General features: G+C 40.6%; 1 protein-coding gene across 2 annotated transcripts; it reads right to left on the minus strand.

Annotated features, from left to right (window-relative positions):
* Positions 1–5,509: 5,509 nt before the first annotated feature.
* On the minus strand, positions 5,510–57,502 carry ZDHHC13 (zinc finger DHHC-type palmitoyltransferase 13). Of its 2 annotated transcripts, none has more exons than XM_066364581.1 (17): positions 57,364–57,502; positions 42,314–42,459; positions 39,223–39,345; positions 37,182–37,259; positions 35,873–36,017; positions 34,289–34,353; positions 31,580–31,742; positions 31,231–31,356; positions 27,897–28,030; positions 24,995–25,097; positions 19,224–19,346; positions 17,960–18,022; positions 17,176–17,269; positions 15,473–15,556; positions 11,171–11,328; positions 9,002–9,099; positions 5,510–6,032 (listed from the first exon to the last, which is right to left on the minus strand). In XM_066364581.1, exons 1-17 carry the CDS (start codon positions 57,388–57,390, stop codon positions 5,894–5,896), a joined length of 1,869 nt encoding a protein of 622 aa, XP_066220678.1. In that variant the 5' UTR covers positions 57,391–57,502; the 3' UTR covers positions 5,510–5,893. The 2 variants fall into 2 exon arrangements, with proteins under 2 accessions (XP_066220678.1, XP_066220683.1); XM_066364586.1 differs by having other exon boundaries at positions 42,314–42,454; positions 57,364–57,490.
* Between the last annotated feature and the right edge of the window lie 14,587 nt (positions 57,503–72,089).

The following is a 72,089-nucleotide window of genomic DNA, read 5'->3' on the forward strand; positions in this document are numbered from 1 at the left end:
TGGGTGATTGATACAACAGAAATGGCATTTTGGTAGTTCCAGCAGCAGGAAGCCTGAGATCAGGTGTTGGCCAAGTTGATTTCTTCTGCAGCCTTGGCTTGTAGATGACTGCCTTCCCGTGTCAGCCTTCCTGTCGTCTTCTAAGTGTGTGTGTGTGTGTGTGTGTGTGTGTGTCTGTGTGTGTCCTTACATTTTCTTCCAAGGACACCAGTGATATTAAATTAGGAAGTACAGTCACCCCTCGCCATATCACAGTTCACTTTTTGCAGTCTCACTGTATCACGGATTTTTAAATTGTATAGATCTAATTTTGTATCACAGATTTTTTTGCTATATCATGGGAACTTTGCGGTATATAGGCATTTTTACGTATTTATTATTTTAATTATTTTTGAGGTGAAATAGCATTTTCTAGCCTTAAAAAATAAAAACAATATAAAAAATATTAATTAAAAGAATATTAAAATAAAATAAAGGCTTAAAATATATATAAATAATAAAATAAATATAAGGTCACTACTTGACAGATTTTCACCTATCGCGGGGGTGGGGGGTGTTCTGGGACCTAACCCCTGCAATAGATGAGGGACCACTGTACCTGAATGATCTCATTTTAATCTAATTATCTCTGTAAAGACCCTATCTCCAAATACAATCACATTCCAAGGTCCTAGGAGTGAGGACTTCGACATATAAATTTGGAGGATGGGATAAAATTTGGCTCAGAACAGCATGTGACATAAGTTATTTTCACAAATGGGCCTTGAACTCAGCCCTCTAATTTAGCTTTAGACAGTCACTTCCATATAAACTCCACCTACACAGAAGACTTGAAGCTTTCAAAATAAGCAAAGTGCCCTGTGGGAGAATCTCCACATCTGTGGATGTAGAAGGCCCAGTGGACACTGAGGCCCCAGGAAATGATGGAGCCACTAGGTTGGGAAGGAGCTTGGCTCCTCACATGGAAAAGCACCCGCTAACAGCTAAATGGACTGACATGAAAGGGAGAAACATGCGCTATGTTGTGTTATGACACTAAGCTTTATGGGATATGCATTATAGCACTAACTCCTCTGACTGACACCCACCTGAAACATCGGACGTCTTACATCTGAGATACCCCCCTTCTCACTGTTCAGTGTCCACCCATTTAAATCACAGGGGCCAACCCCAGAATTTTGCTCAATATTCATGAAAGTGATTCCGATGTGGTATTTCCAGTGTGATTCTATAGATATTTGGGGAAAGAAATGAAGTTACAGCTAGATAGCTTAACAGTCACATTCCTCGGGCCCCAAATTGCATGACTGGGTTTGTCCTAGCTTTAAAACACAATGCAAACAAAACTTTCCTACTCACCCCCAAGCCAGGGCCTTCGCCTCTGCTTTCAGAGCCAAACTGTAAGACAAGGGCCCACTTAGTCCCGGTGCCTCGGCACTTGGCTTCCCAGTCCCTCCCTGCCCCTCCTCACCTCCTAATCATAAACTCTGTTCTTTCCTCAGCCGTTTCTCTCACCTCTCCTTCACTCATCACTACTTCCTCTTTGAGGTTAATTTTTCTCTTTGAATTCCAGGACACTGCACCCTATTGATTATCTTCTCACCCACCCTCCTCCCAGTCCTCTCCTCCTCCTTCTCCGAGTCCCCAAATCCATATCCCGTAAGATCATGTCCCTGCCCTTCTCCTTCTCACACTTTATTCTGTGTGTGTGTGTGTGCGTGTGTGTGTGTGTGTGCACTGTCACCTCTGGTCTCTTTTTCAAATTGATGTTCTCATTTCAGGAGGGTAACTTTCTTTTTCATTTTCATTTTCATTTCATTTTTCTACCTCTCTCCTGTGTCAATCTCATCTGTGCAGATGATCGTGGCCCCTTTTGGGCTGCCTTCCAGACTTTTCCACTGGATAGCCTGCAAGTACCTCAAACAATAGGCCCCAACCACCAAGCTCACCAGCTCGTCTCTCCGCAGTTTTCCTTACTTCTCAGATAGCATTGCCACCCTCTCATTCACTGGGTCCAACACCTCAGTCATCTTTGATCCCTCCTCCTCCTCTTCCCCAATTCCACCTGTCACCTAGTCCTGCCGCTGCACTTCTGTGCCTTTGTTACTTCTTGCCAGACCATTATTGAAAGCTTATCTCTAGCATTTTGTCAAGGTCCGGTCAGAAAAACAGAAACCACACTAGTTTTTGTTTTTTGACAGAGAGAAAATAATGGGATTAGCTAACCAGCTGCTAATATTTTTGGAAATGTAAGGAGGAGCACAGTGACAACACAGAGACAACTGCAGGAGGCAGCCACCGCTTCTCATTGTCCCGGGAGACAGGGCAAGGTGCAGGCATCCTCATGTGGATGCCTGGTCACTGCTGGTGCTGCGAAGGGGGCACAATGGAGCTGCTTTGGGGAGAAAGCTAGACACCGATTCCACCTGCCACCGTCAAGGTGAAGGGCCACTGTTTGAACAATACTGAGAGGAACAGCCAGCAAGTACAATGGAGTAACTCTCTCCTCCCCTCTTTTTTTTTCAGTTTACTGACAGAACTTAATAGAAAGTCAGCTGGCAAGGAGACAGTTTTCAGGACTTTGGCCCCAGAACACACAACAGAGGATAGAAGGCACATATCCCTACCACAGAGCCTCTCTGTCTCTCTCTGTAGTCTACTTCCCAAAGATTTCTAAATAGCCAGCATTTATTGAGCACTTACTATGTGCCAGTTATAATTCTAAGCAGTTTTTATGAACTATTACTTTAAACCTCTTTAAAACATTTGGAGGCATATATTATTATTACCCACATACTACAAATGAGGAAACTGAGGCACTAGGAAGTTAAGTCATTTGCCCAGAGGGTAAAAGTAGGTTGTGACTGGTAGGTCCAGGATTCAAACCCAAGGTGTCCAGTCATAAAACACTGATTCTCAAACTTTTTTTTTAACTTTCACACTGTGCACCTGAAGGAAAAACCAAAATAGAAAGGTGGAGGTAAGAGTCCTTCAGTAAAAATGATTCTCAAACCATAGCATGTATACCTAAGAATCATCCAGGGAACCTGAAGAAAATATGGATTCCAGAACTCACTTCTCAGACACTAATTTGGGAGGTCTGAGATGAGGAACTTAAAACTTTGAACACATGATCCTGGATGCCACACTCCCACCCCACCCCAGCCTGGATTCTGATGTAACTTGTCCATGGACCACAAGATGAGAATACTTACCCGGCCGGGGCTGGTGAGAGTGAAGATATAACTTGAAAAAGTCCTTCTGCTCCCCAGTTGAGAGTCAGTCTTCAAATACAACTCTGATCATATCATGTCCTGTTTCAAAATCCTTCAATTCATTCCACACACAGATTAACTTAAATATTTAGCAAACACATACTATGTGCTAGGCTAGGCAATATTCTATGTCTTGGGATACATTCAGTGAACAAAATGAAGCTCCCTGGTGGACCTTATATGCTAAGCGTTGGAGAGGGAGATGGGATAGAGTAGACATAATATAAATTAGATCATGTTAGGAGGTGGTAAGTGCTACAGAAAAAAATATAGAGAGAAGGGTAAAGAGGAGGAAATATGCAAGAGGACACGGCATCTTACAGAATGTCGGTGAGCTGAGGCCTCACCCAGAAGCTGACATCTGAAGAAAGCTGGAAGAAAGGCCCTTCCCCGTGGATATCTGTGGGGAGAGGATTCCAGGCAGAGAACAGGCAGGCAAGGGCCAATGGCAAAAGCATGCCTGGCAAGCGTGTGGGATCAGCCAGGGGGAGTGCAAAAGTGGAGCCCTGCAGGCCCCTGTGGGGCTTGGGTTCTTCTTCTGGTAAAATGAGGAGTCATTGGAGGGTTCTGCACTCGCTGAGGAGATGCATGATTCAATTTGTCTTTTACAAGGATCATTTTGGCTCCGTAGAGCCAGATGAGGGTGGAAGGGGACCAAACTAAGAGAACTGTAGTAACACAAACCAGAGGGGATGGGAACTGGAGCCTTTAGCAGCAATGGTGGCTGAAAGCATTCAGTGTTGGATGTATTTTAGAGGTAGAGCCAACAGGATTTCTTATAGAAATGAATCTAGGATATTATGAGGAAAAGTTATTCAAGAAAGAATGCTATGGTTTTGGCCTGAATTATTGAAAGGACGGAGTTTCCGATCAATTGCTATGAGGAAGGCTGAGGGTAAGGAATAGGGTCAGCCACTTTTTATTTCTTTTAAAATGTACTATGTTTTGGCCCTGGCCTGTTGGCTCAGTGATAGAGCATCGGCCTGGCGTGCAGGAGTCCCTGGTTCGATTCCCGGCCAGGGCACACAGGAGAAGCGCCCATCTGCTTCTCCACCCCTCCCCCTCTCCTTCCTCTCTGTCTCTCTCTTCCCCTCCCGCAGCCAAGGCTCCATTGGAGCAAAGCTGGCCCAGGCGCTGAGGATGGCTCCATGGCCTCTGCCTCAGGCGCTAGAATGGCTCTGGTCGCAACACCCCAGATGGGCAGAGCATCGCCCCCTGGTGGGCACGCTGGGTGGATCCCAGTCGGGCGCATGCGGGAGTCTGACTGCCTCCCCGTTTCCAACTTCAGAAAAATACAAAAAAATAAAATAAAATAAAAAAATAAAGTGTACTATGTTTTATTCTATTTTTATCTATTTTTCATTTGTGTGAGTGAAGGCGGGGTAGAAGTCCAAAGCTCAGCTTCAATTTTGGACATGTTAAGTTTAAGATATACATTAGATATCTAAATGAGACAAGAAGAAAAAAATATATAGCTTGAAAAATTCCTGTCTCCCAGGTGAGAATCAGTTCTCAAACCTAATTCTCATCAGATCACATCCCGTATTGATTCAAAAAAAATCAAATATTATTGAGCACATACATGTCAGGAAGTATTCTAGCTGATTAGGACTCTAGAGTGGCCACCCCACTTAGTATCTACGGGACCTTGGAGAAGATGCGAACTTCTTTAGATTTTCATTTCCTTATCTGCAAAGGCTCTATAGAGGCAAGAACCATTCTTTGAGGAAGGTGGTTAAAGTACAAAGCTTGCTCTAGAGTGAGTCTGGTAAACAAACGAGATTCTGTTCTTCAGGGCCTCACAGGTTAACAGGAGAATTTTAGTTTTTCCCCCAAAGCAATGGGAACCAATGGAAGGGCTTTCAACAGAAAGGGACATGCCCAAGGGCATCTATATATAACACCAAGACTTCAAGTTCGATTAGCACATCCTCCAGAACAAGAGAAATTAGCAATTATACTCATACCAGTCTAATATTTTCAGGATACTAAGTAAAAATAATAGTTAATCTTTAAGACTTCGTAAGTTCAATTTTCTAAGTAAGATGGAAAATTAAATTTAATCTTATTTATTGGTGTTAACAGTGATCTCAATGCACAACTGAAATCAGAAATCAGTTTATCTTATATATACCTTTCCTTAATTTAATATTCTAGAAATGTTCAGTTTCAGAAACTACAAGACAACTACAAAAAAATTTTTTATTATGTGTGAAAGCAAAACAGTACATCTATTTAAATATTTTTACATATTTATAGATAAAACAAAGACAAATAATTTATCAAAAATTACAAGTTTAAAGAACAGAACTATTTTGAAATAGCCAATAAAATATCTGAAAATACATTTTATCCATAATTAGTGAACATTATCCCCCAAAAAAGTAACTTGCATCTGTAAAAAATATAAAAGTTTTCTTTTAGAAGTCTGCCAAGATTGCTCTTGCTAAATGTATTATATAATGCCTTTATTGAGAACTTCTGTTTTCACCAAATGGCTTTAAAAACTACCCGTGTTTTCCTTTGGGCTTAGGCGATCTCTAAATCTTCACTTTTACACCACAGGGCATGAACATAAACACAAACAAACCAGAGTGAGAGCTTCGGGTTGCTCTGCTTCATACTGAGCGAAGAACCTTCTCCTTAGCTGGATGAAAGACCATGGTGTACTGTGACGTCCAGTCTACAGCACAGGGCTTCACCAAGCCAAAGCAGCCACACTGAAAGAAGTCTGCCAGGTTCTGTGTGAGCCCAAGGCTGCCAAGAAAGGAAGAGAACACGTCTTACTACATTTCCTGTGTAGCTCTTGATAAACATTTATTCATACAAACACACACTGCGATTCTACAATATACGTCCTTGGAAGGTCCTAATCCAGAGGTGAATCAGTTACTGAGTTTATGGGATGTTAAAACTGTAGCCAGTTCCAGTTTTGGAACTGAACCCCTAACTTTGAGAGCCCGTGGTTTCTGCCAGAAGTGAAATAACTTCATGTTGGGTCTCCTACTCATGGGAATAGTCACGCCATCACTATGTTTCTTTCTTTCCGTTCCCATGGCCCTAATTCAGACTCTGATTATCTCAAAGGCCAGAAAACAATACAATTAACAAAACGTTTCTTTTTCTAAACCTTCTATGTAGCTCTCTAAATGATGTGTTTCAATTCCTTACAATTCATCTTACATACTGGAGACTATCTAGTCTTCCAAAACTGATGTGTTCATAACCCTTCGCCTCCCAATCAAAACCCTTTCAAGACACTCCTCTGCCCAGGAGCTCAAATCCAATTCCTCATCTTTGTATTTCAGGCCCTACTCTATAAATTCCCAAGGTTCCTCAGATACTAGCTCCCCAAACTCTCTTTATAAACCACCTATTGCAGCTACTCTGGCTCTATTTTTCCCATAATCACAACCACGTGGGCCATTCCTCTACCCTGTTCTACCTGGGAACCCACACACCTTCACCCTCACCAAAGGCAACCCCCTCACCCTTTTTTTGTTTCGTTTTTTTGTTTAAATTTTTATTGATTTTAATTTATTGTTTGTATAGATTCAAGTATCCCACCGAATATATCCCCGCCTCCGTGTTCCCCTCAACAGCTCCCTTACCCCCTCCCAACGCCTTCCCCCCTTCCCTCCAGGATTTGCTGATCTGCTCTCTATAATGCTGTTATGTATATATAATTTCACCAATCTCCTTCCCTCTGTCCGCTTTCCCTCTGGCCCCTTTGATCCCGCCTCTGCCTCTATTGCGCTCCTCAGTTCACAGTGTTCATTACCCCCTCACCCTTTCACGCCCTACCAGTCCCCAAGGCCCGCGCCAGGCCCAGGTCCCCTCTGGAGCCTTCCTGATTACAACAGTCTTCAGCATCACTTTTCTCCATCAGCTCCTGAATGCTACCATGTATTCCAGTTGTGAGGAATGTGGATTTTTATGCACGTTTTACCTTTCAAGCCTAAGCCAACCGCCTACACACAACGAAGCACATCTGCACAAAAGGATGAGCGCACTGCCGCTGTTTGGTGACAGTGATGAGGAAAGTCCCATCACTAATCTAAAGGCAGCTTCCCAGGAAGAGGCTAACTACATGGAATAGCTGGGGTGAAAGTGGAGACAGGCTGGGAACTCAGAGGCCCCATTAGTAAGCAAAAGGCACTTGAGGGAGGACAGGCAAGGCAAACCCTTAGTTTGGGCAGGATTTAGAAGTGGCTTAAAGGCCTTACTGTTAGTCCTTCAGTTTGTGTTTCCATTACTCACTTTCCAGGCACACCCAGCTCTCACCTCTGCCCTCTACAACCTTTCTCCAGGGCATGGCTTGCCCTCCTTTCCATCTCCATCTGCCTGCTCCACAGCTTTCAAGGCTCAGCTTAAAATACACAAAGGCTTCCATACTTCAGGGACGTAAACACACACGGGGCCTTCGAGTTATAACACGGCTCCATTCCTACGACAGTGATATAACCCAAATTTTGGTGTAAGTCTAAACATACCCTTCTAGCCTAAGTCACTTACCTATTCTAACACAGTTGTAAAAGCACAATCTAGAACATAAAAACACAACCAAGCACAGAAAAAGAAAAAGGCCGTAAATATCCTACTGCACACTGTACTGCGTATTCTTCCACCACACGCAACCACACTAGTTCGTCCACGTGGTCCCTGAGAACGACGCTAACAGCGTAAGCTGAACTACTCATGTCTCAATTTTTAAAAACTTTTATGGGAGTGTTGTAAACTTAAAACATGGTATGTCGAGATGGTCGTAACCTGAGGACCCCCTGTATTCCTCTGGTTATACGGCTCAGAAAGGGACTTTGTTATTACTGCTGCCAGTCCGAAACAATCATCACAAGCTTAACACTACTCTCCGCTCTCCAGAACTTTAGCCACCTTTTCCCAATTAAGCAGTTTCTTTCCTCTCTCAACACCCAGCAGAGTCATATCCCAGGCTCTGATGTCCTTGTCCAACAGCCTAACTGTTTCATCTTGTACCAGAAATGTACTTTAAAATAGACTGACTGCTCATGAGATATCAGTGAGCGCTCAAATCCCTGGAGACTCTGGGTCACCTCCACAGCACTCCCAGCCCCCCAGGCCCCGATATATGTGATAGGGAGATAAGCTTCAAAGCCTGATTGTTCATATCTTATGATGATGACCTTCCTACAAACACGCATTTTTAACTGAGGACAGGTTTTATACAACCAATGCTCTAGGAGGCACATATCCCAACCCCGAAAAACTAGCTTCTCCCTGACAATACAGGTGGGCACACTAAACATACGGCTAAAATAATTGCTAGTGATAGAAAGCCAGGCTGAAACCTTGGCAATACTCACATCCAATGCTTTCTACAGAAAGCCCTGTCGCTGGCTTTCTCCGCCACATGCTTCATTATCTCAGTGACTTCATGCCAGCAGTATGCAACCTTGTGACCATGTGGCTTGACTGGAGAGAGTCCCCATCTTGGCAAAACTTCAAAGTCACTTATTTTTTTGTGCTGAGTTCAGTAGACTAAATCCCAAATTCTTACCACCTTGGGGCTCATGACCTTACTGCTCACCTCTTGTCACTGAAGCTTCCAACAATGAAGAAGGGCAACTCTATCTGATAGCAAGATAGAGGATAACAGCATGGCCAAGGATGCTGGCCCTCGACTGGGCAACCAAAGGCTAAGCTAGCATTTTCCACAGGACTCAGTGGAAAGAAGATATCACACTTACTTGTATGGTGTCCTCCTGAGGGACAATGGCTGTTTCATATGTCTGCTCTGCTTCAGCAGGCTGGTTCTCTCATGGGATGTCAGGCCCAGAAAAGCAATCTGAAAAAGGGTGGAGGTACATGAAAAATACATCAAGGCTCCACCACTCCTAGCAGTGCATCATGAGTCACTAAAAGCATGTGGTACTCCCCTGCCCCAGCATGAACAGTATCACCTGGCCATCTAACCGAGGATCAAGGGAAGGCTGTGTGAATCTAGTAGCTGGGCACTTTGTTTTTATATTGCTTCTTTTATTAACCTTAAAGAAAACAGTGCATTGACTAAATAAGAGTCATGAAATAACTGCTTTAGTAATTCAAGCCATGGCTAATGGCCATGTTTAGATTCTCAATAAACTCAGCATGCAAGTTTTAAATAAGTAAAACATTATAAGGTCAATATCAGTGCAATTATTTTAACTTGTGTATTCTTAGTATGTCTTTGAAATCAGCCAAATTAAAAAGTTAATAATCTAAGGGAAGTAAAGAACACTTAAACCCACATATTTGTGGAAAGGTAAGAATTAAGGACACTTAAAAACTCACATGTCATTAAAAACACTACTATTTATTTAGTTAGCTCGTTTAATTCTCAAAACAACTCAAAAATTAAATTCCTTATCTTTGAAACAGATTATCATCTTCTTTAGATTGTTTAAGGATTTGAGATAATATATTTAAAATACCTAGTGCAGAGGCTTACAGAGGTGGAGTAACTGGTCCAAGGCCATGCAGTTTAGAAAGTGGCAGCAGTGGGAAGGACACCTCTGGACCTCGGTCATGCGAGAACAGAGCCCATGGTCCTCACCAGCAGTCTATACGCTCAGCTGGACGCTACCGTCAAACCATGCCTCACCAGAGCACCCAGGAAATCAAAAGCTCCAAACAACTGAGTTTTGTTTAAGAAAACAACTCTGTTCTGAATTTCTTTATTTGAAAACTGTCTAAAAAACTGGGTCCATGTACCTGTCTTAAAAAATGTAAACAAATACATTAACTTGAGTTTTAAAAATTGAGAATATTATAGTCTCGTATACTTGTACTTGTTCTAAGAGTCCAGAAGAGAACAAAGAGAATTAGAATTGATGTCTCAAATCTCAGGTTCTTCATCTACCTTCTCTTACTAGCCTTACGGCCATGAGCAAGGCCCTCAGCACCTCTTAGGATTAGTTTCCTCATCTGTAAAATGGAGGAGATACTACTTTGGCACAGTCTACATCTCAAATATTTGTGAGGAAACAGATGGGAAAGTGTTTTGGAATATGCAAAGCATATATAAATATTAGGTATTATAAATGAGAGTAATTAGTATTAATAACCACTGATGTTAATATCCATTCTTACTGCCTGAGTCTGTAGATATTAGAGGGACAGAAATTTAGGATAATGTTCAAAAATCTTAGTTCAGTCAGTATTATTAGCTTAATTACTTTACTTAGTTTTCCTTTATTTAAATTTCTATATTATTATTACAGAATTGATTACTTCCTCATACAAGTGGAATACTTCCTGCTTTTGCTGAGTAGTGCTCTAATTATCTGAGAGTGAGTGGTGCAGACTGGCCACGGCTGTCCTCCACATGGGCAGGCCAGCACCACAGTGAGAATGAGGCTCTGCTCACAGGGGAAGGCAGGCAACAGGAAGGGACAGGAATGTCACAGAAAGCTGAAAGGGACTACTGCCCTGGACCTTGGACTTTCTAATGGCCACAACCTTCTCTGGAAGTGCAATCACCATGCCCACTGGTTAGTGATGTGTTTTCCATTACTTCCCCGCTTCTATACACTTAAGTACTGCATAATCATATAACAAACAGGGCTGAAAAAAGTGAGGGGGAATAATCACCTCACACTTGCATAACATTTTATAGTTTATACTATGCTATCACACACCATATAAGTTAATTGTATGATGGAGAAAGCCCTTAAATGTCAGAAGCTTTTAAACCCTCCTGTGACATTAGACAGGAATTATTATCCCCATTTTACAGACAAGGAAATTGAAATTCAAGAGTCAAATGACAGAGGTGGAACTAGACACAAAGTCCTCTGTGTGGAAATTAATGCCCTTCTATGTTAGTACAGACTATTAAAGATTTTACCCAAAAGCATGACAAGAAGAGAAATGAATACCTGGAAGAGCTGATTAAATAATAAAAATGTTGACCAAGAGAAATGGAAAGCTGCTAGCATGAAGATATATACCACCCAAGGGGAGCAAGCCACAATCTGATTGAGGTAGGTCCACGGTCCATCTTCTCTGAATGTTGTGGCACAATGATTTGACCAATCTGTGAATGCACAAAAAGGAACCTATTATTTTAAAAAGCAGCAAACCAGATAAATAAGATAAAATCTCTGCAGCTGTATTTGAGGAAAAGAGAAAGGAAGGGGTGATGGCATTGATCAGAACCTAATTTTAAGATTTTATCTTCCAAATACCAGCTCCACTAACAAAGATGAAAAACTAGTACCTGCTGTTACTTAAGGCTCTGATCACACTGCATTGGTAGGTGCCAGTGAAGAAACAGAAGCAAAAAAGCCCATAAACCACCACTAAAATCAGTATATTCAGCATAAAATGCACTGGCTACAGAGGTTAATTGTTCAAGGACTTGACAGCTGAGAATGATTATATTTAATAAATATTTGTCCTAGAAAATTATCTTATCCATGTTACAGCAAGATATGGGCCTATCACAGAACTAAGTATAAACTCTTATTAAGGGTTCAGATCAACAGGCCAGTACTGTGAGCACAAGAAACCCTAAGCACCTAGAACTCAAGCTCAGAGCAGGCAACACCGCCTGTACTCCTGCACTGGCGCCATAGTTTATCCTGCAGAGGGAAAAAGGCCAGGTGAGGGAAGTCACAAGAAAGACACCCTCAGGATAGTAACAGGGAGCTGGTCATACGATCACACTCAGATTCTCCCCAGGAGAACCTATTTATATGCCAACTGAAAGAAAGAACTTCACTATGGCCTTCGTGATAATGACCCCTAACCCATGCAGCTAAGAGCAGCAGAAAGGTGAACATAGGTAGGAAGCAGGAGAAACAAGGAAACAGACTTTCAATGTTATATAAAGCCAATGTCTTTTATAAGTACCATGACTGTTCGTAAAGAACTATTATTATTATTATTATTATTATTATTATTATTATTTGTATTTTTCTGAAGTGAGAAGCAGGGAGGCAGAGAGACAGACTCCTGCATACACCTGACCAGGATCCACCTGGCATGTCCACCAGGGGGCGATGCTCTGCCTATCTGAGGCATTGCTTCGTTGCAACTGGAGTCATTTTAACGCATCTGCCTGCTGGGACATAAAAGAATGTAATTTCAACAGCAGGCAGAGCACGCAGCTGAGTGGGAAAGAATGTCTACTTCTTTGAGCTTAGGGATTTCTGCCGCTTTCTCCTGGGAGTTTTTTCAATAACACAGCATGACTTCAAACTGAAGTTTCCATAGAACTGATGTCAATACAGTATTAATATAAAAGATGTGGCTGTCAATGGCCATGCACATTAGTTACATGTAATATAACACTTTAACATGTACTAATGCATTATTATCAGGTGGTCACTGGCTAACGAGAAAGAAGAAAAGGCACTCTTATTGTTCTAAATCAAGTGTTTTCATCTTTAGTCAGCATTAATAGTTACAGCGTGCTTTCCAGCGATGATCTAAGATCTTTACCCCTGGAACCTGTGCAACACTGACACGTCTGAGTTACTTACTGTCCACCCTGAAAACAGACCTCACAAGATGAACAGCTGGTGGCTAAGGAGGCAACCGGCTTACATGAGGGGGCAGGGCTCGGCGGGGCTCTAGCTACAAGGCTGTGAAGGGTAAACAAAGAAGGTGAAAGGACAGTGAGGGCACATTAGAAAAATTGAACTTTTTTTTTTAAATTCACTGTCTGAAATAATGATGACACAATGTCCTCATTCGGTGTAAAAAAAAAAAGTCAAAATATAAATGGGATGTAAGTAACAAAGTACATAAGTTCAGCTACTAGCCTCCACAGTTTTAAGTGACTGTAAAGGAGGGACTATTCCTAAGAAACTAAAGTAACATAAAAATTGGTTCAGGGCCAGAGAATAAAGACAAAGAGCAGGGAAGAACCAATACATGGAATAAGAAAGCAACTTGGAAAGAATGAATATGATGGAAAATCACTTCTGTCCTTATCAATACAGCCTATTGCTGGACAGACACCAAACAAAGGGACTATTTTTAGTGGAGAGAGACAAGAGCGGTGCAAAATCTGGCTCCTTCTCCCTAGTATCAAGTCCAGGCGCAGGTTGGTCTGTGGGCCAGCTCAAAAAGGTTTTCCAGGAATACGCTTTAATGTCAGGCCTTCAAAGGTCAGCGCTTTCAACAGAAAGAAGCTCTGTCAAAATATCTTTTATTTCTTTCACCACAGGACATAATCTAAGAGGTTTTAAATTCCAATGCTCAGGATTGCTGATGGCTTTTGACAGGAACTGAGATAAGGATCACAACCTTCTGTTTATTAGATCCATTTGAGATGCGCACAGTTACAGTGAGCCACAAAAGCATTCCCTAGTGATCAGACACCCGCGGTGTCAGTGGGAAGGACTGGCAAGGTAACAGAAGCCCTCTCCATGCCTGCAGCAGGGCAGAAGAGAAACCATTTCACACAGATGTTAACAATACCAGAGCCAACTTGTAATACCAGATGTTTCTGGGGAGGGGAGCTGTGAAGCTTGGAGAGAGTGGAAAGGAATTATCTTTCATAAACAAAACAAAACGTCAAGAAAGCCAAGAAGGCAGGGCAGGTAGGGAATGACGGGGCTTGGGATGATAAAGGAAAAGGAAGAAAAGGTAGGAAACAACTGTCCTAACATCTTCCTGAATCAGTCCAGATTCTAGCTCAAGCAACAAAATTAGTATTTTATACAATACTTGGGCATAAGGCTCTTTGCTTCTAGAGCCAAATTCTCCCAAAGTTTTAAAAAAAATTAAAAAATAAAAATAAACAGTTAAAGTCAAAATACACTACAAGCACTATATAGGTTTTTCCAGTTAGGTAACCTATTCCAACGTTTGAAAAGCACAATCATACAACTCTTAGGAACTACCAAAATCCTTCTTGCTTCAATTTAAACCCTGTCTTAGCTGATCATCTGGAACAGCTGGATGTTACTCCCGACATGAGACCCCTAGAGAGAGCTGCCCTTTACACTGCTACTGAAAGATCATTTTCCTTGCCCGGCCTGTGCAATGGATAGAGCGCTGATCTGGAACACTGAGGATGCCAGTTTGAGGCCCTGGGTTTGCCGGGTCAAGACACACGTGACAAGCCAACAAACAATGAACAACTAATGTGAAGAAATTATGAGTTGATGCTTCTTGCTCCCTCTGCTCTCTGTAAAATCAATAAATAAAATCTTAGGCCCTGGCTGGTTGGCTCAGCGGTAGAGCGTCGGCCTGGCGTGCGGGGGACCCGGGTTCGATTCCCGGCCAGGGCACACAGGAGAAGCGCCCATTTGCTTCTCCACCCCCCCCACTCCTTCCTGTCTCTCTCTTCCCCTCCCGCAGCCAAGGCTCCATTGGAGCAAAGATGGCCTGGGTGCTGGGGATGGCTCCTTGGTCTCTGCCCCAGGCACTAGAGTGGCTCTGGTCGCAGCAGAGCAACGCCCTGGAGGGGCAGAGCATCACCCCCTGGTGGGCAGAGCGTCGCCCCTGGTGGGTGTGCCCGGTGGATCCCGGTCGGGCGCATGCGGGAGTCTCTCTGTCTCTCCCCGTTTCCAGCTTCAGAAAAATACAAAATAAATAAATAAATAAATAAATAAATAAATAAATAAATAAATAAATAAAATCTTAAAAAAAGGTCATTCAAGTAAGAAATAACAGAGATTTAAAACAAAGATTATTTTCCTTTCTCAGAGACGCAGAATAACTGATCGAATGTTTATTCCAACCTTTCAATGATTATTACAGCTTCCCCATCAGCTGCAAGTTGTGACCTGAGATTTATCAAAGGCACGTGCTTTCAGTTTTGTTCATAATTACTGTGACAACCTTCAAGTTCCGGGCCTCTCTCCCACCAGCCCCCCCCCTTTATTTACTTCTCACTTCCCTGGCTTTGCACCTAAGTGGCTGATTGTTCCTCCTTTCAGTGGGGGTAAATCTGCACTTGCCTAAATGCATTTGTTATTTCTGACCACTTTTCTAATTTACCAAGGTCATTTCAGAGGAAAACCTCTTCCAGGGTCTGACAACTGACCTCTTCCAGCATTGCTTGCAGCTCCCCATTGTTGAGAGTCTCACTGGCCCCCGCATCACTTTTATAAGGGGTACAGTTTATGGTCACCCAGCCAGAAGGTGACATGCAAGAGTGTACAAGGAACAGCGTTGTTGGTGGGGGCACGCATGAGCCTGCTGTAAGGAAAATTTATACTTACACATAAAAGTTTCATATATAATCCAGTCACACACGATGGAAAGGAAAAATAAGAAGAATATGTAATAGCGATGGTTGCCGAAACCTGTATCAGAAAGTGAATCAACATATTTAATACTTTTTCTTACAATGATTTTCCAGATCAACACATTATTAACCACTTTCCTGTCCAAAGTCTTCACCAAAGTAAAGAAATAAGCTATTGCTTTGCTTTTAAATACCACTAACCCAAAGTCAAACAGCTCTGACATGTCATGTTGGTCAACTATCCATGTTAACTGAACTAATATTTATTTATTACTTACTTAAAAGAAGTTGTTTTTTCTGTTTTTGTTTTTTAATAAGAACAAAGTTTGTTAGGCACATGCCGCTCTGGGATGGCCTATACTGTGTTGGAGGGAGAGGGGCGGGCAGGATGTGGGGGAAGTCATACCTGTCCCTTCCTTCCACGTGACTCGTGGACATCAAGGACTGACTGGATCAGGGAGCAGAGAAAATGAATCTGAGGAGCAGCACTAAATAGCCATGTTGCAGGAGACTGAACGCAGCAGAAGAGGAGCACCCTGCAGCCTGAGAAAGGCCCACAGAAGCGAAGAAGGTGGGAGGGTGCCAGGCAGCCAAGCCCCACTCTTCTATTTTGATGCTGGAGATGGGAGCGTCCTGATGCCAATGACACAAAAGCTGCTCGGGTACCACCATGTTCCCCCTCTTTCTCCAGAGGCAGCAAAGCCCAGCAGAAGGAACACCAGCCATAGGAATGAGGAGACCTAGGTTTATGAATGACTACTTGTGTGACTATAGGTACAACATTTACATTCCCTGATCCATTGTTCTCACTTATAGTATGGGGATATCTCTTCCATCTCACAGGCCCGTGGCAACCAGAGAATGAGGCACGTAAAAGCACCGTGTTAAATGAAATGATAGAAATATATGGACTCATTGCTATTGTTTTTCCACTACCATTCAAAGCTGCCTGTTATAATGTCAATCACCTCACCGCTAAGGTGGGATAGGGTCCATAGAGTGTGGGACTCCAGAAATGATCTCTTCTAGAAAGTAAAAAACAACACAATGCACTAAGAAAACCTGACTAAGCCGAGGCAGCCTTTTGCCCATCAAGATCGTGAACGTTCATCTTCTCCCAAAGACCCATGACCACAGTTCCTCATAATAAAGCCCGGGCTTTAGTGCGATGGCTCAGAGGACGGCAGGGCTGCAGACCAGGACACGGAACACTCCCTGAGTGGGAGCCCAGCCCCAGATCTCCACCATCTCTGGGTCTAGCTCTAGCTGAATCTTGCAGAAGGCAAGTGGAGAAGGTGAACAAGAGAGACAAGACAAAACATGGAAAGAACATAGGATCTGGAGAAGACTGATACTCCTAAAGTGACTTCAAGCAAATAATGTTTCACTTTTTATATTTCTTCAACTCTAAAGTGGACATAATAACACCAACCTCGCAGGAGTGGTATATGATGATCAAAAAGGATACGATATATGAAAGTGTTTCATAAATGTTAAAACACTGTAATAATATTATCAGTATCAAAAATCAGTTTTCCAAAAGTGTTGTACCATAGTGATAATACTCTGACAAGGAACAGCTACAAAATGGGTTCCCTTTCACTTTTTCTATGACTCACACACATAACTAAATATAAGCTTAGCTTCATAGGGTAACTGAAAAGTTCAACCTCTCACCTATACACCGTCCAGTCCACAGGCAGTGTTGATCGTATCGAGCCACACAGGAGTTGCACACAGGGCAATGGAGCGACCTTAATGGCTTTCTTACCTAAGTAGGCAATTTGGAGAGGCCCAAGCAAAAATCAGTCTCAAAGTAGTAACAAATCACAAGCAAAAGCTTATTCCTAAATCCTAGAGAAACTGACACAAATAATCCTAAATATTAGATCATCCATTCACGCTGAGGCTCTGGAAGTCTTATTAATATTCCCTCGTCTATATGTCTATTTCATTGAAGCCATCGCTAAAGGGGATTTGGATTCCAGAGCCTACTGGCAGTGACTGGTGAGAATGAGGCAATCCCATGCAGCACAAGAATCATGGACTAAAGAAACGAAGCTCAAGTCACATTTCTGGCTCTGCCAATAATGTGGGGAAAGTTACTTCCTCCTTTTAGGCCACGATTTCTCAACTGCAAAATGAGAAGTTTCACCAAGTGGTTCCTGGGGTTATCATGAGCCTGCGATCCAAGTTAGTTCTAACATATGCTTCATGGCAGGAGAAAGCAAACAAAACATAGAAAGAGATTTTTAATCATAGGCAACTCCAAGAGATTATAAACATCCTTCTCTCGTATGTTCAAGGCAGAAAATTGTTCTGACAGTAATGCAAAATTAGAACCTAGCAGAAACAAAGGTGTATAAATATATCATAAAGATTTGCTAAATGCTTACATGAGCAATGTAACCAAGAATTTGCTTTTACTATGGGAAAGTCAATTATAAAAAAAAAGACTCACAAGACATGACGTACAAAATGTTCTGAAGTCCAGACAACCAGTCTCTGCGAGGGTGATGATGTTCTGAAAGACAGAATTTGACCTTACGTTGGCGTTTTACTGGGGAATGTATAATGCATGGTCATACACCATAATCACAGCTTTCTCTCCAAACTGAGGAAGCTAGAAAAGCACCTTGGGAGACTGGTCAACAAATCATTCCATGCCTGAAATAATTACTTTTTCAAGTCTGTATTTTCAACCACAGCCAAGAAATTACAATGCACAAAAATGATACCCCTTCTCTCCATCAATGGCAATGACCTCCCACTTACCATCTGCTAGAGAAAAATAAACACAGACGATCCTAAAAAGAAACAAAAACTACCAGTAACCAACAGAACTGATGGGCATAAGCACCAATGGCTCAGTTTTTGAGGAACACTGGCTTTAGGTAATAAAGATGACACTCTCCCCAACTTCTAAACATTCAGGAGCGATGGAAGACACACCATGTCATCTGAACACTTCATCTGAGGAGGAGACGGGGCATCTCCCCTGTCAGGAAGGAGGAGGACTCCCCCTGGCTCCTGCCTGCTCCATGTATTAAATGAGGGACTTTAAGCTATCTGATCATTATCTAAGTGTTACTATAAAGAATTAGAAAATTGTATCTGCTAACAAAAATTACATCTGAAAAGGTCTTGGTGAAGTATTATTTTAACAGGAATTAAAAATATTTTAAAATATATATTTTTAAAATTTTTCATATAGCCTGACCAGGCGGTGGTGCAGTGGATAGAGCGACGGACTAGAACGTGGAAGACACAGGTTCAAAACCCCAAGGTCGTGAGCTTGAATGTGGGCTCATCTGGTTTGGGCAAGGCTCACCAGCTTGAGCCCAAAGTCACTGGCTTGAGCAAGGGGTCACTCGGTCTCCTATAGCCCCCCGGTCAAGGCACATATGAGAAAGCAATCAATAAACAACAACTAAGGTGCTGCAATGAAGAATTGCTTCTCGTCTCTCTCCCTTCCTGTCTGTCCCTATCTGTCCCTCTCTCTGTCTCTGTCACACACACACAAAAATTCATATAAACAAAAAAGGAATCTCATTTTGTAGAGGAATCTCATTTTGCTGATTTATTCATTCCACATTTATGTTACATCTATTAGGTGCCAGGCACTAGAGATGCAGTCATGACAAAAACCAACATGGCTATGATCTTCTGAAATTTACATACCCTACTATTTTTAAAAAATCAGTAACATCACAAAGAAAGCTCACCATTTTCCTTTCTTCTTCAGAAGCCTTAGTGAAGCCTGGATCCGTTGCCCAGGTCTTGTAGAAAAAGTAGAGGAAGCCTATTATGCTGAGAATAAAAGCAAAATAGAAAGGAGTGCCTGCAAGATGTTAAAGCAAGGTTAAGGAACATATCAGACTTCCCTTAAGAATGGCATAATTATGACATAGGCAGATTTCATCACTGGTTCCTAAGAATCTTCTCTGCATTTTATCTTCATTGTCCCTTATGCAACACATCCCTGCTCCCTAACCTGGCCCCCTCCTATGTTGTAATAGGGTAGAAATTTGGTCATAGTTGAAAAATTAATCCCTTCTCAAGAGCTGAAACTCACAAGGGGCCCTAGCTGGTGGTTCAGTGGATAGAGCATCGGCCTGTGTATGGACATCCTGGGTTTGTTTCTGAGTCAGGGCGCACAAGAGAAGCAACCATCTGCTTCTCTCCCCCGCACCCTTCTTCCGCATCCAGTGGCTTGACTGGTTTGAGCATGGCCCCGGTGCTTAGGATAGCTCGGTTGGTGCCAGTGCATCTGCCTCAGGTACTAAAAATAGCTTGCTTAATTCAAGCATCGGCTCAAGACAGGGTTGCCAAGTGGATCCCAGTTGGGGTGCATGCAGGAGTCTGTCTCACTATTTCCCCTCCTCTCATTTAAAAAGGAAAAAAGGAAAAACAAATACTGATGGGGCCTGACCAGGTGGTGGTACAGTGGATAGAGCATCAGACTGGGACACGGAGGACCCAGGTTCAAAACCCCAAAGTCACCGGCTTGAGCACAGGCTCACTAGCTTGAGCATGAGGTCACTGGCTTGAGCGTGGGATTATAGACATGACCCCATGGTTGCTGGCTAGAAGCCCAAGGTCGCTGGCTTGAGCACAAGGTTGCTAGCTTAAGAAAGGGGTCACTCGCTCTGCTGTAACCCTATGGTCAAGGCACATATGAGAAAGTAATCATTGAACAACTAAAGTGCCTCAAGGAAGAACTGATGCTTCTCATCTCTCTCCCTTCCTGTCTGTCTGTCCCTGTCTGTGTCTCTCTTGGACTATCTCTGTCAAAAAAAAAAAATAAAGTACTGATGGGAAGAGTTGTAATATATAAAGAATATCCTGAAGACTTAAAAGCATTCAAGATCCAAATAAATTATTCTTTAATGGTATAATATGGCTCTCCTGAGAGCATCCAGAAAAATATTGTCTGATCACTGTAACAAAATCGTTCAAAGAAATACACCACTTGGTTCAGAGATTCTAACTAAAAGACTTTATTTATATATTAGATAAATGCTTGCAAAAATTTCCTACTGCAAAGTGTAGTACCTAATTGTAACTGATTTAGGCTGAGTTAATTTAGGAATGAAAGAAATTGCTCTCCTTGTAAAGAGCTTATAAATTAAATACTATATATTTGGGAAAGGCAGAAGTTATAAACTGAGATAAAAAGTGTTTCATGGATAAATGGTCCCACTTGGAAATGTTTGAACTGGTACAAATTCTCTGTATCAAAAGTAAAATTTTGTGCAATAATAAACCAATACACCAGTAATAAACCAATTTTCCTTGTCCAATTTAAATCATTATTGATGCAGTAACTGTATTTGCCTTTATAGAGATTGCCAAGATGTCCTATAGAGTAGAGAAGACTCTGAGCCCTTGCTGTTAAAAGTGTGGTCCATAGACCACAGCAATGGCTTCACCTGGGAGCCTGTGGGACAGGCAGAACTTCAGACCTCATACCCACTCTGCAGATTCAGAACCTGCTCTAACACACAAACACCAGCACACCCACATCTGCTCAGGAGGCAGCAATAAATCTTATTTAGTTTGCCAGTTAATCTGCAGGTGGACCTGGCTTTAAGAAAGACACAAGGTCCAGAAAAATTGTGCGAAATTGAATTTTAACAAATAATGCTTAGAATGAATTAAGAACACTATTAAAGAGTATGTAAGTCTGACCTTTTCTTAAAGAATCACATCTTATTTTGGTTCCATAAAATCCTGATCAACATATACGAAACATTCTCAAAAATACACCAGATAAATCATATGATGATCCCATATATTGAGCTGACTGAATTCTGTTCTGACTAATTTACAAAACAAATCTCAGGAGAATCACTGTATCCTCTCCTCCAAGTAAAGTGAACTGCACTCTAGCCCCTCCCATAAAGCCAAACATCCCTTGCTTCCATGCCCTTTCTTGCTTTGTGTTTTGCTGACCTCAAATGCTCCCCCCCATCTTTCCCACTCACCCCTTCTATTTCTAAAACCACACTGTTAAAATGTCTAAGTCCTAACTGCCTTCAAGACTCAAGTCACACACACCCTTCCTTGGTAGGTCATTCCCTACAGAGAATTCTCTCTTATCTGCATCTAAGAAGGCTTACTTCTATGGCTCTTAGACCTCAAATTATAGTTACTTATAGACACCTCAGCTTGCCCAGCTAGCTTGTGACTCAATATGGAGGTAAATTTGCCTTTCAATACAACACTGTTCCTTAAACAACACTGTTCACTGGTCAAGTTCCTCTGTTTGTGCTCCTACTTGTCATTGTCTCTTTTAAAGAACAGAATTCAAAAGACAGCAAACATACTTCGGGTGTGTACAGACTGGAACAGAGGACAGTGACATTGCTATTGTCCTTTGCTTGGACACTCAAATCCTTGGAACACTACTGGAGAATATACCGACACCCTCGAAGCCGCCTCACTCCCCATACAGGGCTTTAGTCCAAGCTCCTGGTTCGTTTTCCCGTGAGCTGAAGCTACGACATTTTCACCACATGTGCTTGTACATTCTCATTCTCTGAGACCCAGTATGGGACTTCGCCCATGTCTATCCCTCTTAAACTAGTCAGCTCTAGCCAGAATCACAAACATAATATTCAGTGACTCAGCATCTCTTTCCTAAGTACTAATCTTCCGAACTCATAAGTATGGTCTGACCTCTTCAATTGATCCCGTGTCATAAAAGCCATTATCTGTTGAACACAGAAAAGACATGAAAAGATCATGTCTGAGGAGCTGATCTAGAGCTGCCCTTAAATTAATTTCAACATGAGGCCTTCGAAACAGATTTTATTCATAAGAGTAATTAATAGTAATAATAGGTATTACTTTCAGAATTCAGATTATGCAATAAGGACTGTGGTCAGCAACTCACAGACATCATTGCACAGTAATCCTTGCAGCCACCCCATAAACTTGGTACTGTTATCCTCTATTTACAGAAAAACTGAGACTCAGTGAAATTAAGTAACTTGCCCAATACTACATAGTAAAAGGGGCCAAAAACTCAAATTCATCCTGATTCCAAAGATGGTCCACTCTCCACAGTACCCCAGATCCTCTTCCCATAATGTGGCTAGAGTAGCAAAAGCCCCTATGCAACCCAGACTTGGCAACCTGAGTTGAAACTAGTATAACCTCAGGATAGGTTTGTACAGGGTAGCACCTCAGTTCATACCCCGGCAGTTAAAACAGCATTGAACATTCAGCTTGAAAAACAATGATTCGATGGTGAAGAGTGCCACCTACTGACATTCATGCACCAGTAACAGGCTCGTATGGATGCCTGGATCACGGGGCTGTATGCGTACATGTCAGTAAAACAGCATCTTATCTTCAACACCTTAAGATTCTGTCTAGCTACAAAACTCAGTTCTTCTGATGTAATGGCATCTTCACAAATACTAAAGTTTGTAATTAAATTCAGCTGAATACTAAGTTATAGTTGAGGTTTTCAAACTATGGTGAAGTTACATTGGTAATATTGATTCTATATATTTGAAATAATTCAACATAAAAACTATATCACATTTTTGTGCAAAATTTGAAATAATGTGAGTTGACACATTTTAAAAATTCATCAAGAAACACAATTTTAGGCCCTGGCCAGTTGGCTCAATGGCAGAGTGTCAGCCTGGTGTGTGGACGTCCTGGGTTCAATTCCCAGTCAGGGCACAAAGGAGAAGTGCCCATCTGCTTCTCTACCCCTCCCCTTCTCACTTATCTTTCTCTCTCTCTCTCTCTCTCCTCCTGCAGCCATGGTTTGATTGGAGCAAGTTAGCCCCAGGTGCTGAGGATGGCTCATGGCCTCTGCGTCAGGTACTAAGAAGAGCTTCGCTGCTGAGCAATGGAGCATCGCCCCCTAGTGGGCATGCCAGGTGGATCCTGGTCAGGGTGCATGCGGAAATCTGTCTCTCTGCCTCCCCTACTCTTACTGAATAAAAAAAAAAGAAACACAATTTTAAAACTGTGTTTATTCCACTGCCACAAATATCGGTCATCCTTCTCGGTATCATGTCAATTACAATAGAATTTACCAGCCTTAGGGTCTCCACAGATGATTTTGATGTATATTGTGCTGTTACTTTATGCACTCATGATTACTTAGAAATTTAATTATTTTTATATTACATAATGATTTCATCCAAGTTTTCATTAAATGGTGGCAATAAGGTCAGTGTTTAAAAAGCTGCCCCCAAATCAGCACTTACGAACCAAAGATTAAATGTAATAAAATCTTTTGAAAAAAGTCAAGTGAACTCCACGGTACCCCAGGCCTTTCATTTAAAGGAATTCAAAAAATATTAGCATTAATGCTCCGAAATAAAAAGCATCATTAAAGTAAAAATGCACTACAATGAAAGTAGAGGTCTTCATTCTAAGAAACCATAAGCCCCCTCCCTCTGTTACTCCTATGAAAAACTGTACTTGGATTGAGTGCATGGATCTCTCCCATAAACACTATTCTTTCTTTTTTAAAATGCCATTACCAGAAATAGAAATAACAGAAGTTATAAGAATATGCTTAAAGGTACATTTCTACCCCCCACATCCCTTCTTCTCCTACCTGTATGGAAAACAAGTTTATAACAGCTTTCTAGAGTCCTTGGAAGGGGAAAAAGAAGCCTGGAAAGAGGTAAGAAGATCAGAAATTGGAGAAAATGCTCCCTCTTTCTGGGAGAAATAAATAACTATAAACCAAGAAGTAACCTCTTTCCTCATTTCTAAGTGGCTGGACTTGATCAACCCTAAAAGCACAGCACATCCTTAAGGGGGACTTGGCCTGAGCCCTGTTCCTTAAGTAATAAACTCATTCCTTAGGTGAGTTGTTTTTTTTTAAACCATGGCTGCCATCCATTAGCAGGCCATGAAATAATTAAGTGGGATGTGACCAGCAATTTTAGAAAGAAATACAATAGGGTAAGATAAAATTTTAGAATAAAGCACACATTAGGAGAAGTATTGAATATTTGCTGAAATTTTTGCTTCACAGAACACGTTTTGGGTGGCAATGTAAACTTATTTTTACTGTGGATTGAGAATCACTACCTAGGATAATAGCCCTGCATGGGCCAGCGCTGAGAAGGGCCCGTTTCCGCCCGATCCCTCCCATGTAGGCCACTCGGCACCCAGATGATTTATTAATCAGCTGTAAGTGCTAACCAAGTTAATAGAACCATCCGACCTTGAAGAGAAACTCAAGGCAAGATAAGACATTTTTATGGGTCCAAGTATAATAATATTTCATTCTACTGTTTCTTGCCAATGAGTAATAAATACTAGATCCCTACTGTTTGCACTGTGTGCCCTGTGATTATTCCCAAAGTTGAGTAGACATTAAACGTCTTCAACCAAAACCATTAAATGAATACAAATGTGAACTGCATTCCCTGGATGTCTTCTAATATTTAAATGTCTAAAAATGGCATTACTATTTTATAAAAGCAAAAAGAGGCATTTAAGCTTGAAGGATATGAGGAAAGAATAAGATGAACCAAGTAACAAACATCCAAAATATGGAACTCAGCAGAAAGACTGCTGGAAAGTACACAAGGCTCTTATACCCGACCAAGAACCTAAAAGAAAAAAAGATAAACACAGGTATTAGTGAAAACACATATGACTCATATTAATTTTAGTTCTAAATTCCCTTAAATAATAATAGTAATAATGATGATTCCCTCAAATACCAACAACTTTCACTTAGTGATGCTTACTGTGTGCCACTTTCCACACGGTAACGAGCCCAACATCATCACCACGCCATTTACACGTGAGAAAACTGATACACAAGGGCTCTCAAGTGACTGTGCTAGTTCTTCCAGCTCACTTCTACATTACTTGATTCCCAATCACTTTACATTTTCAATACACCTTTTTTAATTTCTATTCAAAAATATCATGTTTGTATTTCTCTTGGGGGACACAGCATATGTTCAAATACTCCAAAAGTCAAATTTTTCAGTATTTGGAGATCCACCTTCACATCTAACAAGCTTCTTCTAGAGCAGGGGTCCCCAAACTTTTTACACAGGGGGCCAGTTCACTGTCCCTCAGACCGTTGGAGGGCCACCACATACAGTGCTCCTCTCACTGACCACCAATAAAAGAGGTGTCCCTTCTGGAAGTGCGGCGGGGGCCGGATAAATGGCCTCAGGGGGCCGCATATGGCCTGCGGGCCGTAGTTTGGGGACACCTATTCTAGAGGCTAGAAGCATAATTTAAAAACATAACCTTAAGCCCTTTCATCCCATAACCAGCTGAGATTTTTCAGTAAAAATATACTTGCAGTAATTAAATAGTACAGTGAGCTCCTTCATTTGTAAGAGTCTGTTTACTTCTGACAGGCGTCACATAGCAGCCTGGATCAATAAGCAACTGCCCCTGGAGCCTAATAATAATAGAAGTTTGCAGCTGCTCACCTTCACAAAATCGGGACTCTACAGAGGACTGTGAGAAATATAAAAGCAGTATGGATAAAGTTGCCATATGCATTTGTGCCCGTCTGAATTGTATCCATCTGCCAAGTCTCACATATGAAGTCCTCAACTCACTGTCATCAAAGACAAAAGCTTTCCAATACATTTTTTGTAATGTGGGTTTTTACTAAAATAGACAAAATCTCAACTGCCCGTATTCAGTTAGTAAATGCTGCCCTTGTTTTCCTCTAGGAAAAACAGAAGTGATGATTGTGATACCTGGTGATTTGGCTTAAAACTTATTTGGAGACTGAGTCAGTCCAATTAGTGGAAAATGAATGAATATCTCTAAGTCACAAGTTTTCTGAATAGCAGACAATTTAGGCATTTTGCTATTTTCCAGAAATTTGAGCTTTTACTTTGCATTTAAGTTCTAATTCATTTCCAGCCAACTGTTCTGCTCTTGAGTGACCAAATAGTAAGATTCCTCCAACACTTTGTTTTTTCCTCATGACAAAAGCAGCAAATGCTTATTTCAGAAAATGCTGGCAAGCATAAGAAGAGCCTAGGCATCTCATAATCACAGCCCGAAGAGAGCACACTATTTCCTTTCAGTCTTTTTCTATGGATGACCATTACCGTTCCCTTTGACTCAGGAGAGAAGTCTCCTGCTTGCATGGGCCTTACATTCCAGGAAACGGGGACTAAGTGCTGAGAAGAAAACCAAACGGGATGTCAGGAAAGGCCTCATTTAGGAGGCGGTGTTGGAACTTAGGCCTGAATGAAACATCTCCAGCTTCGCAACAATCAGAACATGTCAGACAAAAACACAAGCAAAAGCCAAGGCCCTTGGTGGGATGGGCTTGATGTGTTCTAGAAACAGAAAGAAGGTTGGAGAACAACAAAGGAAAGAGATGAAGTCAGAGCAAAGGGAATGAATCACATAATATCTCCCAGGCAAGGAGTTTGAGTTTTATTCTGAGTATAAGAAACACCCACTGGAGGGAAAGAAAACAGAAACTGATCTGCTGTTTTAAAAGACCACCCTGATTGCTAAGTGGGATGAACTAGTGGGGAGTTAAAAGGCGGAGACAGGAGGCCAGTTAGGTGCCAGTTGTGGAGATAGAGAGGACAGACCTGCTGCAGGCTGAGCAAGGACTTGGTAAGGAGCTGGCTGGGCGGAGGGAAGTGAAGGGAAGAGCAGAGGATGACAGTAACCCAAGGATTACTCACGTGAGGAACTGGGAGCCCTTTTACTGAGAAAGGGAAGAGGAGAGTGAGGTGTGATAAGATTATTGAGTATTATGTGTCAGTCATGATTCTAAACATTGCATGTGTATTAACCATGAAGTAGGTATTGTCAAATTAGTATCCTCATTTTATACACCAAGAAACTGAGGCCCAGAAATGTAAAGCAACTTTTGTTCAAGGTTGGCCTGCTATATGGTAAAGCTCTACTTGAATCTAGGCAATCTGACTCCTAACCAGTGCCAATCAGGTATAAATATTTTCCTAAAAATAGAACCATGCCATCATTACTATTTTATAACCTCTTGTGATTTAATTAGGTGTTTCAACTAAATAACATTATGAGCAGAAATAACTAGCTTAAAATGAAGTTAGATCTAGAAAAATTTTAAAAAGCAAAATTTCTAAAAAACAGGCAAAAATGCTTCAAGATGCAAGTTAGTTACACAAATCTCTCCATTATTCACCAAATAAATGATCATTTCAAAAAGTGAGCTAGGATATTTATTTTCCACCAGTGTCAATTTAATTAAATTATTGAGGTGACCAATTAGCTTTCAGTCCAATCATAAGCTACTGAGGCCATGTGATTAAAGTTAATGCAACTCAGTAAGTAAAAATCTGTGATTCCAGCTAATCGACAATAGAAAGAAATGAGCAATCAAATTAGAATGTAATAATCAGCCTTGCAAAGATTAATATACACACCTTGGGAACAAAGATGTCAGAAAAAACAGTGTTATTAGAAGACATCCTTTTAAAAGCCAAGAATCTGAATTGAAGTCCATTATGTATCCAACAGCCCACATGGTAATCACAGAAAGCATCAGCAGCAGGAAGAGCTATTAAGAGAGCAAGAATTTTAGAACTTTATGAATTTTACCTCCTAAGTATCTAATAATTACTTCTTTACAACTACTTCCTAAACACACAATAATAAGTAATACAACAGCAGAACACAGTTTTCCTTCCTTCAAAATTGCTGATTGATAAATTTGAAGTATAAGAAATTAAAAATCTTGAAAACAATATTTAAAAGTCTTACATTTTATAAAGTGTGGCTTACACATACTTTGTTTTGCTTCCCTCCCCTCAAAGAAATGCTAATCATTTAGAAAAAGTGTTAATTACATTAAAAAAAATGATTTCTTTCAAACAGTATTACATGCCAGAAAGCAAAAAGCAAGATAGACCACACAAAAAAATCAATACACTCAAGATTTAATGAGAACATAAGTTCCAACCTGTGCACCAGATGGTGCTATCCCCTAATAAAGAGGGTTAGAAGGAACAAGTTTATAGAGAAGATGAGTTTAATTTAGCGCATGTGGCATTTTAAATGCCTATAGACATATCTAGAGGAAACCCAAGAAGCGGTGAGAAAAGCAGGTCTACCATTCAGGATAAAACATGGAACTCATCAGCATGTAGGTGGGAAAGCCCTGAGTGAACAACATCCCAAGGACTACATATAGGTGCAAAGGGGCAGAGGCTTGGCCAAAGCAAACATTTAAGGAGAAAGAGCTAAGTCCTCAAAGGTAATTAAGAAGGTGTGAGCGTGTGACCAGAAAGGCAGGATGAAAACCAAGAGAAAGAAAGGTCCCAGAGTGGAGGAGAGTTTTAAGAAGGGAGTTGTTCTTGGCGTCAATGTCACACAGAGGTCAAAGACTGAAAGACTGAAAGACTGAAAGATGTCCTGGCAAAGGTAAAAGAATAAAAGTCTATGAACCAACGGTGTGACTATCTGCACTGAAGCTGGGACCACATTTTTACAATGCAGCAGACACGACCCTGGAAGCAAGCAGGGTTTTTTCAACAGCAAAGGGAGAAAACATATTCTGTCCTACCTCCTTCTATTTTACTTCTCTGAACCATTTTCTAGGGATAGATCATTTCAAATGATATCAGATCTTTAAAATCCTTCCAAATTAGATTGTATACCACAAAGTGAGCAAATTTAAATATTTTTAAAAAGGTATTAGAATCTACAATGTAATTTCAGAACAGAAATGAGAATTAAATATGAATCTCAAAAGTTTAACCCCAGATACAACACTCATTCAACAACTATTCCAGTGCACACACACATATGTAGGCGCCTGGGACACATCAATGAATTTAAGGTCTTTCTCTCATGAAGTTTAAATTCTAGCAGGGGAAGACAGACAATTGAACTAAGTGAATTTTATAGTATATAAAAAGCTGAACCACACAGGGCGTTGGAAGCTATAGTAAGAACTTCGTCTTTTATTCTGGGAGAAAAGGGGAGACACAGGATTCTGAGCAGGTGAATGATAGGATCTAATTTACATTTCATCTGGCTGCTCTGTTGAGCGCAGACTATAAGTGAGAAGGGGCAGGAAGATGCAGACAACTGCAGTAATTCACATGAAAGATAGTGGTGGCTCCACCAAAATGCCATTGGTGGAGTGGTGAGAAGGCGTTAGTTGCTGGATATATACTGAGAGCAGAACTAGCCAATATGTTTTCCTAATGGTCTCGCTACATGGGATGACTAAGAAAAGACACAGGTGACTGGAAAGCTGGAGTGGCCTCGTGCTGAGATGTGGAACACTATGGATGGAATAGTTGAGGGGGGAGATCAGGAGTTCAGATTTGGATATGCTACATTGGAGATGTCTATCAGACACTGAACTGGGTAAGCCATGCAGATAACTGGGAGATCCAAGTCTGGAAGGGTCTGAACCTGCAATAACTTAGAGAGTTATCAATATATAGGTGGCATTTCAAGCCACAGCAGTGAATGAAATCACTAATGGAATGAATACATATAAAAGAAGTCCAGGGACAGAATCCTGGGGCACCCTATCGTGCGGGGTGGGGATGAAGCAGAGGAGTTGGCAAAGGAGACTGAGGAGTAACCTTTACTTCTTTCTTTCTCTCTCCAAACACCTAAATGCACCCTCTCAAAAGAAATCTGGTGTCTGTTAAGTTAGAATCATTCTGAAAGCATAGTTCCTAATTATTATTAGATAAGATGATAATATCTATCTTATATTCCATTAAAAATGGAATCAATTCAAAATCTCATTTTAACAATTTGAATTACATTCACTATCATGACTTGGATTTGCTAGCCATTTATAAAAACAAGTTGAACTTCATTTTTAAGTTTAGGAGAACACCATTCAGAATTGCCAAGTTAAAAAAGAGGTGTGCCTGACCAGGCGGTGGTGCAGTGGGTAGAGCGTCGGACTGGGATGCAGAGGACCCAGGTTCGAGACCCCGAGGTCACCAGCTTGAGCGCAGGCTCATCTGGCTTGAGCAAAAGCCCACCAGCTTGAACCCAAAGTTGCTGGCTCCAGCAAGGGGCTACTCAGTCTGCTGAAGGCCCACAGTCAAGGCACATATGAGAAAGCAATCAATGAACAACTAAGGTGTTGCAACATGCAATGAAAAACTGATGATTGATGCTTCTCATCTCTCTCCGTTCCTGTCTGTCTGTCCTTGTCTATCCCTCTCTCTGACTCACTCTGTCTCCGTTTAAAAAAAAAAAAAAATTTAAAATAGAGGAGTAAAATTAGGATTTTACCTCTTGAAATTTCAGATTATTTTTATTTTATGAGTGACATCACATGCTTCAAGTTTGCAACCCAGTGACTTTTAAAGTCTAATTCCAGATGATTTTAACAAAACATTTTGAATGTTACTATTTTCCTTTTGAAAAATAATTAATAAGGAACAAGTTCTTTAACAAAAGTTTCCATATAATTCCTCCCATAAAGTACCTTTCCTTTTGCTTAGAAAACTCTAAACCCTTTGCATTTCAATTCATTCATTAAATAAATGTGGAAGGACACCATGATATTCACAATATAACGTGGTTTTAGAGCCATCTAGCTCAGGACAAGTAATACATTACCAAAGAAAGTGCCAAATTTCCAGCTTTGGGTTATGGAATGCCTGGGAAAGATAGAATCAGCAGCAGAAAAAAATGCAGCTCTCCCCAGTCTCTGGCTGCCTTACAGAACAAACACAAAGAAAACTCAGTTCTTAGAGACCAGGGCCCACATGAAAATACCTCGCACTTCTGTAGCCACCTCCAAAGTCTGAACTTTTTGTTGGCTCTCATTTTGGCTTCTGTTTTTAGCATGTGAACAATGAGCTGATTTTTATTTTGGAGAGCCATATCAAGAGGTGTTTCTCCCTAAAAAAGAAAGAGAAAAAGTTCAATCCCATTTTTGATGTAGTATGGGTATATTAGACATTTTTTAAACTTACCAGAATCATAGACTCAAATATTTATTCAATAACCAGCTACCAATATCCTGTGGTAACTGAAATCATATGTGTAGCTTACCTTTACATTAACTTATCAATCCTCTAACTGAAGATATAATAAACGAAAGGAGACAAATACCTGTTCATACCTTAACATTTTGGATATCCAGGCTGGAACCAGCTTCCAAAAGTTTATCAACTGCAGTAACATTTCCTGCTGCCACTGCCCAGTGAAGTGGGGTGTTTCGATGTACTTTATCAACCACATTGAGAGAAGGATTAAACTTTAAAAGAAACCCAGTCGGTTCTGACCTGTTTCAAAACAATAAAATACCGAGGGCTATTAGAGAAGTTAATGATTTGACAGGTAAATACAAATAACCCAGCATTTAAGTTAATATATCAATTAACAAATCAGTAAGTTCTCTTTGTGTAGAGTTCTATTGTAGATGCTAACAGTAATGATGCACACTCCCTAAAAAAAAGTATCTTTTCATTAAGTAACAATCTCCTACTATAGAAATAATATAATTTTCACATAAATACAATGAAGTAACTGCTTTGGTTTTTCAAACTTTACTCTCATGTTTTTGTTCTATTGGTTACCATTTCCTTTTAAATTATACATTCAACTTTGCCCAATATTAGATTATATGTTATTTATTTAATAAAAACTGAATGTACAAAATTATATTTGAGGAGATAAACCAAAAGCTAACGTCATATTTTCCCAAATCTATTATTAAATAAAGTAAGTATAAATAATACCTTAAAATATGTTTATCTTAGAAAGTTATGGACTAGAAGGCAGAATTCAATAAAATATTTTTGTTTTATTGTTAATACCTTCTCTTCCTTCATGAGTGCTTCAGATTCTGTTAATAAAATATTCTACTTTACGCTATCAAGATTTTTTTTTTTTTTTTCATTTTTTCTGAAGCTGGAAACAGGGAGAGACAGTCAGACAGACTCCCGCATGCGCCCGACCGGGATCCACCTGGCACGCCCACCAGGGGCGACGCTCTGCCCACCAGGGGGCGATGCTCTGCCCATCCTGGGCGTCGCCATGTTGCGACCAGAGCCACTCTAGCGCCTGAGGCAGAGGCCACAGAGCCATGCCCAGCGCCCGGGCCATCTTTGCTCCAATGGAGCCTTGGCTGCGGGAGGGGAAGAGAGAGACAGAGAGGAAAGCGCGGCGGAGGGGTGGAGAAGCAAATGGGCGCTTCTCCTGTGTGCCCTGGCCGGGAATCGAACCAGGGTCCTCCGCACGCTAGGCCGACGCTCTACCGCTGAGCCAACCGGCCAGGGCTACTCTATCAAGATTTTTAAATAGGAAACCTGACTTTAGAGTTATGGGAAAGAAGACAAAATGCTTTCTAACAAAATTCTAGCCCTAGCCCCACCCCTCCATGAACGAAAAGAAAATGGCACCAGAACAAACTCAATTCCTAGAAAAGAAGTCCAAAATAAAAGCAGAATCAGAAATTGAGCATGACATTGGAAACAAACTGATAAAGGGAAAACCTATGGCATACACTTGAAGAAAAGAAAAACAGAAGTTGGACTGTATGGTGGTCATTAATCACATGTGTTTATAAACGAAGTACACAGAAAAATCTAAATATGTAAGTGCTTGATGTGAACATATAAACTATTATCATAGACTAGTTATAATCAGTATTTTTAGAGCAGTCAACAATGTCAAAGAACCTCAACATTTAATGTTTTCTTTCTTTTCTTTTTTTTTTTTTTTTGTATTTTTCAGAAGTTGGAAACAGGGAGGCAGTCAGACTCCCACATGCGCCCGACCAGTATCCACCTGGCACACTCACCAGGGGGCGATGCTCTGCCCATCTGGGGCGTTGCTCTGTTGCAACCAGAGCCATTCTAGCGCCTGAGGCAGAGGCCACAGAGCCATCCTCAGCGCCCGGGCCAACTTTGCTCCAATGGAGCCCTGGCTGCAGGAGGGGAAGAGAGAGACAGAGAGGAAGGAGAGGGGGAGGCTTGGAAAAGCAGATGGGCACTTCTCCTGTGTGCCCTGGCCAGGGATCGAACCCAGGACTCCTGTACGCCAGACCGATGCTCTACCACTGAGCCAACCGGCCAGGGCAACATTTAATGTTTTCTAGAAAGCAAATTTATCATCTAAATTTCAAATTATAAGAACATTTAAACTTGTGGCCATTTTTTAAAAAATGCAAACTAAGAAACATAAGTCATGCTAGTTAGTATATGCTATAAAATCTCTACTTGTTTTGTAAGAAAATTATTTTCTTATAGTAGTTTTCAAAATTTTCCCCTAGGCTATCAGAAAAGAGAAAGTTTATTTCAATAGTGCTTTTCTAAATACAACTACATAGAAAGGCCATATCAGCTCTGGCCAGTTGGCTCAGTGGATAGAGCACTGGCCCAGCATGTGGACGTCCTGGGTTGGATCGCCGGTCAGGGCCCATGTGAGAAGCAACCATCTGCTTCTCTTTCCCTTCTTCTCCCCCTTTTCTCTCTCCTCAGTGACCTAATTGGTTTGAGTGTCAGCCTCAGGTGCTGAGGATAGCTCAGTTGGTCTAGGCATAACCATCAGGCACTTGAGGATAGCTCAGTTAATTCAAGCATTGGCCCCAGATGGGGGCTAGCAGGTGGATCCTGGTTGAGGCACATGTAGGAGTCTGTCTCTATCTCCCATCCTCTCACTTAAAAAAAATATATCCATATCATAGTCATAGGGTAGAAACTCATATTTTATCTTTTAGAATGTAGTATTATTTATTCTAGATTAAGACACTTAAAATTATATACACAAAAAAAGAAATTGTCAGAACCAAGAATCAGAATGAGGCAATTCAATTAAATTCACTTACCCAAGTACTTTGTGAGCTGATAACATGAGAGGTGTCTGCCCATTTAAATCTGTCATATTCACACTCTGTGCAAAAAGAAGAGTCAATCAGCTTAACTATAGACCCAGTCAAAATTCTCTTTCTTAATAGAAGTTTCTCTTTGATGCAGTAACACTACTATTATGTCTATAAGGGGGGTTCAAATATCATTTGAATAAAAGAATGCTCTGCTTCAGAGCCACAGGATAAAAACCCATTGATTTATACAGAATATATATATTTTTAGATTTTTATTTATTTACTCATTTTTATTAGAAAGAGAGAGAGAGAGAAGAAAGAGATAGAACAGGGGTAGAAGCAGGAAGCATCAACTCCCATATGTGCCTTGACCAGGCAAGCCCGGGGTTTCGAACTGACGACCTCAGCATTCCAGGTCAATGTTTTATCCACTGTGCCACTACAGGTCAGGCTATACAAAATATTTTTAAAGGAACTATCTGAATATATGATTTAAAGTGTTGTATAATGTGAATGGAAGACAGCTAAGGGTAAAAGAAAAACGATAATCACCATCAAATATAAGAGACTTTAGAAGTAAAGACCTTAGATGTCATCTAGTTTAGAACTTAACTGACACATTAATTCATATTATCACCTTTTACACGAAGTCATTCAGTCTCTACTCAAACACTTCCAGTAATAGAGATCTCCCTACCTTCTGAGGCAACTCATTTTATTTTTTGGATCTATCCTATTATGTTTTAAAAGGTAACAAGTAAAAAATTCTTTTCAATTTTATAGAATATATATAAAAAAGAGAAATCATATATCCCTTTCATAAAATGGTCCAGGTTCAAGGTATATAATTAATGATTCCAACCAACCTAAAAAAAAAAAAATGAGTTTCAAGGGCCTCAGAGGAATACAACGTGGGAAGGAACCCAGAGAAGCAGAAAGGACTCCTCCTCAAACATCTTTCCAAAGTGAGCCACAGGAGGTTATAATTATTCTACTTCAATTGGCTAAGGCTGAGAGAAAGTGCTTATTTAAACATGTTTCCATACCTGTTATAGGCAAGTCTGCTAACATATAAATTACTCTGCTAAGAGAAAGCATATCCCAGACAAATATAGCTGACAGTGAAACTCTGCCAATAACCTGTAATTTAACCTGCGCCATAAATAGATGCCTCTTAAGGCAAATCATTTTTCATGGAATTACTTCAGAGAACAATAAGAAGCATACATTCAAATTGGTCTCCCATTTAGGCTGAAACAATGAGAGCAATGATGGGTTAAATCTACAGAAGAAAAATAAAGGCTTTGAAGTCATGTTTTTTAAAATCTCTCAAATTGCCAAGGTCATAAGGCAAAATATTACAGGCTTACAAGTTTCAGAAACATCTATTATATGTTACTGAGCTAAATGACCTGTCCTTTTTGCTCCAGTGAAGCTAGAAACAAGTATTAAGACTTACTGAGACTAATATTTGAATATCTGGGTACCTATAACTTCTACTTTAAAAATGAGAACAGACTACTAATCATCACCCTAATCTCTTCAGATTTGCAATAGCTGGAGTATAAGATATATTTCAAAATATACCTGTCCCTTTGAGATGAGATATGCTATAATGGGCATGTGTTGAAATAATACTGCCAGGTGGATGCTGCTGAATCCTTCTCCATCGATGAGAGTGGGGTCTGCACCACACTGTAGTAATAATATGACCATAGGGAGATGCCCTTGTCTGTAAGTAGAGTAAATACAGTAATTATACTGTATTCTGTAGCATGCAGGAAAATAAAATTCAGAGAGAAATTGATATCCCTAAGACATGAAGGGTTAGTTAGTAAAATTTTAAAACTCTGGAGATTCTCTAAATGTCTTTTACTTAGATGCTCCAAACTTGGATCTGGACCGCCCTTCTCGAGTGCAGGTAATAACCTTAATAGCCTCCCAATCTACCTTATACCCTATGTTGCTACCATCTATAACTAACTTTATAAGACTGATATTAAAATGTAAACTTTAAAACCACTTAGACTTCACTGTTGCTACTTTAAAATAATCATGAGCCAGATATGCTGCGATATAACATTCAGACTGCAGTTATACTGTGATAATATTATGCTTAGGAACTAGATATTTTTACACTTGAATACGGCTCATTTCCACATAAAGCACTGTACCTCAGTAGCTTAAAAGGGATGAGTTAACCCTAAATTCTTCAAAAGTCTTGGCTATGGAGACAAGACTCAATTCCTTGTCTTAAATGAACAATTATTCACGTTAGTTTCAGGTTCATGTCAATCCCACCAAGCACAGAGAATGGAGTTAAAATGAAAAATTAAGAAATTGTTAAATAGCAAGATAGGCACTTATTAACTTCAGCTTCACATGGCTACTACAAACCAGAGAAAAGAACTGATTGAATTTATAGTTCACTGAACTATATTTTATCCATTTGATCAAATATAAAAGATTTATTTAAAGTATAAGACACATATCACTTTGAGCACCACAGTAGAGTCTTAATTTAAACACAAAACACTTGTCTTTGGAAACTCTTTAAAGCTGTATTTATTTATTTATGTATTTTAATTTTTTCCATGAAGGGGGAAGAAAACGTCTTTCAAATGGTCTGTAACTGCAGTTTCCAATATGGGGGTTATTAGCCATATGTAGCTATTTAAGTTCAAGTAAGTTAAAATTAAGTACAATTTAAAATTCAAGTCCTTAGTTACATTAGCCTCATTTCACATATGGCTAGTGGCTACCACATTAAATAGCATAGAATAAAACATTTCTATCTCACAGAAAATTCTATTGGGAAATGCTAATCATTAACGTTCAAAAAATAAACAAGTCACTTGACCCTGAATAGCAATCTCAGCATACAGGAAACCTTTACCTGATGGCCCAGTGAAGAGGAGTTGAATTTAAGTCTCCACCCAACTGATCTACCACAGCACCTTTTGAAATATAAAACCTATTTAAAAACATAGATAAAAATTAGATTTAAAACTTAAAATTCATGCTGAGAAAAAAAACACATTAACTTTTCTTAATAAATGTATTAGAAAACAGAAACTATAATAAAAACACTCCCTATAAACACTCAGATTTACATAAGTCTGAAGATTTGTACAACACCATCAAACAGAACCCTAGTGAAATATTCATAGCATATAAGTAACAACTACTGCTATCATGAGCATTTTATTACAACTCACATACCAAGCACGTGATAATTACTCTGCATATTCTAATTACCACAACACTCTTAAAATGGTTTATATTCAAAAGGTTTAGGATCACACACTCTACTTAACTTGCAAGAAAAAAGGTGAAATTATGTCCATTTATACAGTATAGTTTAAAATTAGGCTTACCATATGGGAATGAATTCTAAAAGAATTAAAAATTAATTTGAAATCCTTCCAGAAAAGCCAGATAATTTGAGTGTTTTGCTCTCTATTTTTGGCGGGGACAGATATGATACACTGTATGAGTGACTCTATAAGGCAGTGGTAGTCAACCTGGTCCCTACCATGCATTAGTGGGCGTTCCAGCTTTCATGGTGGACGGTAGCGGAGCAACCAAAGTATAAATAAAAAGATAAATTTAACTATGGTAAGTTGTTTTTTAAAGATTTATTCTGCCAAACTTAGCAAAAATCCAACAGAATACTTGGTAAGTAATTATTATTATATGCTTTTAACTTGCTGTAACTCTGCTTTATAAATTTTATAAAGTAAAGTTACTTCCCTACTTTATAAATCACTATTACTGTGAAACCAGTGGGCGGTTAGAAAATATTAGTACTATCAGAGATACAAAAGTGGGCGGTAGGTATAAAAAGGTTGACTACCCCTGCTAATAAGGTATTTATTTTCTTCTGTGGTTTACAAGAATTAATTTCATTATTTCAAAGTTGTGCTTCATATATCATATAATCAAAAAGGGGTTTGCCTGTCTGAGTGTTTATTTTAAATTTTAGTATTGTTTTATTTTCTTAAACCTCAAGGACTTAAACTATGTATGATACAAATAATACATATTCACATACATACATTTTACACGCTAAGATATAAAAGAAACAAAAAACAATGAGTGAGCACTAGAGCTTTATGAAAAAATATTCTCTACAATCTGACACATGCCTACTTAAATGCATATTTCATATTTAGTATTTTTAAAAAAGGTTAAATTATCCCCTACCCACCCAGTCCTCCTGGCATTACTACAATGTAAGATATTTCAATGTTTCTTCTAACCTACATGAAACTTTCTGTTCTATCCTGAGAAAGTTTATCTTAACCTTTTTCTTTTCAAAAAACATTCAATTTCATTGCCTGGACTTGATCTTTACGATGGGCCCAGAGGCTTTATCTCTTTCCTTTTGGGCCAATGACACTCCTGGGCTGGTTGATGTCCAAGGTCCTTTGTGTCGTTCTGGTAACTGATGTGTGCAGCACAGAGTTTCAGGGATTAATTTTCAATAAAGGACTACAGATAGTCCAACATTCAAACTGTATTTCCCCATGTATAAGACGCATTTTCCCCCCAGAAAAATTTGGGGTCTAAAAACTGGGTGCATCTTATAAAGTGGTTGTAGATTTTTTTACTTGCATTTCCTGCTTTTTTGCGCTTGTTTTTGCACTCATTGTTGAAGACAGTGATTCATCATCAGACACAGGTGAGGACAAGCTAATAGATGGGAGTTTTGACAGTGATGAGGAGTTGTATGAATTTTATGATGAATAGAACTTGAGTTCAATAACTTTATGCAATACATTTTTTTCAAATTTCGGGCCCCTAAATTAAGGTGTGCTTTATACATGGGATTGTCTTCTACATGGGGAAACACGGTGACTGTGGTGAAGGAAAAGACAAATGAAGGAGATCTAGAATCATAAATATACAGTTACTAAACATATACCCCATCTTACCTTACAAGATCCAGCCTGTTGTTAATGGCAGCCCAGTGAAGGAGGGACACATTTTCTTTGTCTGGTTGCCTGACATCATATCCGGCTTCCACCAACTCTTTACATCGTTCAAAAATCCCATATCTCAAATAAAAAAATAAAGAACATAGTTTATACCATTAAAATTATTTCAAATATCAAATCCCTTCCTTTTGCCATGTCTTTATCCAATCTTTTAGTCAACACAGAAATATATTAACAAAGATATACACAAAGAGGCCATATTATAAAGCCAAACAACAAAAGTAAAGCAGATTTACTAACTGATCAGATTAATCCATTAGAATAGAACTTGATTTTCTAAAATAAACTTTAACATTCACATTTGCCCTCCTTCAATAAATTTCATTTAATCCTCCACTATGTGCCAGAAATGTATGGTGCTGATTCCTGAATATAATCCTATCCTGAATCAAACCAAGCCTATGCAATGACCTCAAAATTAGGGAAAGAGACTAAAACTTGGAATGAGATAAATTCAACAATAAAATATAAACATAGTATATAAGGTATAGCAAAGGAAGAAGTGCTCAGATGTCCTCAAGGGGATGTAACAGGGTACATGAACTATGTTTGTATACTGAAGGGAGGGCATTTCAGGCAGAGGGAACAGCATGTGCAAAAATCAGAGATGTGAACCTGCATAGGAGTTCAGAGAAATATAAGCAATTTAACTGAGGAAGGATAAAGCAAAAGAAAGAATCGCAAGAGATGAGGCTAGAAGAAATAGGAAAAAACTGCACGGGCCTTCTCTGCTATGCTTTGAAGTTCATACTTCATCTATCACTCAGAGGGTACCCACTGGAAGTTTTAAAGAGGGAAGCATTAAGGCTGAGCTTTAAGAAAGATCAATTAGTGGCAATGTGGAAACTACTTTGAAGGGGGTGGGGGGCAGACTGAGATACCAGGTTAGAAGCTCTAGCAATAAATATAGGTGAGAAGCAATGAGAGCCTAGAGGGAGAGAGGCAATAGGAAGGGAAAAGAGGGATGGAGTTGAGGAATATTTAAGAGAGTTATTTAGTTAACTATCAGAATGAGAAACAGGCGAGAAATATCTCTTTTTAATGTTATAACCTTTAAAATAATTCATTAGCAATATTTATTTTCAATAGGAACTATTAAGTCCCAATTGACCAATTAGCACTTTCTTTGAGACTTATGCCTATTTAGAGATCTGAAAGTTTCAATAGGCCCTCAAGGGTCAAAATCAAACCAAATCATAGACCTGTTTCCCATACTATAAAATTAAATCATTTCTGCCTCACCAAAATGTGTGTGTGTCTCTATCTGTCTATCTTTATGGCATTTTTAAGAAATGTATAACCATCTGACAATGCTAAATGAAAATATTAATAAGTTGTTGATAATGATATATATATATTTATATTTTTCATCTTTTAAATTTCAACTTTAACATTCTACTGGAAAAGAAATATTCTCTTTATGTGAGAAATATAAGAGTATACCCTAATGCAAATTTTTGTGGTTTAGAAAATATATACAAACATACATATATATCCTGGATTTTGCCTTTCCAAATCTACCTAAAGATCTTCCCATATCATTTAAGGTCTAAGACCTCAAAGGAATTTTTAGAAAAAGATATAAAATGTGAGCTTTTAATTTCCTGTGAGTGTAGCCTAATTGTTCACATTTATCTTATAGAACTTTAGCAGTAGCAGAGAAACATTTAAACATTTCCATTCTAATTAAAGCAAGTATTTACCTTAAGAACATGCTGACCTTCATATAAACATAATAATATAAACAATATCAAATAATATTCACCTAAAGTGTGGTTCCCAGGGCCTCTAGAAATCATATAAGTTAATAATCAGAATATCCAAATCACTGTCAATTATTTTTTAATTAACATAAATAATACATCAGTCTATGTTAAGTTCCAACAGGCTAACTCAGGGGTCAGGAACCTATGGCTCGCGAGCCAGATGTGGCTCTTTTGATGGCTGCATCTGGCTCACATATAAATCTGTAATTAAAAAAATAATGTTAAAAATATAAAACATTCTCATGTATTACAATCCATTCATTTCCTACCGCTCATGTTCATGGTTGCGGGTAGCTGGAGCCAATCACAGCTATCCTCCGAGACAACAACAAATTTTTATTGGATAATGCGTAACATACACAATTGTTGTATGGCTCTCACAGAATTACATTTTAAAATATGTGGCATTCATGGCTCTCTCAGCCAAAAAGGTTCCTGACCCCTTGCTTTTGACAAAAATAGTATCAAATTAGTGTGGTAACAGTTCCTTTCACACTGATTAGAAGCTCTGATGATCAGATTTATATTTGATTATTAAGAAAATGGATTACAAATCAATAAAACTCAATAGTTAAAATATTTCAAAATATATTCAATGGCAAGAGGTGGGTGGATGTTAATAATCAATGAGACTCACGAGGGTAAGAATATTGGAAATGATTTAACACAAATACCCACATTTGAAGATCTTGAGGGAAAATTTTCAAAACATATTTTCACTTTGGTGCAAGCAAAACAATCAACTATATGTTTCAAGTGGTCAGAAAACCTATTTCTACTTCACTTACTTTTTTCTAGAGCACTCAGCACAATAGGTACATAGAACTCAATAAATAAGTATTTAAAATATCCATAAATGTGTGAATTGAGATTTTTCCATCCCACCTACATATTTAGGTTGTAGTATAAAAGACTCAGATTTGTGTTTCAAACTCAGAATCTAGTTTTAGTGTCACTTAAAATCATTCATTGACTCAAGAAGTATTTCCTGGGCACCTAATATAAGAGGTAACTGTGCAAAAGCAGAGGGGCTACAAAGATGAAAGAGATAGCTTTTCTAAGTAGCTGCTCACAATTTCATGAAAGAGACTGGCGACAAACAGCTATGGTGCTCTGTGGTAAGTGCTCTAATGCTGGTATGACGGACATCCTGGCACTAGACTAGGAAGTGAGTTGGGTTTACACTGGAGAGGCATGAATGCACTTGCATTATTATAATTCAACAGAACATAAGGCTAAAGCAAAAAACTGGGAAGACTTACTGAGTAGCTTTTACAATGTCACAGTTACTAGAGTCCTCTATAAGAGGAAGAGCTTCTTTTGCCTTGGCAAGTTCTTTGTTTTCATGTGCACAGACTCCGTGTCGACAAAGTCCTGGAGGGTGGGGGCCATGGCTGTCATTCCTGCACTGGAGAGTGGGAGTGATTTGAAAAAGCACAGTAAGAGAATTAATGTCACATTCAACCACTTAACAAAAAAGTGCTACTACCAACAATGGCTATGTTATTAAGTTAGAAATTTTTTGAGTCTTAGAGTTGTATCGAAGGAAAGATTTCCAACTTAATTCTCTTCACTAGGACTAGATGCTTAATATTAGAAAACTCCAAATTATATGTATGTTTTATCATAAAAAAGGTCATCTACAAAGGCACAGATAAATCTTCATATATAAAGTGATTTTCATATGAAGCGATAAAATATCCCCTAATTTTTGTGAGCAGTGTACTTATAGTAGGTGGAAGGGCATGGCTATTGATATAAAGGTAGCCAGGACTCTACTTTGATTTTTTTTTTTTTGAGAGAGAGAGAGAGAGGAAGGGTGAAAGACACAGGAAAGGAGAGAGAGAGGGAGTGAAAGAGAGAAGCATCAACTCATTGTTCCACTTAGTTGTGCATTGATTGCTTCTCTTATGCGCCTTGACCGGGGATCAGACCAGTGACCTCGGGATCATGTTGATGACCCCATGCTCAAGCCTGCCACCCTGCACTCAAGCTGGCAACCAGATCTCAAGCCAGAGACCTCAGGTTTTGAACAGGGCACTTTGGGTTTTTCATCAGCAACCTCAGCTCTCAGAGTCAACTCTCTATCTACTGCATGGTCACCAGTCATCCAGGCCTCTGCTTTGGTAGCTGTGGCAGACACGGCCTCAAGATAATCCTCAGTGAATCAAGTTCTTGAATATGTATAACTTGAGTCCCAGGAGACGAGGAAGTGATATTTTTAATTATTTGATTAAACAATAGCCAAAAATCTTACAAATTTGATGAAAACTATAAACTCATAACTCCTAGAAGTTAAAAATACCAAGCAAGATAAACCTCAAATTCTTATACCAAAGCATATCATGATCACATAACTTAAACACAAAAATACAGAGATAATATCAATAGCAGTCTAAGGAAAAACACATATTATGTTCAAGGAACAAAGATTAGGACAGACTTCTCGATAGTAAGAGTAAAGCCAGAAGACGGAAATACAATAATTTCAAAGAACTTAACAAATTTATACTACAAGAAAAGATAAAAGAAGTCAGTCCTTCGGGGTAAAGGAAAGTAACAGCATACAGAAATCTGAATCAAAACAAAGGAATAAAGAGTGCCAGACTACATGGATAAATATGCATAATTATGTGGGTAAACATAACAGACTTTTTCTCATTTTCAAATTTCCTGATGATAGTAGAGAAAATGAAGCATACTGTTGTAAGAGATGTTATAATAGTATTTGCAGGTAGACAGTGCTACACTAAAGCATATAATGTTAACCCAACAGCAACTTCTAAATAAATAAAAGAAGCATAAGCAATAGGCTAATAGCAGAGATAAAATAGGCATATAAAAAAGATAAGAAAAAGTAGGAAAAAATGAACAAAGAACAGAAAAGAAAAAGAAAAACATACAAGATGATATCTTTACACCTGTACATGGTCTTTAAAAAAATGAGACAAAGATTGTTAGATTCGTTTAAAAACTACATGTTGTCTATAATAAACTCACTTTAAATATAAATATCATATGTTAAAAGTAAAAGGATAGAAAAAAGTATTCTATGTAAAAATTTTGAGCATAAGGAATGTAGTAGCTATAATTTCACTCATATGTGGAATCTAATAAACAAAATGATCTAACAAGCAAAATAGAGACAGACTCATAGAGAGCACGCTGACGCCTGTTAGGGAGGAGGGTGAGTAAGGGGTATAACAGGATTGAGCAAAAAAGGAGAAAAAAACTGATGAACATGGACAACAGTATGGTGATGGGGGAATGGAGGACAGTAGGGGGAATAAATGGTGATGGATGAAGACTCGGAGGGTGAACACACAATACAGTGTGCAGATGAGGTGTTGTTGAATTGGGCACCTGAAACTTGTATAATTTTGTTAACCAGTGCTACCCCAATAAATTCAATTAAAAAAAATTCAAGAAGCAAAAACTGATGGACCTAAAAAGAAAAACAGAAGATTCACAATTATAGCTGTATATTTCAACACTTCTTTCATTAACTGATAGAACAAGCAAAGAGGAAACCATATTGGATAGAGAGAATGGTAGGAATCAGAAAAGGAGAGACTTAAAGAACACCATCTATCAACTTGATATAACTGACATTTTGATAAGACTCCACCAAAAAAGATTTTTTCATATACAGACGACATATTGGGCCATAAAACAAACTTAAATAGATTGAATTCACACAGAGTATGTTCTCTGACCACATTGTAATTAAATCAGAAAGCAATAACCAAAGGATATGTAAGAAATTCCCAAATATTTGGAAACTAAGCAACACAATTCTAAATAACACATAGGTCATAGGAGAAAAAAAAACAAAAAAAAATTAAAGGGAGGGACATAAAGAAAACCAAATGAAGGGTGACAGAGGACGATTTGATTTTGGGTGATGGGTATACAACATAATCAAATGTCAAAATGATCTAGAGATGTTTTCTCTAAATCTATGTGCTCTAGTTAACCAATGTCACCCCGTTAAAATTGTCTAAATAAAACTATAAAAAAACTAGAAAATATTTTAAACTGAATGAACATTAACAACATGTCTAAGTGTGCAGGATGCTGCCTAAGCAGTGTTTAGAGTGAATTTTTAGCTTTAAATGCTTACAACACGAAAAAAAAAGAGTCTAAAATAAATGATCTAAGCTTTCACCTTAAGAATCCAGAGAAAGAAAATTAAACCCAAAGTGACAGAATGAAGGAAACAATAATGCTAGAAAAAAATTCCATGAACTACAAAAGAAAAACAATGCAGAAAAATCACTGAAACCAAAAGCTGTTTTTGGAGAAAGAATAAATCAATAAAATTGGTAAACCTCTAGACAGAATGACCAAGAAAAAAGAAGACATCAATGATAAATACCAGGTTTAAAAAAGGCAACATCAATCTATAAGATTCTAGACACTTATTAAAGAATGTGTCTATAAATAAGGCAATACTGTGAAATCTTTATATCAATAAATTCAACAACTTTTTTTTTCTTTTTGAGAGAGAGAGAAAGAGAAAGGGGCAGGGGGAGAGGGAGGAGCAGGAGGCATCAACTCTTCCCGTATGTGCCTAGATCAGGCAAGCCCGTGGTTTTGAACTGGCGACCTCAGCACCCCAGGTCAACGTTCTATCCACTGTGCCACCTCAGGTTAGGCTAAATTCAAAAACTTATATGAAATGCACAAATACCTCAAAAGACATATAAGCAGCACTCCATTAAAAAAATTGAATTTTACAACTTCCCATTAAAAACACAAAAAAGCTCCAGGCCCACATAAATTTTAACTGACAAACTTGGTAACAACACTTAAGGAAGAAATGATACTAACTCCTTCGGAAATCGAAGGAATACCTTCCAGCTCATTTTAGGAGACAGCATTATTCCAATACTAAAACCAACACATATTACGGGTAAAGAAAACTATAGACCCAATAGCCCTCATAAACATATGTAAAGAGCCTAAACAAAATAATAGCAAATCATATTCAGTAATAGATAAAAGAACAATATATATTAATATTAAAATCAAGCAATGTTTCTAAATAAATAAATGTAATTTATCATAGTAACAGAATAAAGGGAAAAAATTCTTACTTCATAAATCTGAGAAAGCTAAGAACTGTATGATACCATACATAGGTGAGACACAAAATTGAGTCTCATGGACAAAGACAGGGGTGCAGTGGTTACCAGGGGGAAGGGAAGGGTGGAGAGGGAGGAGGATGGGGGGAAGAGGAGGGGCTTAAAGAGAAACAAAATATAGGGTGAGAGAAGATGATTTGACTTTGGGTGATGGGTATACAACATAATCAACTGTCCAAAGGATGTGGAGATGTTTTCTCTAAATCTATGTACTCTGATTGACCAATATCACCCTGTTAAATTTAATTGTTTAAATTAAAAAAAAAATCTTACTTCAGTAGAATAAGTCATTTAACAAAATTCAATACTCATCTATGATAAAAATTCTTGACACACAAGGAAAAGAAGGGCACTTTTTCAACTTGATGAAGAGAATTTATAAGGCATCTACATCTACCACACACTTAATAGTAAAAGAATGAATACTTTAAAGATTGAAAAAAAGCAGTGATGCTCACTGCCACCACTTCTAATCAACAATGTACTAAAGACCTAGACAGAGTAGTCAAGGAAAAGAAATAAAATGCATACAGATTAGAAATGAAGCAAATTAATTTTTATTTGCTGTCAAATAAGTATATACATAGAACCTAAGGAATTTTTTGAAAAATTTACAGTGACATCAAAAATTATTTTGAAATATTTAAAATTATTTTATACTGAATCCTGCATTTTCAGTTGCATTCAGGGGGAAAGTCACATTAACTATCTAGCAAACCATTCCTAGAAATCAAAACTGGCTTATTTTATAATCTGGTCTTGCTCTTTATCATAAAGTTGTTAACTAGCTTTCACCCATCTCATGCACCAGACCTATATCTCTGAACTTCCACTGTTTAATTAAAAAAAAAAATCTCAAAGGATGCAAACACATTAAGAATAGAAAACTGAAAATATCTGATGTAATGTGCTTAAGTCAATTCTTCAGGAGCTCCAAAAAAAGGGGGGGGGGAGTTTAAGAAATGATAGTTTTAGCCCTGGCCGGTTGGCTCACTGGTGGTAGAGTTTCAGCCCGGTCTGCGGAAGTCCCGGGTTCGATTATTTCCAGCCAGGGCACAGAGAAGCGACCATCTGCTTCTCCACCTTTCCCCTTCTCCTTCCTCTCTGTCTCTCTCTTCCCCTCCTACAGACACAGCTCCACTGGAGCAAAGTTGGCCCAGGTGCTGAGAATGGCTCCATGGCCTCTGCCTCAGGTGCTAGAATGGCTCCAGTCGCAACAGAGCAACACCCCAGATGGGCAGAGCATCACCCCCTAGTGGGCTTGCCAGGTGAATCCCGGCTGGGCACATGTGGGAGTCTGTCTTTGTGCCTCTCTGCTTCTCACTTCAGAAAAATACCAAAAAGAAAAAAAAGAAATGATAGTTTTACCAAAATAAGCTTACTACCACTCAACAGGTTATTAGAAAACACAAATGCTTTTTCTTTTAAAGTTACCTTACAGTAAAAAACTTTTTGGTATATAGTTCTATAAATTTTAACACATGTACAGAGTTGTGTAACCACCACCACAGACAGGATAAAAACCAGTTCCAAAACCTCAAAAAACTCTCTTGTGATACTCCTTTGTAGTCACAGCCTCCTCCATACCTCCTGGCAACCACTGACAGTCATTCATCACTAGTTGTATCTTTCCCAGAACGTCATCCAATGGAATTATAAAGAACACAATCTTCTAAGACTGGCTTCTTTCACTCAGCATAATGCTTCTGAAACTCAATCAAGTTGCTGCATATTATTAATAGTTCCTTCCCTACTGTATAGTACTCCATGGCAAGATTGTATCACAGTTTATCCATTCAAACAACCAACTGGGTTGCTTCCAGCTTTCAGCAATCATAAACAGACCTGCTATAAACATTCATGTACCAGCTTTTGTGTGAATATGTTTTTGTTTCTCTAAGAGGGAGATTGCTTGGCCATCTGGTAAGTATATGTTAAGTTTATAAAAAATTGCCAAACTATTTTCCAGAGTGGCTGTACCACTTGGCATTGCCACTAGCAACAGGAGAGTTTACCTGCTCTGCATCCTCTCAGGCACTTAGTATGGTAGGTAGTACAGATATGTAGCAGTATCTCATCATGGTCCTCATTTGCATTCCATATCTCCAGAGGCTAATGAGGTTGAGCATCTTTTCCTGTACCTATTTGCCATCTGTATATCTTTCTGGTGAATTTTTCAAGTCTCTTACCCATTTTTTAATTGGGCTATTTGTTTTCTTAAAGTTTTTAAGAGTTCTTCACAGTATATATTCTAGATAACAGTTTTATGTCAGTATGTGGTTTGCAAATATTATCTCCAGCAGCTTATTTTCCAATTTCTTAAAAGTCTTTTTTATAGAGCAAAACATTTTAATTTTGATGAAGTCCAATTTATCAATTTTTTTTCCTTTTATTGATCATGCTTTTGATGTCACTTCTAAGAACAACTGTCTTGGAACTACAACTCCTCTGTTCAGAGAGGAAGTTCTCCCTCTGAGTTTCAGGTGCTTGGGCTGCAAGGCCTTTCCTGCTCTTTGAACTTGACCTAGAGAGCTTCTCCTGGAGCGCTCTCGTTATGCACTGCTGCTCATTCCAGGGACCAAGTCCAGGGTCCAAGTCAAGGGAGAAGAGGAGAGAAGGGGAAGGAAAGGGATACAGATGGAAAAAAAAGGTAAATTAGCTTCTGATTCAGTGGGGTTTTGAATTCTGGTCTTTTCTCTGAATTTACCTGCTACAATTTTACTTTTCAGAATTCTTACATAGCTGCTACTTGCATTCTGCCCAATGCATTCAGTGCAATAAACAGGGTGGATTGCGCTGCTAACTCCATTTTACCCAGAATCAGAACTGCAACTGCTCTTTTGAAAAGGCATCCTGACTTACCTGGTAAATTCAACCTTAGCACTTGACACTCTAATCTTACACACATACACACAAAACACACTCACACATAGTGAAAACTAAACATATAGGTTGTTAAATTAAAACTTAAATAAGGCCTGACCAGATGGTGGCGCAGTGGATAGAGCGTCAAACTGGGATGAGGAAGGACCCAGGTTCGAGACCCTGGGGTTGTCAGCTTGAGTGCGGGCTCATCTGGCTTGAGCAAAAAGCTCACTAGCATGGACCCAGGGTCACTGGCTCGAGCCGGGGGTTACTCGGTCTGCTGAAGGCCCGCAGTCATGGCACATATGAGAAGGCAATCAATGAGCAACTACGGTGTCGCAACGAAAAACTGATGATTGATGCTTCTCATCTCTCTCTGTTCCTGTCTGTCTGTCCCTTTCTATCCCTCTATCTGGCTCTCTCTCTGTCCCTGTAAAAAAAAAACAAAAAACAAACAAACAAACAAAAAAAAACATAAATAAGAATATTACTTTAGGATTCTTTTCACTATGATAGTAATTATAATAATATCCAATTGGAAAATGACAGGGGGTAAAAAATAAGAGTTGAACTATACTCAGAATTTCTGGAATATCAATAAATAGCAAATGTAGCTAAAATTGACAGAGAAATCAGTCTACTTTTCATATAACCTCATTTTAGACAGCATAATATGATTAACAGTCATTTTAAAATCTATCAATACAAAAGTGAATAAAAGGTTAACAAAAGACTTTCCATTTCAATCTTACATCGCCAGACATACTATTATTAACAGTTTGGTGTATCCTGCCTCATTATGTATGTACTCTAACATATATAACATTATATAGTATATAAATACCTAGGTTTTTATCATTTTCTTCTTATATTTATTTTAAAAAGAAAAACAATAGAATCGTGTACATCAACTTGCTCATCTCACCTAATAATGTACCATGTACAGTTTTGCTGGTCAGTAATAGTTGACCATTATCCCATTGCACAGATTTAGCATAATTTATTCAACCATTTCTCTGTTGTTAAGAAAGAGATGTAGGTTGATTTCAGTCTTCACTTCTAGAAATAATTCTATAATTAACATATTGTATAACAGAATTGATTTCCCAAAGTAGGACTGTTGGGTCAAAAAATATATTCATTTTAAATATAAATAGATACTAACCAATTACCTTCCCCAATTCACACTCCCAAAAGCACATACACGTGGTCCTTTTTCTTATAAATCTCCCCATAACTGAATATTATCAGTCTTTTTTATAATCTTGTCAATCCGATGGTCAAAAATATCTTGTTTTTCATTTGCATGACCCTACTTGCTAAATCTAAGTTTGTTATGTTGACTGGCTCTCATATTTTCTCTTTGGTGAACTGCCTTTTCAGTCTACTGTTCTTCTAGTGGATTATGTATCTGTTTCCATTTGTAGGAAAGAGTTAGGAAAATTAACCCTTTTTTTTAAGTGAGAGAGGGACAGAGAGGGACAGGCAGGCAGGAAGGGATGGAGATGAGAAGCATCAATTCTTCGGTGTGGTACCTTAGTTGTTCATTGATTGCTTTCTCATGTGCCTTGACCGGGGGCTCCAGCCAAGCCAGTAACCTTGGACTCAAGCCAGAGACCTCAGGGTTTCGAACCTGGGTCCTCAATGTCCCAGGCCAACACTCTATCCAATGAGTGACCACCTGGTCAGGCTAAGCCATTTAAAAATATATATATTTATTGATTTGGAGGGGGCAGGAAGAGCAGGAAGAATCAACTCCTAGTAGTTGCTTCTCCTATGTGCCTTGACTTGGCAAACCCGGGGTTTCAAACTGGCAACCTCAGCATTCCAGGTCAACGCTTTATACACTGCGCCACCACAGGTCAGGTAACCCTTTGTTTATTTTATATATACATATATATATACACACACACACACACACAGCTTTTTCATCACAGAAAATTGACTCATTCTATAGGTGCAAATTTGTTCCCTCTAATAATGCCTTAAGGCAATAAGGACTTCAGCTTCATTTTCATATAGAAAGTTAGGGAGGATTACACATTTCAATGTAAAGAATACGCACAATTAAGAGTATTTATTTATTCAGCTATTAATTACTATGTATTTATGATGCACAAAGCGTCATGCTAAGGGCACAAAAGACATGGGTATCTATCCTCCAGGAGTTTAAGTCTGACAGGGCAGCTACGTCAGAGACAGTCAAGTGACAGCAGAAGGCAATATGCAATTAAATGGCAAAAATGGGCGGTAAAGACTAGAGAACAGAAGGTACCTTCTGTTCAGGTCATTTATTTATTTATTTATTTAAGCCTAAATCCAGATCAGAATAAAACCTAAAATAATTATATAAACTCAAAGCCTGCTTTCAGAGTTCATGTTCTCCAAAGTGAGGCAAGTGCTCTCGAGGCTGTATGAGCAGTGACCCATTAGATGATGAGAAATAATGTTGAACTTCTATTCTATTACAATGCCTCTGGCCTTTTCTTTTTTTATGGAAAAGCCACACAAAAAATTATAAATTTGGCTTTTTTCAGCTTTCCTAATTTTAGCACTGACAGCCTCACTTTATCAAGAAGTCTGTAAGCACGGTAACCTGGGAAAGCGTAAAAGGCCCACACCCAGAGGGGTTGACAGCAGGGCGCGCCTTCAGCATCTTGCAGTATACATCAGATTAAGTAATTTTCAAGTTCTATCATCTCATTTTAACTAAGTTACCCTCCCCCAAACGAGCAAGTGAGTTAAACCACAAAGAAGCCGTGGACTGAGACAATAATAATAGCATGAGTACACACAAACAAGAATATGGCAAACTGACACTTCTCCTCATAGCAGATACTCTTCATTAGTCACCCGAAGTAAAAACAAAGACAATCTAATCTGCTCTAACAAAAAGCCAGCTCCTCTCTAAAAACATTCAAAATTATCAAAGAGGTTGATTTGAAGCAAATTTATACAACAGGGGATCCTCGGGTTATGAGTCTCAACATACGACATTTCAAGTTTATGATGCTCATTCCCATAAAAACTTAAAAATATTGAGACGTGAGTGTTTCAGCTTATGCCATTAGTGTCATACTTATGGACTATGTGGGTGAACTATTGTACAATAGTTTGGTTGCACATGGCAGAAGAATATACAGTAACGCCGCCTATGAGTGAAGGAGATTAAAAACCCCAGAACCCAAAAGATTTACTACTGCCAAGGGTTTGGCAGAAGGTTTTTCTTTGGTAGAGGATGGGGACCCCATCGATGACAGATTCAGTAAGGTCTACAGAGCTGTTATGGATGCCTTGCAATGCTATAGAAAGATTCTGGAAGAGAAGAAGTCATCAGCCTTCCAACAGGTTACTCTCTCCCGCCTTGCAATGCCTCTTCCAGTGTGCAAGCCAATCACAGGAAAAGATGTAAGGAATTTCTTTTTACACTCACTTTTTGTCTTTTTTTCTGTTACTACAGTACAGTATACAGTAAAGTATATTTATGTCCTTTTCCTTCTTCTGTGGCTTAGGTGTGCTTTTTATGTTCTAGATGATGATTTTACAACTGTGTTAGGATAGGTAAATGACTTAGGCTAGGGTGTGTTTCGACTTACACTAAAATTTGGGTTGTCACTGTCATGGAACAGAACTGTGTTGTAACCTGAGGACCCCCTGTATTTACTATTTTAATTCAAAACCTTACCATGAGTATATATTGAGCTATTAATTAATGAATATATTGTCAAACTTTTACATTAACATGCCCCATGACAATATGAACTTGGTGAATGACCCCTGTCCCCAGTCCTCACATACATCAAACAGAGGGGTGCTTAAGGTCCAGCCAACCACACAACAGAGAATCATCCTCAACAATGCATAAGTCAGCGTTAGCTATTGCTCAAAAATGACAGTAAACTGCAGTTAGTACCTGGACCGCTTGGACTGCCACCAGAGCCCTGAGCTCCCAGCCAGTTTACAGTGCAGGCTCCATTCATCATTCCACTCCGCTCATAATGCGTGATAGTATACAAAGATGAAAACTTTGGATCCTACTTTTCACATTATAGTAGGGTTTTACACTAAGGGTGCAAGTTCAAAATTGCTTTATTGATAGGAGTGCATAATCAAAAAAGTTTAGAGACCATAGCTCTAAGTTATCTCCTTTGCTCCAGATTTACTCCTTCCCAAAATTTTCCATAAGAGCTACATACAAGTGAGAAAGGAGATGACCTGCGTGCGGGGAAGTCAGCTTTGACTGGGGACAGTCCCATACAGATGTTTAAGAAAAACAACCATACATTCCCATCACAAAGATTAAAGCAATGTTTATGTCATGATACTATATCCTTAGAAATTACTCTCTAGTTATCAAAAAAAATTGTTATGGCATTCTATAGTTGTTTCATTTTTACCACATTGAAATGTAAACTCCTTGAGAGCAAGACCAACGTCTTAGACTTCATGTTGGCTGTACAATGGTGGCTAATTACATGCCCTTCAGTTTCTATATTTGTAAAATGGAAGGAACAGGTCAATATAGCTATAAATTTCCTTCCACCTCCATGCTGCATGGTTCTAAGAGGAATTGCTACAACAGTCACTAATGACGTGCAGTGGTAAAGACTTCATGCACAAACATCCTTTTTTGGTAGTGGAGGCTTAACTGCTACATGGCGGACTACAGTATTAAGGTCAAAGAATAGACTAAGCAAGTTCTCAGGATGCCAGCAAACTCCAGAGTTTTCATTATTCACTCATCAGGGAAATGTAAAGAATGCCTACTACAAACCAATCACAGTACTAAGTAACTAGGGATAACAGATGAATATGACATAATTCCTACTAGAATCCATTCATGCATTCAGCAGGGATTGACTGAATGCCTATTAAGTACCAGGCACTGCTCTAGACACAGGGATATGGCAGTGAACACAACAGACAAGATAAAAATAAAAGGATACCAAGAAAGAGACATGTAGCTAGCTGAATACTCTACTCCACAGGGGATAACAAGATATTATAAAAATTATACACGAGAGCTACGAATATATCTGTGGTGATTTTTTTATAACAAAGCCCTGAACTTCTTTAATACTTCTCCATCAAGAGGAGAGGGTCTACATCTTTCCTCTCAAATTGGAGCTCTGTGATGCTTCACTACTAAATGCTACAGAAGTGATGCTCTGCTGGTTTGCAGGCCCAGTCCCTAGAAACTGGCAGCTTCCTCCTATCTCGAGATGCACACTCTTGGAACCCAGCCAGCATGCTGTGCAGAGGCCCAGGCCACATGTAGGTGTCCCTGCTGTGTCAGCATCAACTGCCAGACATGTGATTGAAGACAACACCAGGTGATACCAGCCCCAGGTATGGAGTCATCCCAGTTTACGAGTCTTTCTATAGCAGAGGCCCCAGATACAGTGGAGCAAAAACAAACCATCCCTGCTATGCCCTGTCCAAATTCCTGAGCCTGGCAATAGCTGGTTTTCACCACTATGTTTTAGGGTGACTTGTTACATAGCAATAAACAAGAGCATCTTTACATATAAGAGATCATATATTTCTCATGATATCATGAACCACATTATTTTTCTAAATTATAAATAAATACTTTTAAAGTTACAATGGGCATTAATTTAAAGAGAAAACCAAAATCTACAAAACCATATTTAAACTCTGATGAGGGTCACTGTTCTGTAAGGTTATCAAATAAAACAAAAAGAGAGACAGATCTGACAGATAACCTTTAAATTTTTCTCAAGACATTAACAGAAGTACCAGAGTTCAGTTTCCAAGTCCATTCATTGGACAATTATTTACAGAGTATCCACCAGTGCTAGGCACACAGCACAGAACACAACAGATAAACATCACCGTCCCCATAGCACTTAATTCAGTGGAAGGAAAGAGACAACAAACAAGACAAAGAAGTATGTTAAATGGAATTAAATGCTGAGAATATAAAACAGGGAGGGAAAACAGGGACTGTTGCTGGTAATTCTGATAATAGGGAGGGCTTGCCACAGTAAGTTGATATTTCTGTCATGACCTTAAAGAGGTGGGGAAATAAGCCATGTGGGTATGTATATAAGGAAAGAGTATTCCAGAAAGAGCAAACAGTAAGTACAAAGGCCTTGAGGCCAGTATGGCTGGGATTGATTGAGCAAGCAAGAAAGTAATAAAATGAGGTCAGAGAGGAAACTGAGGGCCCCATGGTACAGGTATACCTTAGAGATCCTGGGGGTTCAAGTCCAGTCCACCACAATAAACTAAGCAGTACCTCAGTAAAGCAAGTCACACAAACTTTTTGGTTTCCAGTGCATATAAAAAGTTATGTTTACACTATACTGTAGTCTATTAAATGTGCGATAGCATTATGTCTAAAAAAGACAATGTACATACCTTAATTTAAAAATTCTTTATTGCTAACAAATGCTAACCATCATCTGAGCCTTCAATCAATCATAATCTTTTTGTTAGTGGAGGGTCCTACCTTCAATTTCTATGTATTCAGTATATCTGCGAAGCACAATAAGGCAAGGTATGCCTGTATTGGCAAATTCTGGCAAAAACCCATCAGCTCTGAATTTGGAACCAAGAGAACCAAATTCAAACAGAGCAGGAATGCTTTCCTCTGCTTTGTTCACTGATTTACCTCCAGTACCTCTAACAGTGCCTAATACGTAGTAGGCTCTGTTACTTAGCAGTTATTAGACTTTTAACAAGTGACTTTAATTTTTGAGCCACAGGTCTAATCTCTGAAAACAAAATAATAATTCCTCCCCACCTCACAAGGTTGCAGTGGGGATCAAGAATGGGGAAATATTTTGCAAACTGTACAGCACCACATATAAGTAAAATCTTTATGCTATTATTGAAAAACTTCACGGCAATTATTATTAACAACAATGATGTCTCTACCTTGCCCCATTAATTTCAACCTCTGAATCACTCTCCGTCTCCATCTGCCATGGAACTGGGGGGTTGGGTTCACTTCCCTTCGGATCAGGGAGTGACCTTGAAGCACTTAAAGGCTTTTGTAACCAAGTGGCAGTAATTAAGACAGGAGAGTTCCTCTTAGCAACTTTTTCTTGAAACACTGAGGAAAAAAATGAGACACAGTTCCCATGTGAAGATTCTACACCCTTTTGTAAAATCCAGTCAGCTTGCAAACTTCTTTTTCCCGTCCAAATCCAAGAACACCTAATAAGAATACCTTGACAACTCCCCACATGTCTGGTTCCCCACTTAAAGCTACATCAGGCCGTTGAAATAAGGAAGGGAAGAGGGGAGCCTGAGAAATACTCTCAAGATTGGAAAGACTTCTTTTATTTATTTATATTTTTTGGCCAAGTGTTCCAATTGTCTCAAACTGCTTGAATCCCACTAGTGACAGAAAATCCACCACGAAAACCACTCCAGCTGGAGACAAAGCTTCAGTTTTCTCATCTGTTGAAATAATGTCATCTTAAGGCTGTTTCAAACCTGGAATAATGCATATAAGCACCTGGCACATGCTAAACACTTACTGGCTGAATCTGGAGAGTCTTCATTTAGTCAACAAATATTAAATGAACAGCTACAACGTGCCACCCTAGGCATTAGGAAGGGGCCATTAAAAACAAATAAAAAGGACAAAATCGTGTTCTCTTGGAGCTAACATGTAACTTCCCCACCAGCGTGTCCTGTTCTTTGGAACTACATCAGGCTTCTGGTAATACCTCCCCCACAGAACAGAGTCCTTTGGGATTTAGCTGTCACCCTACCTCCTTTCCCTCCCCCCCTTTCTCCAGCCTGAACATCCTGAATTCTTTCAAGGAGTGAGCAAGGATGTGGGCACAAGAGCTAAAACAGGGCAGGGTGGGGCGAAGGCGGGTGCCCAGGCGTCTTGGCCAAAAAAGAAATCACCAGACCCGCAGACTCCAGGCCAAGGTCAAAACGGGCTGGTCCAACTCAGGTGTGTCACCTGACACCACTCCCAGGAACCGCCATCCTCCCCTCCCAGGACCCACAGCGGTCCTCGCCCGGCACAGGGGTGCCGGTCCCAGGGGTGCCGGTCCCAGGGGTGGCCCTGGCCCACAGAAGGAGTCTGGAGGGTTGGCGAAGGCACCCGATCCTCTGTCCAGGCCTCCTCTTCCCGGTCGCCTCAGAGAGAACTCCCAGCATCATTCCCGGCGTTTCCAGGCCTCCCCCTGCCCGGGCCAGGCCCCTCCGCCCCCGGAGGTCCCTCTGGGAGTGTCCTCAACCCACGCCCTCGTCTCCCCGCAGCCGCCGCCTCTGTCCAGGCCCGCAGGCCAGGCAGCGCCGGCCGCACTCACCTGCGAGCCCAGACCCGGCCCCTCCATCTGCCCAGTGGCGGCGGCGACTCCACCGAGGGGTGAGTGCGGTCCGCTCGCCAGCCCGCCTCCAGCCGCCTGTATCCCACTTCCTGCTCGCGGCCCCGCCTCCGCCACAGCCGCGGCTCGCGCCGGTGCCATCAGTCGGCCCTGGGAGAGCCAATCCCTGATCAGTCCCCGACTGAGGGGCAGGACTTTCTTGCCACCCGTGGGGCTGGTGGGGAACCTCAAGCTGGAGGCCCCGCCCTCAGCCTGCTACCGCATGAAGTTGAAGCTGTAGATCAAGACATTGGTCGCCCAGGTTAGGTGTCCTCTTCACCTTCATGCCCTAACCTGTCAAGTTCTCCCACCCCCAGCTAATGTTTGACATCTAAGAAGGAATCAACAAATGTTAACTATTAAATCATTTGCTCCTCTCCACTTCTGCGATCGTCGGCAAGTCACTTCCACCATCGGGTTCTGTTTGCTTCATACAAAATAAAATAGATGAGTTCCATACAGCTTAGGCCAGAGGAAGACTGAGCAAGAGAACCCCACCTGTACTCCCATGTCCCTTTAAGGTCTATACTGAAGGAGCTGGCATCTAAGTTCTGTTCAGCTCCACGGACAGCTATGAAGATAGGATCCCTGCCTTGGTCCCTGCCCTTGGGGAGCTCCAGTGGTGCGGTGGCGCTCTCCTACTCAGTCTCCAGAAGATGGCAGTTTTTCTAGCCCAGCACTAACACGGTCTTTGTGATTATTCCTTATGTACCTGATGCCAAGCTGAACCAGATTAAGACCTTTACAAGTTAAATTGGAAAAGAACTGAAAAATTATGACTCTTTTATTCTCTAAAAGTAATACCAAATCATAATGTGTCTAGAAATCTAACAAAGTGCTGACTTTTCTCATGATAAATACTATAATACAATAAAATTGTTAAATTTATTATTATCATTATTCTTACTATTAATTATTTTACCCTTGCCTTTTGGTCACACCAGCCATAAATTACCCCAAAAACCCATTATGCCCTTTGAGTATGGAAACCATGTCTTATTTGTCTCTGAACTCCCAGTGCCCAGCACAGCACAGGGACATGGAAGATGCTCAGTACAATTTTGAGTGGATAGGTGTCATCAACTTCTATGATACAAGGAAGAACAAATTAAGTGACAAATGGAAGTGCAAGCAACTTTCTTGGTGAGCCAGAGGAGCAAGCAGTGAAGTTGGACAGGCTAGGATGAGGCATAGGGCAAGGCTTCTCAGAGGAGAGGACCTTTGGGTATAGCCATTTTGCTTTGCTAATAAGAACTCTGTTTATTGATTTCTTCCTATGCATTGACACTTATGATAGTGTTTTTACATACATATGTCTAATCTGTAAGATGAGTCTTATCTTTCCCACCTCCCAAAAGAAAAAAAAGGTGAAGTTCAGACTGATACCATAAATCCTAAATCACTCAGCTGGTAAGTGATGGAGAGAAGATTCAAACCCAGTTATCTACTGCAAAGTGCTTTGACTGAAGTGGTTTGATTGTTTCACTTTCAAGGACTAAATTAGAAGGTGTATTTAACTTCAATGAGGCTTTAAATCTGTTATTTCAATGGTGCTGCTTGATATCCTAAAACATAAGAAGATTCTGGAACAAATAAATCCTAAACTTCCCTCTGTTTGTTTTATAACTCCACTGAGCTAATTCTGATTGAGATAAGTATATGCATAACTAATGGCTATATGAAAGCAAAACCAGCGAGGCCGGAAGTGCTATCATTACCTCTCATCTTTGAAAATGCCTTTGGCTTGTAGACATATCACAGTAGAATAGCATGGTACAGAGGAGCATATTCCTGGAGAAGGCTGTGTGGGCATGAATCCCAGCTCCAGTACTGAGTAGCTGTATGTCTTAGGCAAGCTGCTCAATCTCTTTATGCTTCAGCTTCCTCATCTGTACTTAGAGAGTACCTGATATATGATAAGCATTATATATGGGGTAGCTCTTACCATCATCATCATTATCCCCATGAAGAGTGTTTGTTGGGGAGAGCACTGAATGGACCAGCTGAGTGGTGTCATGCAAAGAGTGTAGGCTAGAGATTCAGCACACCTGGCTTCTTGTCCTAACTTTGCCTTCACTTACTGCGTGTATAGCCAGCTAGGGCTGCATAACAAAGTACCACAGACTGGGGGGCTCATAACAGAAATTTATTTTCTCGTAATTCTGGAATAGAGAAGTACAAGGTCATGGTGTCCACAGGATGGTTTCTTCAGAGCCCTCGCTCCTTGGCTTGAAGATGTCCGTCCATCTTTTCTCTGTGTCTTGACATGGTCTTCCCTCTATGAGTGGTGTCTGTGTCCTAATCTTTCCTTGTAAGGACACAAATCATAATGGATTAGGGCCCAACCTAATAATCTCATTTTAACTTAACTCTTTAAAGAGCTTACTTCCAAATATAGTCGTATTCTGAGGTAGTGGGTGTTAAGGTTCAAAATAAGAATGGGGGTATGGGATAAATTTTAGCCCATAACACGGTATGACCATGGGAAAGTAACTTTCCCTCTCTGTGAAAGTTTCCTCATTTGTAAAATGGGCTGAGAGTAACAGCAAAACCACTAATGTGGATGGTCCCTCTCAGCTTCCATCCCATCATTTCCCCAGCTGAGACTAAGCCCTACCTCTGTAGTCCCCGTGGCACTATTTTTTAAAATCTCTTTACACTGACACTATTTCCTCATTCTGAAAATGTATAGTATTGAGTTCCTACTATACACCAAGCACCAGTCAGCACTGGGGATTCAATACTGAGCAAGACAAAAACACCTATTCCCTGGCTTCCTGTGACTTACTGTCTAGAAGCAAGTGCTAGACTTGAATCAAACAGGCTCACAACTAGTAACCTCTTAGAGAGCCTTATTATTCTTGGGTAGATCCTCTTCCCTCTACTTGGCCATGAGCTCCTGATGCACGTCTATCTTGAGGCCCCTCAACATGCTTTGCACATGATCTGGCATGTGCTAAAGTCTAAAAGAAGTACTGTCCAAACAAACGAACAAATGAATGAGCACAGCGAATGTAATGGTTTACAAAAGGACATGAAAGGCAGTTCAGCTCCATCAATTACTCTAAGAAGTTCTGATTTCACAATGTTTAGCATTCCTGGCTTTGAATAAAAATTCCACATTAAGACTTGCTAATCCCTACTATCACACTATGGGCAGCAACTGACTTTTTTCGAACTAGAGTTCTGTTTCTGGCCTTGTTTCTTCCATGGCCCTGGAAAGGATAGGGACTTTTAAAAAAAAAAAACAAAAAACGAGGGCTTTGGTTATAATTGTTTCAACGTTGGCATCAATGTGACCATTTGAAATGTAAAAAACAACAACAAAGCAAACAAACAAAAACACACAATCTGTCAGCACAGAGCTTCTCACAGACACCAGTTAGAAAACCCCAGTGCTCTCTGGTGCCAAGGCAGCAAGGATGGGGGGGGGGTGTTGAGTGCTCACTGGGAACACTTTAGGCAACAAATGTTTATTGAGCTCCTACTATGTGCCAGGCACATAAATTTTAACCACTGAAACATGTAAGTACAGTCTCTGTTTTTCTGCAGTTCAAGTCTTTTTGGGAGACAGATATTGATAGAGATAGATAAAAAGATTTTTAGGAGGAGGAAGAGGAGGAGAGAAGGAGGAGGAGAAGAAAGAAGAGGAAGAAGAAGGAGAAGGAGGAGGAGGAGAGGGAGAAGGAGAAGGAGAAGGAGAAGGAGGAGGAGGAGAAGAAGGCGGAGGAGGAGAAGGAAGAAGGAGGAGGAGGAGGAGGAGGAGAAGGAGAAGGAGAAGGAGAAGAAAGAAGAGGAAGAAGAAGGAGAAGAAGGAGGAGGAGAAGGAGGAGGAGGAGGAGAAGGAGAAGGAGAAGAAAGAAGAAGAAGAAGGAGAAGAAGGAGAAGGAGGAGGAGAAGAAAGAAGAGGAAGAAGAAGGAGAAGAAGGGGGAGGAGAAGGAGGAGGAGAAGAAAGAAGAGGAAGAAGAAGGAGAAGAAGGAGGAGGAGGAGGGGAGAAGGGGAAGGAGGAGGAGGAGGAGGAGGAGGAGGAGGAGGAGGAGGAAGAGGAGGAGGAGGAGGAGGAGGAGGAGGAGAAGGCCAGGTAGCTTGGTTGGTTAGAGCATTGTTCTCATACACCAAGGTTGTGGGTTTGATCTTCGGTCAGGGTACATACAACAATCAACAAATGAATGCACAAATAAGTGGAGCAACAAATTGATGTTTTTTTCTTTCTCTCTCTTCCTTCTACCCTCTCTAAAATCAATTTTTTAAAAAAAGAGATAATAATAATTGCTAACAGGGAAAAGTGTCAAGAATGTAACATAGAGACTACATTAGCCTGGGAGGGATATGATAGGGTAGAGGGTCCTTTTCATAATTCGTAACACTAGCTCAAAAGGATTTTTCCACTTTCTTCTATTTTTAAATGAGGAAACAGGCTTGAGGAGGAAAGTGACTTGTCCAAGATCACCCTGAAAGTAATTGGTGAAGACAGGATTAGGACAACTCTTCTGACTGGCTCTGAGCTATCTCAGCAGCTCGCAGGCAGCCTCAGCTTTCTAACTATAAGCACCTCACATATTCTCATGGCTGGGATCTCCAGGACCAGGCAGAGATTGCTTAGAAGTCTTGTGCCATCTCTCTTCTAGCTACAAAAAAGCTTCACAGTTAAAAAGTGAAAGTGGTCTGACCAGGCGGTGGCACAGTGGGTAGAGCGTTGGACTGGGATGCAGAGGACCCAGGTTCGAGACCCTGAGGTTGCCAGCTTGAGCGTGGGCTCATCTGGTTTGAGCAAGAGCTCACCAGCTTGAACCCAAGGTCGCTGGCTCCAGCAAGGGGTTACTCAGTCTGCTGAAGGCCCACAGTCAAGGCACGTATGAGAAAGCAATCAATGAACAACTAAGGTGTTGCAACACGCAATGAAAAACTAATAATGATTGATGCTTCTCATCTCTCTCCGTTCCTGTCTGTCTGTCCCTGTCTATCCCTCTCTCTGACTCACTCTCTGTCTCTGTAAAAAATAAATAAATAAATTTTTTTTAAAAAAAGTGAAAGTGAATCTTCCCTTTCATTTTATGTACAAATCACCAAGATCTGGTAATGAGATAATTTAAAAACCACGGTTAATACAATGTGGTTGTGGAGATCATGCTGTACACCTTCTAAATTTTATTTAATATTTTACTTGAAAGATTAACCAGATTCTTTTGGGTATGTGGGATGGGGGTGATGAGGAGGAGGGAGGCTGAGGGAGAGGGAAGGTAAAGCAGGAAGTATTCCTAAAACTTTTTGCTAGGTATTTTGAGTCTTGCAGTCACATATTTTAATGCCAACTCTCACGGAAAATTTTCTGGATGTGTCCAAACTGTGACAGCAATAATCCAGACTAGGTAATAAATCTACCTTGACGCTAATATAGGTGTTGAAAGCTTCCTCCCTCTATCTTCTGTAGCCATCTACCATGTATTATTGCTTTACACACTCATCGCCCCCTGGCCTCTGTGCTCATGTAAGACACTTAAATATCTCTTCCTTAGGAAAGCCTTCCCAGACTCCCAGACCAGGTTAGAATCCCTGGTAAGTGTTCCCATAACACCTGTAATTCTTCAAACAGCACCATAAAACATTACTGAATTCATGTTTTGAATATCTGTCTTCTCTGTATACCATAAGCAGTTCTGTGAGCAAAGAACCTGGCCCTGTCTCAGACACAGATTAAGTCCCAATGCACAGCCAGTACCTGGCCCATGGAGCCACTCAATATTCAGTTGTTCAATGAATAAACAACATTATATTATTCATTTTTATTTATATCATTTATGCCTAGCATGTTTTCCAGCCCAGGTTAAGTGCTAAAGAAAAAAGGTTGACTGTTGACTGTAGTTAAAGAATCCCATCTATGGCTCTGTACAGTTTGTGAAACACATTTGCTTCATTTAGACTGAGACTCCTAACATTCCTGTGAAGTAAGCAGAACATGGGCTGGCATCTCACTTTATAGACTGTGGCTCAGAGAAGCTTCAGCAGTGGTCCCAGGTCATCAGGCTAGAGAGTGGCAGAGCCTAGGCCCAGGTCCAGAATATTTGATGACAAGAGCAGGACTCTGCTGTGTGACAAGGCTGTGGCCTTGCCAATGCAGTAACTGACAAGAATTAAGTTCAGCCCTGGCCAGTTGGCTCAGTGGTAGAGTGTTAGCCTGGCGTGTGAAAGTCCAGGGTTCGATTCCCAGCCAGGGCACGCAGAAGAAGTGCCCATCTGCTTCTCCACCATTCCCTCTCTCCCTTCTCTCTATCTCTCTTATCTCCACCTGCAGCCAAGGCTCCATTGGAGCAAAGTTGGCCCGGGTGCTGAGGATGGCTCCATGGCCTCCGCTTCAGGTGCTAGAATGGCTCCAGTTGCAACGGTGCAATGCCCCAGATGGGCAAAGTATCGCCCCCTAGTGGGCTTTCCAGGTGGATCCTGGTAGGGCACATGCAGGGGTCTGTCTCTCTGCTTCCCTGCTTCTCACTTCAGAAAAATACAAAAAAAAAAAAAAGAATTAGGTTCAGGGCCTGGGAACTAGCTATAGGTTCAGGGCCTTTTAAAACTTTATACAGAGGCCCTGGCCAGATGGCTCAGTGGTAGAGCATCGGCCTGGTATGTGGAAGTCCTGGGTTCGATTCCCAGCCAGGGCACACAGGAGAAGCGCCCATCTGCTTCTCCACCCCTACCCCTCTCCTTCCTCTCTGTCTCTCTCTTCCCCTCCCGCAGCCGAGGCTCCATTGGAGCAAAGATGGCCTGGGCGCTGGGGATGGCTCCTTGGCCTCTGCCTCAGGTGCTAGAGTGGCTCTGGTTGCAACAGAGCGATGCCCCAGATGGGCAGAGCATCACCCCCTGGTGGGCATGCCGGGTGGATCCCGGTCGGGCGCATGCAGAAGTCTGTCTCACTGCCTCCCCGTTTCCAGCTTCAGGAAAATACAAAAAAAAACAACAACAACAAAAAAAACTTTATACAGATATTTTTTCAAAAGTATTTTCAGACTTCTACCTATTTGAGGAAATCAAGGTGGGACACGAGTTTTAGAAGTTCATTTTCTGTGTACTCTTAGCAAGAGATCTTACCGCCTTGAGCTTCCAGGCTCTTATCTGTAAAATGGGAATAGCAAGAGAATCTAATTCATAAAGTAGTTGTAAGGATTAAATGAATGCATGCATGTAATGTACATACAATAAGTGCTGTATAAATGTTGGCTGTTACTAAGTACAAAGGCAACTGAGAAAAGCTGAAATATTAGGGGAAACTGAGCCTTAACATTGATCAGGACCCAACTCTGGAATATACATGGCTTGGTAGGAAATATAATGACCAAGGTTCCATTGGCCAAAATTAATTCCAAGTTTTAACAAGAACGTTTACGACATTTAAAAGGAATTATTGTTCTCTTCCCACCGTCCCCATGTCCTACACCCTAAACTATTTTGTCGATGAGGAAAGCTGCATGCCTCTCAGCTCTGTCATCACCAGAGGACAAGACACTGGCTAATCTGCTGCCTGTTAGGCTCCAATCATAGCAACAGAGTGGTGTCCGCGGTAACCAGCCATGCTGTCCTGCAAGCTGTTCAAGAAAATAGAAGAAAGGACCATGGGAGGCCAAAATGGTTAACTGTCATTTCCGTTTCCAAATGGAAGAAATGTGTGGTGTGCTTTGGGTAGATGGTGAATTCAGAAAAAATCTGGATTTCCCAAGCCAATAGCACTGAGGTCATTCTCAAGGCCACTGAGTTCCTAATGAATCTGATCACTGGAGGTGTGGATTGTTGGCAATGGCATTAGGTGAGATAGAACATTGAATGAGATGATTAAGTGAAGTTCTGCCATGTTTTTGAAACTTCTGTGGCTTTCTATTGCCTACTGTAAAGTTCTTCGTGGGACTAGAGTTGAGCACTGAGACACCCAAAGCACAAGGTAGCCATGGTCACTGTTTTCTCTCTCTTGTCTCTGTGCCTCTGGACATCTATCCTGTTCTCTCTGTAACATGGGGCCTTCTGTTTCCTCAAGGTCTCTGCTTCCGCACAGCTTCTGTCTATACATGCCATTGACTCCAGCCTTGATTCTACAAGATTTTACAGGCCCAGCGCCCAGTGACTCCCTGATTGTCACTGTTTCTGTGCCTCTTCATTCAGATTACTGAAAGAGAGAATCCACTTGGTTATTATTATTTAATGGCTTAGATGGCCCTCCGTCCATCACTAATCTGCCCTAACCAGTCATCTGTGATAGAATAGCTTGATTTTGCCATGATCGTCAAGGGTTGTAGCAAGGACTGCAGGTGGGGAAAATTCACAGAGAGGACCTACATCACCCTGAAATGCCATGAATCAGAGATTAATTTTTTTATACAAGTAAACACATTCATCAGGGTGTATTAGTTTCCTAGGGCTGCTGTAACAAAATACCAACTGGGTGACTTACCAGAAAAGAAATTTATTCTCTCGCAGTTTGGCAGGCTAGATGTCCTAAATCAAGGTGTTGCTAGGACCACGCTCCCTCAGAAGGTTGTATAGAAGGATCCTTCCGTGCTCCCTCCTAGCTCCTGGTGATTGATGGCATTCCTTATTCTTCCTTGGTTTGCAGGCCCATCACTCCGATCTCAGCCTCCTTTGCAGCATTCTCTCTATGCATCTCTCTCTCTGTCCAAATTTCCTTCTTCTTATACACACAGTCATTGGACTAGGGCCCACCCTGATCCAATGCTCACATCTTAAGTTGATTACATCTTCCAAGACCCTATTCCCAAAGAAGAGCACATTCACAGGCACCAGGGGTTAGGACTTCAACACATCTCTTGAGGAGGACACAATTCAACCCACAACAGTAGGTAAAGATGGTGAGAAGAATTAGTTTGATCCCAGGGTATCCTTCTGAGAGGTCCTGAGAAGACAGCAGTTTTGATTTGGGAGTAGGCAGACATGAACCAAAGGTAATTCTGAGACTAGGAAGAGGCCAGAGTAGGGTGGGATAAGGAGGGACTTAGGACAACCAGGAGGCAGTGAAGGGTAACTGGGTTACTGGTGGTTGGGAAAGGAAAGCATCAGGAAATGAGAAAAGGTAGGCTTTATTTATTTTGCAAACCACATGGCTCAGGCTCCTCTAAGAGAGGAGGTCACAGGAATCCACAGCTAACTCCCCTTAATACTAAAACAGGGCCCTGCTCAGTGGCTCAGAGGATAGAGTGTCGGCCTGGTGTATGGACGTCCTGGGTTCAATTCCTGGCCAAGGTACACAGGAGAAGTGACCATCTGCTTCTTCCCCCTTCTCTCCCTCTCTCCTTCCGCCCTCCCTTTCCCCTTTCTCTCCCGCTTCCCCTCCCACAACCAGTGGCTTGACTGGTTTGAGGATGGTCCCAAGCACTAAGAATAGCTTGGGTATTTGTGCATCACCCCCAAACAGGGGTTGCCAAGTGGATCCAAGCTGGGGTGAATGCAGGAGTCTTTCTCACAATCTCCCTGCCTCTCACTTAAAAAAAAATACTAAATAGTTTCTGGTAAATAATAGGTACTCAGAAGATTTTAGTGAGAGACGGAGAGAGAGGGGAAGAAGGGAGAAGGAGCCGGAAGAGGAGGAGGAGGAAGAGGAAGCGAAAGCTTGGCTGTGCTGTTCAGAGCTCCCATTATCCCAGGGCTGGGTGACTGTCACCCTGTGCATCCACAGCACGCCAGCATGGCACTTGTCTCACTGTATCGTGACCTCCTATTTACTCATCTGCCTCTGCCTTCAGTCTGTGACTCTGAGTCAAGGGTCTATGTCATGCACAGTTTAATACACAAAGCAGGCACTTAATTGTGCTTTGGATTTGTTGGGGACAAGAAATAATGTCTTTTTCCCTTCCACCCAAGTTCAGAGCACGTTATGAGAGACACACACCAAAGTCAGACGCAGAGATAAAAATTTCAGCTTTATTAGTGACAAAAACCAATATTAGAGAAAGGGGTTTAGGTCTTCTAGCTAATGGGCTTCTAATACATCATCTAATATGTGAGAGACTTACCCAATCGCAATTCCTGGGAGTCCTGGACTATAGCAAGTGTTGGAGTGTCCGGATACTTGGATTAGAGCAGAAGGCGTGCTCTCTTCTGGCAGGCAGATCCTGAAGGGAAGAGCAAGTGGCTGAGCTGAGTGCGCAAAGCCTGGCTCCCAAACTCTCTTGTCAGATAAGTCGCTCCTCCTCCCTCTGGGATGGGGGAGGGATATGGAGAGGGAAGAGCAGAGAGAAGCCAGAAGTGTGACTCCAACTTCTCTTCATCTGAAAGCACAAGGGGGGAAGGAGAATGAATGAATCAACAAGTAAATGTTACTAATGCTGTTTATTCTTCATCAACTGTTTGACCATGTGCTGGGGAGTCTAGAGCTGTGGCAGGGTAGAGACCCTCTGACATAAACATCCATTGTCACCAGGCCTGCCACCAAGGCCCAAAGTGTGGAGAAAACAATGGACAACAGCATCCTGATCACTTGCTGAGATACACCTCAGCTGCTGATGTGACCGCAGGAGATGCTTCCTAAGCAGTTGCCCTGTGCCCAGCTGGCACGGGCTTCATCAGCTGTGCCTCCCCAGGGCTTATCACAGTCACACTGAGGAAGTAGTCATCATTTTTCCCCCCCAGGACTTTGCAGCTATTAAAATAAGTTACCCAGTCTCAAAAACAGGATAGCCACCCCCCACCCCAGCCAGATAAAATACTGCATTTTCTCAGGATGGAGGAGATTGGTGTTGTTGGGTGGTAGTGAAGGTGTATGACACATCAGCCCCAGTGGGATTCCTTTAGGATGTCTGTCTATAAAGACAGCAGTGATGAGAGGGAATGTTAGAACACAGTGTAGGTAAACCATGGCTTAGCTAAAGGGCTGCTGAAGTCCGGCTCATTCCCAGCTGCCTAGTGTCCCAACACAACCTGAACCTCGATTCCAAAGAGTAACTGGTGTAGGGCCTATTAAGCAGGTCAACATACGTGCTTCTTTTCTTACCCAGCCAAGTATGAAATGGCCAGGTTCTTAATCCCTCCCAGTGAATGTCTGTTAAAGATTACCTTGATTCAGCAAGTGCGAAGGAAGGCTGGAGGTGAGGCACTGGCTTTGACAAAGTAAGCAGTATGTGCCCTGGGAGGCAGTATGCCCACGGAAGGGGCAGAGGGCTAAGGGTAAGGTTTCCACCACACGTTAACTCACTATAGACTACTCAACTTAGGTTCTCTAGGCCTCAGGCTCTCCATCTGTGAAATGGGATGGGGAGGGACTGGGTTCAATGCCTTTAGCCTGAGTAGAACACGCAGAGCCACTGGCCGGCCACCAGGTATGTCCAGCCTGGCGAAAACCTTGTGACAATAATTTTTCTGCTTGTTCAATGTCTTCTTATAGCAGGTGTTTGCTCCAGTGTGTAGCGTGTGCAGAATATTAAAAAAAAAAAAAAAAAAAAGTGGCCCAGCATCTCACAGCTTAATATTTGCATTGTGACTCTCTGTGGCAACCGTCCTCTGAATCCTCAGACATTAACATTGCAAACCTCTCCTGAGTCATATTTCATAACCGCCCTAACACACGTCCATCCATGAATAAGACTTCATTATTAAGAATTTCATTTCTCATAATGGATTTTCTTTCCCTTATTTAGGCTCCATGAGCAAAGCACTGAGATGACATGATTTATTGCTTCCAGTTTGCTGGCCTTGGGTACTAATTTTGCCTGTGTACTAATTTTATGGCAGTCTGAACTTCTGCCTCTTTATCAGCCTCTTCCCGAAGGAGGCAGCCCTGACACCTTCAAAACAAACAAACAAAAACAAAATACCAGAGTGTAGAGGCAAACATTTCCCTAGAACAAAAGGGTCACACTTGTTCAAAATGCTATTATCCCATCCATGGGCTACTGAAGATGAACCGAATAAAATGTCGGAAAAATAACTGTTCTGGTAGGAAATGGAGCAGACTGATTAATTCTTAATTAGCACCCATGTTGAAGAAACATCTTTGGATAGTAAACATCTAAGCATAGTCTTAAAAGGCGTTGGATTCTGCTTTAAACTTTTCTGCTCATAATGGAGGTCTCCCTGATTGGCAATGAAAAATTATATATGGAAATATGTATTATCTGTTATATGTACTTTTGCATGTGTATTTCCTAGAACTCAGAAAGGTTGTGAAGAAAGGGGAAATTGATACTTACCAAGGGCATTAGTTTCCTGTGGCTTCTATAACCCATTAACATAAACTTGGTGGCTTAAAACAACTGAAATGTTTTCTCTTCTAGTTCTGGAGATCAGAAACCCAAAATCACTATCACTGGGCTGAAATCAAGGTGTTGTCAAGGCTGCACTCCCTCCAGAGACTCTAGGAAAGAATTCATTCCCTGTCACTTCCAACTTCTGGTGGCCATAAACATTCTTTGGCTTGTGGACACATCTCCAAATCTCTCTCTTCTTTATCCTTGTATCCCCTTCTGCTCTGTGTGTATGAAATCTGCCTACCTCTTATAAATGTACATGTGAATGCATTGAAGGCCCAGTCTGATAATCCAGAATAATCTCCCCACCTCGAGATCCTTATCTTAATCACAAAATTCTCTCCCCCACACCTTTAACATTCGCAGACTCCAGGGTTTAGGACAGGGGTCGGGAACCTATGGCTCGCGAGCCAGATGTGGCACTTTTGATTGCTGCATCTGGCTCACAGACAAATCTTTAATGAAAAAAAATAATAACATTAAAAATATAAAACATTCTCATGTATTACAATCCATTCATTTCCTACCACTCATGGTCATGGTTGTGGGTGGCTGGAGCCAATCACAGCTGTCCTCCAGGACAACACCCAAATTTTTATTGGATAATGCGTAATGTACACGGGTCGTTGTACGGCTTTCATGGAATTACATTTAAAATATGTGGCGTTCATGGCTCTCTCAGCCAAAAAGTTTCCCGACCCCTGGATTAGGACATGGATATCTTTTGGAGGGCCATTTTCTTCCTACCACACTGAGCATTAACTTTGCGCCACTTCTTAGTGCTGTGCTCAATGAGTGACGTCTGCCCTGAGCATAGAAAAGGAGTGATGGCACCGTGCTAGAGAGCTAAAGTGCTCAGGTGTCCTCATTCCCAGCCCAGGTTTTTCCTATTGCATGTTGCTTATGGAGGGCTTGTGAGAGGAGGTGCGAGTATATATATACGGGTAAGAAATCGGCAAGGGTAGCTTGAAAATAACATCATGAAACACAAAAATCTCTTGCTAGTGTTTTCTTGGCTCACAGTAGCCGTCTGGTATGTGTTAGCCTGAAGTCAGGACTATACACTCTCCAGGCATCCAAGACCACCTCTCTGTTCAAATTTTATCAACTCTTCAAGAACTATTGAAAAGCACCCCTCTAGGAAGTCTTCCCTGATATGACAGAAAGTGCTCTTTCCCAGCTCCTATGCATTTTGTCCTATGCATTTCAAGGTTCCCTTAGATAAGGATAGGGAACAAGTCATCCCTTTCTCTACAGCGGTTTCATGAGCTCTTACCAAAAAGGCTTTAAGTGAATTCACTAACACCCTCTCCCCAGTTTTCAGAGTGTCTCCTCTTTTCCCTCCCGCTTTTGAAGTCAGAAGGCTACGCCTCAAAATTTCAATGTCCCCTTTGGGTGACAGCTCCAGCTGGGCTGCTGTTACTGGGATCTGGCTCTAGGCTTGTTGCTGCCACAGACCTGCGGTGTGGCCTTGACATGCTCTGAGACTCAGCTGTTCTTCTATGAAGTTGATAGAGGGTTGAACACCTGTGCCCCCTGGCTCTCAGTGTTGTTGCAAATGATGAAGAAGACAGACTTTGTTGCCTAAAGGCTGGTTCAAATCCCATCTCATTCACATTCTAGCTGTGTGACCTTGGAAGAGCTGCTCAACCTTGTTCAGCCAGCTTTTCCCACCTGTAAAATGAAGCAAACATTTCCTTAGAGCGAAGGGGTCATATTTGTTCTAGTGCCTACCTTCTAGGAGTTAGTAGGGATAATACATGTATAATGCTTAGCACAGTAGCTGACAGCTACTAAGTGCTCAATACATGGTAGCAAAAGTTGTTATTCTAAAGGAAGTGCTTTAGTTGAAAGAAATGGAATTGTCACACTGGAGAAGGCACAGCTAGGCAGGACAGAGGCAGCTGAACCATACAGGGAGCTCAGCAGTGGGCAGGTCCTCGAAGGGGTTCTTACAGTCTGATGTTCAAGATCAGGCAAGTTGTGTTGAAATAATCCTAACTGTAATAATCAGCACACATGATGGAATGGTCCTAAGCAAATTATTTAACTCCTGAGCAGTCCTATTGATAAGGTATTATTATTACCTTCGTTTTACAGATGAGGAAAAGAAGTCCAAAGATGTCGTATGACTTGCCAAGGTCACATAACAGATCAGGGTTTCCAACCCAGGTCTGCCTGTTGTCACAGCCCTTGCTCCAAACTACAAGGTAAAAAAGGCATGTGTAAGGTGCCTAGCACCATGCTGGGCATAGAATGGGTGTTCGACACTTGTTATTTATTTCTCTGTCCCTGAAGGAGGAGCAAGAGTATTGCTGGTACCATCCTGGGTAAGACACGTTTCTAACCTTGGGAGGGCAATCTTGGGAAGGTGGATGTTCCACAGGAAGGGCAGAAGTGAACATCTTAAAAGTATGATCCTTTGACCATC

This window comes from Saccopteryx leptura, chromosome 1, assembly GCF_036850995.1.
Source record: "Saccopteryx leptura isolate mSacLep1 chromosome 1, mSacLep1_pri_phased_curated, whole genome shotgun sequence".
In the NCBI taxonomy this organism is placed as follows: domain Eukaryota; kingdom Metazoa; phylum Chordata; class Mammalia; order Chiroptera; family Emballonuridae; genus Saccopteryx; species Saccopteryx leptura.

Coding starts and splice junctions, on each gene's coding strand:
- ZDHHC13 (XM_066364581.1), bottom strand. CDS start 57,390: ATGGAGGGGCCGGGTCTGGGCTCGCAG. Junction 19,347..24,994: donor TCATCTTATTCTTTCCTCAT/ATCCTTCAAGCT, acceptor TTGCTTTAACAT/CTTGCAGGCACTCCTTTCTA. Junction 17,270..17,959: donor CATTTTGTACGTCATGTCTT/GTGAGTCTTTTT, acceptor TTGCCTACTTAG/GTAAGAAAGCCATTAAGGTC.